The following is a 69,914-nucleotide window of genomic DNA, read 5'->3' as shown; positions in this document are numbered from 1 at the left end:
AAAGCTTACAGAATTCTCTGGCAATGAGGGTTTTGGCAGCTGTTCTGTGGGCAAGTGGAGCTGTAGTAGCCCAAGGCACCTTTCTTGCCTCTCTCAAATGACTGTTTGCCAGCACTGCTTCTAAACCACGATGGGTTCACTTCAAATGCTTGCTGCTGAACTTGCAATTTCCTGGCCATTTCTTCTCTGACCCTGCAATGGAGCTGGCCCAGGTCCTCCATTTGTCATGCGTGCAGCTCTTTTGAGATCTGCTTCCCCTTAGATGGAGTTGTTTCCACACCCTGACATCCCTCACCCATCTTGAGTTTAGTTGGAGATTCAGCATCCATGCCATAGAATCACCAAGGTTGGGAAAGACCTCTGAGATCACCAAGTCCAACCTGTCACCCAACACCTCATGACTGCTAATCCATGGCACCCAGTGCCACCTCCAGTGTCCTCTTGAACACCTCCAGGGATGGTGACTCCAGCACCTCCCTGGGCAGCACATTCCAATGGCTAACAACTCTCACTGTGAAGAGCCTGCTCCTCACCTCCAGCCTTCTCCTCACCTTGAGCTTTCTTCTCCAAGCCTGACAACAAAGAGTTGCATCATCTGAGGGATGCAATCTGCAAGTGGTTCAACAAGACCAAGTGCCAGGTCCTGCACTAGGGTCACAATAACCCCCATAACCTGTCACCCAACACCTCAGGACCACCAAACCATGGCACCAAGTGCCACGTCCAATCCCCTCCCAAACACCTCCAGGGATGGTGAAGGTCTGCCCTGAGCTTCCTCTTCTCCAGGTTAAGCAACCCCAGCTCCCTCAGCCTCTCACATCACACAGCCTGAGCATCCCTGACATGCTGCAGTGTCCAACTGCCCTGGATACACTGACACAAACATTTTCACTGATGCTGCAGGCCTCTTTCCACCAGAGCCCTGCCAGACAAAGCAGCTGTTAAAGCAAGGGAAGAGAATAGAGTCTGCTGTGACCTCTCTTTGCCCCAAGGCTGGTGCACCCTGAGGCTTGTGGAGGTGTGATGTGGGTGATGCTGCCTTTAAATTGCACACTGCTGCATCCCAGTTGCTGTGAGCTCCCCAGAGCTGTAAATAACAGTGGTAGCAATAATAGTTACAGCAGTAACAACAGTAATCACATCAACCATCCTTACATACCCACCAGCAAATCCATCCCTTTGTCACAGCTTGCTTGCTTTCCACCTGGAGGTGTTGCTATAGGCAACGTGGCAATGTGATCTGCTGTCTGTCAGAGCAGAATTGGGGAGGGAGCTGCAAATGCCTCCTGATATGTAACATTTCCACAGCAAAAATCCACCCCAGGCTCACTGAGCACTTCCCCAAGACAGAGGAACCTACTTCTGTGGCACCCTACAGAGGCAGCTGATCGTCATCCCTGGGAGAAAGATGCTGAGAGCCAGGCCCTTTAATCTGTGGTGTCCTCTGGAAGGTGCAAAATTGGTCCTGGCTCCTGCTAGCACACCTACACACCTCAGGGCAGGCAGCAAGGCTGGAAGCAAGCCCACCACTCAAGTGGATTTGCTTGCTGTCCTTGAGACCAGCCCAATAGAACCTCCCCAGCTCAGCCGGGAGCCAAATGGGGATCAGCTCTTCAGTTTGTCTGAGGCTGCAGATAAATCACAAGCCTTTTATTTTCCATCCACAGAGCTACAAAAGCAGCCCTTGAAGAGGGGCTGGAGAGCCCCTGAGAGGTCCTGAGTGCTAGATCCTCCTTTTCACCCTCAGCAATGTCACCCCTTGGTGTGTCTCCTGCACCTCGTGTCAGGTGCAGCCTGGGGGGACCTTGTCCCATGGAGACCTCCACACCAGATGTAGGAAGTAGAAGGAGCACCAAAGGAGCAGGCAGGTAGGTACCTAACTGCCAGCTGGGTGTAAGCACTGGAACAGCCCCACCTGGGCTGTTACACCCCAAAAATTGCAGGCAGAGGGGGGTGAGCTCAAACCTTGGACCCCTCCTTGCCCACAGTGCAATATTGTTTGCCCGCTGGCCCTCTCCACTGTGGCAAGCTTCAACCTTGGCAAGCTGTGCCCAGGCTGAAACCACAACCCAGCTCTGGGCACACTGTGGAGGCCACATATAAAAGGCACAGGGCCAGATCAGCAGAGCCTGGGGTTATCTGCCTTGCTAGCACAGCAGACTTCATGCTCTCAAACACCCACCTGTGCTTGTGACCCCCTGCCCAGACATCCAGCGCTGCTCAGCCTTGGGCACAGATCAGCAGGTTAAGGCACTGGGAGGTACTTGAATAAAAGAATAAAAACTAGTTAAAAAACCAAACAAACAACCAAGTACTGTGAGTCCTGTGTCCAGTTCTGGGCCCCTCAGTTTAGGAAGGCTATTGAGACACTTGAAGGTGTCCAGAGAAGGGAAACAAGGCTGAAGAGGAGAAGAGGAGGCTCAGGGGAGACCTTCTTGCTCTCTACAACTCCCTGAAGGGAGGTTGTAGCCAGGTGGGTTTTGGTCTCCTCTCCCAGGCAACCAGCACCAGAACAAGAGGACATAGTCTCAAGCTGTGCCAGGGGAGGTTTAGGCTGGAGGTGAGGAGAAAGTTCTTCACAGAGAGAGTAATTGGCCATTGGAATGTCCAACCTATCACCCAGTACCCTCAGGATTAACTAAACCATGGCACCAAATGCCACGTCCAATCCCCTCTTGAACACTTCCAGGGATGGTGACTCCACCACCTCCCTGGGCAGCACATCCCAATGGCCAACTACTCTTTCTGTGCCAGAAAAAAAGTCAGCAGAGTCAAGGTGCTCAAGGTTGGACCCAGGCAGAGAGTATGGCCACTGCTGCATGGGAGGAAGATTTTGCCTCCCTGCTGGTGATACTGAGCCAGAACATCACAGCATGGGGGGAACAGAGGCTTCAGAGCTGGCACGGAGACATAGCCTAGGGGCAGGGAAGCACTTTGGCACGGGATGGGGTCTGAGCAGGAAGAGACCTGCCTCCAGCAGAACCTCAGTGATTCCTGGGTGAGATGCCAGGGCTGCCAAGAGGCCCTTCAGCTCCCAAATGAACTCATTGTTTCTGAAAGCCAGCAAAGCAAATCTGCCCTACAGGCTGGCTGGCCCAGGGCAGGCTGCTGGGCTCCAGAGCACGGCTGAAGGGCAGCTGGGAAGAGAGAGAGGATTTCTTTGGCATGAGGGAATAACGGGAAGGTTCAGCACTGGGTGGGCTAGCGCAGCTGGGGCAAGGGTTGTCCTGCTGGCTGCCCCTCCAGCCCTCAGCCACCCCAGAGCTGAGAGAGAGTGCCAGAAGGGCTCAGCCTTACATAAACAAGCTTTTCTTCTGGTTTTCCAAAGAAAGAGAGTTCTACTCTTGGAAGACGACCCTGGGTTCATGTAAGTGCCCTTCACATTAAGCACAACTCCTGGGGAAAGAGAGATGATTGTAAATATTATCAAACCATTAGCCTGCATTTCCAGGACCCAACATTTTTCCTCAGAGCCAGCCCAGGGGTTCAATACAGGCTGAGAGGTTCCTTCCCTGTTGCCTCCTGGAGATAGTTTTGCTTTGGCCTTTCTGAATCAGGGAGCTGAAGTGTCTTACTTGACTCAGCATTTTATTTCCCCCCCCTCAAACTTTTCAAAGGGTTGGAGGCACAAGGAAAGGGAGCAGGGGGCTGCAGCCTTGCCTCATCTGAGCCTCTCATTTGCTCAAGCATTTTAAAGGGCAAACACAAGCAGAAGACAGTGTTTAGATAAGGCACAGAAAGATCTGATGCCGCCCCTGATTGCTGACCAGATCTGTCCCCTGCCAGATAAACACTGCTGACCAGACAGGAGGCAAGAAATGCAGCTTGTAAACAGAGTGGGGACAAGGAAACGTGGTTTATGTGAAAGGAGTTTGCTTTCCTTTCTTGCTCTTAGGATCTCTGGCCTTGCCCTGACCCATCATGCTGTGGCTTACAGCCTCTAAGGTGGAAGAGCCCCTCAGTTTAGGAAAGATGTTGAGTTGCTGGAAGGTGTCCAGAGAAGGGCAACAAAGCTGGGGAGGGGTTTGGAGCACAGCCCTGTGAGGAGAGGCTGAGGGAGCTGGGGTTGCTTAGGCCTGGAGAAGAGGAGGCTCAGGGGAGACCTTATTGCTGTCTCCAACTCCCTGAAGGGAGGTTGCAGCCAGGTGGTGCTTGGTCTCTTCTCCCAGGCAACCAGCACCAGAACAAGAGGACACAGTCTCAAGCTGTGCCAGGGGAAGTTTAGGCTGGAGGTGAGGAGAAAGTTCTCCACAGAAAGAGAGATTGGCCATTGGAATGTGCTGCCCAGGGAGGTGGTGGAGTCACCATCCCTGGAGATGTTTAGTGAGAGACTGGATGGGGTGCTTGGTGCCATGGTTTAGTTGATGAGATGGTGCTGGGTGATAGGTTGGACTGGATGATCTCAGAGGTCTTTTCCAACCTGGTTAATTCTATTCCATTCTACTCCAAGTGTCAGATCACTTCCTTATTCCTGCTGGCCCCCCTATTCCTGACACAGGCTGGGCTGCTGCTGCCCTTCTTTGCCATTTGAGTACACTCCTGGCTCATGGTCAGATGGCTGTTGACCAGCACCCCCTGAACCTTTGCTGCTGGGCAGCTTTCCAGCCACCCTGCCCCAAGTTTCATGAAGTGCTGAGCAATGTCTGAAACTGCAGCCAGTGAAGGAGCATCTGAAAGGGAGCTGGAAGCTTTGGAAGCTCTGATTTCTGTCCCAGGGTCTTTCAAAACCAGTGCTCTGAGCCATTAAGCCTGTGACTGGCATGGCTCTGCTTTGAGCCCAGCACTACCCTGCTGGCTGCTGTGGAGTCCTTCTTGGTCTTTGCTGCATTCTGCAGTTAGCACAACAGGATATGGTTAAACAGCTGCTGCTCCACCACCACCAGTCCTGCACCCAGCCCAGAGCCAGAGCCCTCACCAGCCAAGAGACCACCCAGAGGAGCTCAGCCCCAGTGAGGAAGCCCAGCCAGCACCCATGGGTGATACCGGAGGAGTCATCAATCATTGCCCTAACAACCGGGGGGCCACCAGGCCCCCCGGCCTTTGTTGTCACCACCACCACCACCCAGTGTGCACCAGGGGCACTCACCAGTGATGAGAGGAGGATCCTCAGCCCAGATGGGCTCAGCTTGGGGCTGCTGCCCTTCCTGGAGGGGATTAAATAGGGGAGTGGGTGGGGAGGGCCAAGTGGCCACACCTGGGGTGGGAGGAGACTCCAGCAGAGCCCAGGTGCTCTGGGATTTGAGGGGAAAAGGGGGGGAAGTGGGGCAGGTGAGGGACATTAGGATGTCAGGGAATGACAGGACTAGAAAAAAATAGAAGTGGGTAGATTCAGGTTGGATGTCAGGAAGAAATTCTTCCCCATGAGGGTGGTGAGACACTGGAAGGGTTTGCCCAGGGAGGTGGTAGAAGCATCATCCCCAGGAGTTTTTAAGGCCAGGCTGGATGTGGCTCTGGGCAACCTGATGTAGTGTGAGGTGTCCCTGCCTGTGGCAGTGGGTTGGACCTGGATGATCCTTGAGATCCTTTCCATCCCCAACAATTCCATGATTCTAAAGCAATTTTGCAGTTTAGACTGGATGTTAGGAAGAAATTTTTCACAGAGATTGGGCATTGGAATGTGCTGCCCAGGGAGGTGGTGGAGTCACCATCACTGGAGGTGTTTAGGAAGAGGCTGGATGGGGTGCTTGGTGCCATGGTTTAGTTGATTAGATGGTGTTGGGTGATAGGTTGGACTGGATGATCTCTGAGGTCTTTTCCAGCCTGGCTGATTCTGTGGTTCTGTGCTTCATGATGTGTTTCTAAATACTTGGAGTTCCTTTTTTGGTGAACTCTGTTTCTCCCAGGCAGCCAGCACCAGAACAAGAGGACACAGTCTCAAGCTGCACCAGGGGAGGTTCAGGCTGGATGTTAGGAAGAAGTTCTATACAGAAAGAGAGATTGGCCATTGGAATGTGCTGCCCAGGGAGGTGGTGGAGTCACCATCCCTGGAGGTGTTTAGGAAGGGACTGGATGGGGTGCTTGGTGCCATGGTTTAGTTGATTGGATGGGTTGGGTGATAGGTTGGACTTGATGATCTCTCAGGTCTTCTCCAACCTGGTTAATTCTATCCTATCCTATTCTAAATGGAAATCACAGAACATAGAATTAACCAGGTTGGTAGGAAGAGAGCTGATGGCCACTCCAGTATCACCCATGGGTGCTGGCTGGGCTTCCTCACTGGGGCTGAGCTACTCTGGGTGGTCTCTTGGCTGGTGAGGGCTCTGGCTCTGGGCTGGGTGCAGGACTGGTGGTGGTGGAGCAGCAGCTGTTTAACCATATCCTGTTGTGCTAACTGCAGAATGCAGCAAAGACCAAGAAGGACTCCACAGCAGCCAGCAGGGTAGTGCTGGGCTCAAAGCAGAGCCATGCCAGTCACAGGCTTAATGGCTCAGAGCACTGGTTTTGAAAGACCCTGGGACAGAAATCAGAGCTTCCAAAGCTTCCAGCTCCCTTTCAGATGCTCCTTCACTGGCTGCAGTTTCAGACATTGCTCAGCACTTTCTCCCAGAGGCTGAGTGCTCTGGAAAACCTGTTGACAGGTCCCTGAACTGGCTGTCAAAAGAGCAATGATCTGTGTTGAGAGTCTGAACCTCCTCCTTGGTGGCAGCTGAAACAAGTTCTGCTGAGCTGTGAGAGCAGACAAATGAGTCCATCTGGTCTTAGTTAGTGAGTTCTCACCTCTTCAGCTAAGGCACAGGAGTGGGAAGAGCTCCTCTCTGCCTAGGTTCCTCTGCTCCTCTCTCCTGCTCATCCATCACACTCCTTCCTGTCTCTTGCTTTCTTCCCTTCACTGCACTTCACAATTTTGTTGGGTTTTTCCCCTCCTCTTTCATCATCTGCTAATTCTGCACTGTATCTCTCTCCACTTGAGTATGGTCCAAATGCCCTGCAGGTCTCCTGTCAAGCCCCTCCTTGCATTCCCTTGTACCAAGATGCCTCCTGGCATCTGCCCATTTCCTTGCAATGCACTCACCCAGTTCTCAGATTTGATATTCTTGGCAAGGAGCTTTTTTTTGGGGGGGAAATGGATTGAATTAAATAACAAACCCACTCCAAAGCAATAACTGCTGAAGAGGAGCCAGGCAGGCAGGCTGCAGTAGCACAGAATGGAAAGGTTTTATCCCTAAAGCCTCTCATCTCCATCTCTCCTCACTAGCTGATGGGCTAGTGCTACCCCAGGTATGCCCTAGTGGGTAACTGTGTCCCCCTAACACAACCACTGCCCACCACAGAAGTGTGGTGCAGCCACTCTCAATGCCAAGCACCTTCCTGCACCAGGGACTGTGTTTGCTCCACTTCAGTGCTCCACTCAGACCAGCAGAAGCCATCCCTACCCAGGTCTTGGTTCAGGACCAGGGGTGGTCTCTACCCTGAGGTACCCACAGGTACATAAGCCATGAATTTACCAAAGGGAGCAGTGGTGAACACTTCTCCCTTTATCAGGCCCAGCCAGCCTGGATTTAGGAAGGGCAGGTCCTGCCTGACCAACCTGATCTCCTTCTATGCCCAGGTGACTGCCTGCTTGGAGCACAGCCCTGTGAGGAGAGGCTGAGGGAGCTGGGGTTGCTTAGCCTGGAGAAGAGGAGGCTCAGGGGAGACCTCATTGCTCTCTACAACTGTGGATGTAGTCTACCTGGACCTCAGCAAGGCTTTGACACTGTCCCCCATAGCAAACTCCTGGCCAAGCTGTCAGCCCCTGGCTTGGACAGCAGCACTCTGAGCTGGGTTAGGAACTGGCTGGAGGCTGAGCCCAGAGAGTGGTGGTGAATGGTGCCACAGCCAGCTGGCAGCCAGGCACCAGTGGTGTGCCCCAGGGATCAGTGCTGGGCCCCATCCTGTTCAATAACTTTATTGATGATCTGGATGAGGGCATTGAGTCCACCATCAGTAAATTTGCAGATGACACCAAGCTGGGGGCAGGAGTTGATCTGCTGGAGGGTAGAGAGGCTCTGCAGAGGGACCTGGACAGGCTGGACAGATGGGCAGAGGCCAAGGGCAGGAGATTGAACACATCCAAGTGCCAGGTTCTGAACATTGGCCACAGCAACCCCATGCAGTGCTACAGGCTGGGGTCAGAGTGGCTGAGAGCAGCCAGGCAGAGAGGGACCTGGGGGTGCTGGTCGATGGTAGGCTGAACATGAGCCTGCAGTGTGCCCAGGCAGCCAAGAGGGCCAATGGCATCCTGGCCTGCATCAGGAACAGTGTGGCCAGCAGGAGCAGGGAGGTCATTCTGCCCCTGTACACTGCACTGGTTAGGCCACACCTTGAGTCCTGTGTCCAGTTCTGGGCCCTTCAGTTTAGGAAGGAGGTTGACTTGCTGGAGTATGTCCAGAGAAGGGCAACGAAGTTGGTGAGGGGCTTGGAACACAGCCCTGTGAGGAGAGGCTGAGGGAGCTGGGGTTGCTTAGCCTGGCTCAGGGGTGACCTTATTGCTCTCTACAACTACCTGAAGGGAGGTTGTAGCCAGGTGGGCGTTGGTCTCTTCTCCCAGGCACCCAGCACCAGAACAAGAGGACACAGTCTCAAGCTGTGCCAGGGGAGGTTTAGGCTTGAGGTGAGGAGAAAGTTCTTCCCAGAAGGAGTAATTGGCCATTGGAATGTGCTGCCCAGGGAGGTGGTGGAGTCCCCATCCCTGGAGGTGTTCAAGAGGGGATTGGATGTGGCACTTGGTGTCATGGTCTAGTCATGAGGTGTTAGGTAATAGGTTGGACTTGATGATCTTTGAGCTCTTTTCCAACCTTATTGATTCTATGATTCCATGATAATTGAAGGAGGATGACCATGATACTGTGTCTGGCAGGGAAATAAGACTGAAAATAAAAGAGTGCCTTTGTCTAGTTTTTAAGTTGCTTTAGTTCAGAGAGTTGGAATATACCTAAGGGGTGAGATGAAAGTGTCTGTGCAGTGTGGGATTTTCCCCTTCTTTGTAGCATCTGAGCAGCAGTTCAGGAGCAGAAGCTTAATGCCACTGATCTTAGCAAAATGTGTTACTCCAAGTGGGGAACTGATGCTTAGTGTTCAAAAAAACAACCCCAAAACCAAACCAAAAAACCCCAAAACCAAACCAAAGGAACAAACCCCAGCCACCCAAAGGCCCCAGAATCACCTACCAGACACACCTGGAATTCTAGTGTGCCTAGAGGAGCTCTGATGAGAAGGAAGGATCAGCTAGCTCTAAACACATTCTCTCTCCTAACCCACATCCCAGTTTGCCACCAAGCACTGTGTAGGAGGTGGAAAAATCTAACAGCAGATTTGTCAGTCTGATTGCTGCAGTTTCCAACAGAGAGCATCTGGACAGAAGGAGAGGAGTTCTAAACTGTGCTATCATCAAACACCACAGACTGTGATGGGGATCTGTTAGATGGGATTGGTGGAAAGAGGGGCTGGAAAGCAGGCTGTGTTCTGAGGAGCCTGAAGGTTGGGTGAAGGGCCAGGTGGAGACAGTGTTCAGACCCACAAGGATAGGATAGGATAGGATAGGATAGGATAGGATAGGATAGGATAGGATAGGATAGGATAGGATAGGATAGGATAGGTTAGGATAGGATAGGATAGGATAGGATAGGATAGGATAGGATAGGATAGGATAGGATAGGATAGGATAGGATAGGATAAACCAGGCTGGAAAAGACCTCTGAGATCATCGAGTCCAACCTATCACCCAACACCATCTCATCAACTAACCCATGGCACCAAGCACCCCATCCAGTCTCTTCCTAAACACCTCCAGGGATGGTGACTCCACCACCTCCCTGGGCAGCACATTCCAATGGCCAAGCTCTCTTTCTGCATAGAACTTCTTCCTAACATCCAGCCTAAACTTCCCCTGGCACAGCTTGAGACTGTGTCCTCTTGTTCTGGTGCTGATTGCCTGGGAGAAGAGACAAACCCCCACCTGGCTACAACCTCCCTTCAGGTAGCTGTGGTCAACAATAAGGTCTCCCCTGAGCCTCCTCTTCTCCAGGCTAAGCAACCCCAGCTCCCTCAGCCTCTCCTCACAGGGCTGTGCTCCAAACCCCTCCCCAGCTTTGTTGTCCTTCTCTGGACACCTTCCAGCAACTCAACATCTTTCCTAAACTGAGGAGCCCAGAACTGGACACAGGACTCAAGGTGTGGCCTAAGCAGTGCTGAGTACAGGGGCACAATGACTTCCCTACTCCTGCTGGCCACACTGTTCCTGATACAGCTCAGGATGCCATTGGCCCTCTTGGCTGCCTGGGCACACTGCTGGCTCATGTTCAGCCTACTGTCAACCAGTCCCCCCAGGTCCCTTTCTGCCTGGCTGCTCTCCAGCCACTCTGCCCCCATCCTGTAGCACTGCATGGGGCTGTAGAACAGAGCAAGTGCCACATCACCTCTGCTCTGGGTTTTGTTTCAAACACAGTCCAAGCTGAAAGGAACTGGGACTCACTAAAATGGCTTCTTTCACTAATAAAAACCAACCCAACCCCAAAAGTCTCCTTCCAGGCAGTGAAAGGATGCCTACATGGTACCTATGACCACATGAACTCATGAAGAATGCTGACAGGAATTTTGTGGGTTTCAGTGAGAAGCCTTTACCAGTCAGCCATCTACTCAAGGCAGACAAATAGCTGCTCAGCATTTTATAGCCTTGTCTACACACAGCACAATTGTTTCCAGCTGTGGGACTATCATTAAGTTTTATCCCTTGTACTCTTCACCCCTTTAGAATTAGAAAGCATGTTCCTCTCAAAAATGTCAAAGACAAGGCTGTGACAAAAATCCCTTCCAGGCTTAACTGTTAGTCCCCATGGAAAGGGGATCCTGGGTTTCAGTTGCAGGGCTACAGCAAAGACAACCATGAATGGGGGAACTGCTAATAAAGGAAGTGGCTTTGTTCCAAGGTACAGAACTAACCAGGTTGGAAAAGGTCTTTGACATCATTGAGTCCAACCTATCACCCAGCACCATCTGATCAACTAAACCATGGCACCAAGCTCCCCATCCAGTCTCTTCCTGAACACCTCCAGTGATGGTGACTCCACCACCTCCCTGGGCAGCACATTCCAATGGCCAATCACTCTTCCTGGGAGGAGTTTCCTCCTAACATCCAGCTTAAACTTCCCCTGGTGCAGCTTGAGACTGTGTCCTCTTGTTCTGGTGCTGGTTGCCTGGCAGAAGAGACCAACCCCCACCTGGCTACAGCCTCCCTTCAGGTAGTTGTAGAGAGCAATAAGGTCTGCCCTGAGCCTCCTCTTCTCCAGGCTAAACAACCCCAGCTCCCTCTCCTCAGTGGGTTCAGGTGTTGCTTTACAACAGCACAGGGCTAAAGGATCCTGAGTGCCAGGAAGTGTCAAATACTGCATCCCCTGCAGTGCTGGATGCTAGCTTTCTTCCACTTCACCTCCTGCAGCAGCTGCCTTGCCAGCTCCACTGCCTTTGTGGGACATTGTTTGTCATGGTGAACAAAGGTTCTTGGGGGAAATGTAAAGAGCTATGCTGGGAGCAGAGGAGTAGAACATCACAGTCTGACTTGAAGGACTAACAGTCACACTGCAGTTCCACAAAAGCAAATGACCTGCTTGTCTGTTCCTAGATGAGTACAAGCAGCACTGTAGAGCAGTAAAGATCAATCCATCAGTGCTAGAAGCACAGGGCCCTTCCCCACCAAAAAGTCTGCTTTGGTTTGCAGTACTGGTGAGGAAAAGCCATCAGTTCGTGATGTCAAACCCACCAAGAGATATGGCTTGGGATTCCTTCTCACACTGCCTTTGTGCATTGCTGAGTCCTCAGGCTGTGGGCCAGCTTACACTGCAGCCAGGTAAAACACAAAAGCTTTGAGGAGAGGGGAGGGGGGGAGGTTAGAGGTAGGATCTGCAAAGTCTGTGGCAGAGCTCAACAATGCCAACAAAGCTGCAGCCCAGAGCTACACAGCCCCTGCAGCTCTTCCTCCAGAGGCAGGGAGGGAGAAAGCTACTGGAAAAAAAAACCAATTGAGTATGTGCTGTGCAGAAAGATTAAGGCAGGGATGCCCCTGCAGGTGTGCAGAACAACTGCCTGCAGAGCTGAAGAGGAGTGGAATGGACTAGAATAGAATAGAATAAGGAATAGGATTGGAATAGAATTGAAATGGAATGGAATTAATAGGAATAAGATCAAGAATAAAATAGAATAGGAATGGGGAGAGGGAGGGGAGAGGGAGGAGAGGGGAGGAGAGGGGAGGGGAGGAGAGGAGAGGTTCGGAGAGGAGAGGTTCGGTTCGGAGAGGTTCGGTTCGGAGAGGTTCGGTTCGGAGAGGTTCGGTTCGGAGAGGTTCGGAGAGGAGAGGTTCGGAGAGGAGAGGAGAGGAGAGGAGAGGAGAGGAGAGGAGAGGAGAGGAGAGGAGAGGAGAGGAGAGGAATAGAGCAGAGCAGGTTGGAAAAGCCCTTTGAGATCACTGATTCCAACCTACCACCCAACACCATCTAATCAACTAAACCATGGCACCAAGCACCCCATCCAGTCTCCTCCTAAACACCTCCAGCAATGGTGACTCCACCACCTCCCTGGGCTCATCCAACCCATCTGACCCAGGCCATCTGACTTCCTAGCAGTAGTATTTTCTGCCAGAAGAGAGCTACATCACCTCAGGCACCCAACTCATGGCATCATGCACTTCTGATCTCCATGAAGGCACTGCCCTGGCGTTTCAGCCATGCCTCCCCCACTCCAATAAAGCTGGAGGCTCACTTGCTGCTTTGGATCTCGTAACACTGAGAGACCAGTGTGGTTTTTCCCCTGTTGCCATGACAACTATGCTGTTAGGTCAGACCTAAAGCAGCTGCTGGCTCCTCCACTGCCAGATTCTGACAAGTAGAGCTCTTAACAATATTTTTTCCTGCCTACATACATTGCCTGTACACAGCAAGGTTTTAGCAGCTTTAACCCAAAGAGAATTACAAACAGCACCCCTTTGTCTGCTCCCCAGGAATCATTGCTGTCAGGAGGCACAAGCAGCACAAACACATATTCCTCCAGTAGCTGTAGTCCACATGACCTGAAGCACGCAGAGAATCTTGCTTCCAAGAAAATCTAGGCATTAGCTGCTGGCATCAGAGCACCATGCAGAGCTTAGCAAGAGGGTGGAAAATACAGCTAAAGCTGCTGAAAGCTTCTGCAGGACACCAGAGTCATGCCCAACACAAACATGAAACCTTGTGCTCTCCAGTTACTCTCTCAAATTCAGATCCAGTTTCAAAGTACAAATCAGATCTGTTTCCTTGAGTCCTGTGTCCAGCTCTGGGCCCTCAGATCAGGAAAGATGTTGAGACGCTGGAAGTGTGTCCAGAGAAGGGCAACAAAGATGGGGAGGGGTCTGGAGCACAGCCCTGTGAGGAGAGGCTGAGGGAGCTGGGGTTGCTTAGCCTGGAGAAGAGGAGGCTCAGGGGAGACCTTCTTGCTCTCTCCAACTACCTGAAGGGAGGTTGTAGCCAGGTGGGGGTTGGTCTCTTCTCCCAGGCAACCAGCACCAGAACAAGAGGACACAGTCTCAAGCTGCACCAGGGGAGGTTTAGGCTGGATCTCAGGAAGAAGTTCTTCCCAGAAAGAGAGATTGGCCATTGGAATGTGCTGCCCAGGGAGGTGGTGGAGTCACCATCCCTAGAGGTGTCCAAGAGGGGACTGGAGGTGACACTTGAAGCCATGGTTTAGTTAGTCCTGAGGTGCTGGGTGACAGGTTGGATTGATGATCTCTGAGGTCTTTTCTAACCTTATTGATTCTGTGACTAAGAAAGAAACCTCCCATGGTTCCACAGAGCATTTCCCTCTCATGTTCTCCCAGTAACACCCCACAAGTGCTGAGCCAAGAGAGCCCAGAAAGGAGCACTGCTAAGAACCTCACCCAACCCTACTGTGGTTAACAGCAAGCACAAACTGAAAGGGAAGAATATTAAGTTTCTAGCTAGCTATTAAGAGGAAAGAAGTCTGGTTTGCTATGGCAAGTGGAGTGATTGGCCATTGGAATGTGCTGCCCAGGGAGGTGGTGGAGTCACTGTCACTGGAGGTGTTCAGGAGGAGACTGGATTAGGTGCTTGGTGCCATGGTTTAGTTGATTAGATGGTGTTGGGTGATAGGTTGGACTCAATGATGTCAAAGATCTTTTACAGCCTGGTTAATTCTGTAACTTGGAACAAAGCCACTTCCTTTATTAGCAGTTTCCCCCATTCATGGTTATCTTTGTTGTAGCCCTGCAACTGAAAGGTCTTTTCCAGCCTGGTCTATTCTATTCCATTCCATTCCATTCTATTCCATTCCTGTTTTCAGTTCACACTCTTACCACACTCAGCTATCCCCCACCTTTGCTAACACTGACACTGATGTAGCTGCATAAGCTGCAAACCACCATCATTACAAACAGAGTCTGTCTGGAAAGCAAGCAATTGTAAGTCTTTATTGCAAACCAGCTCCTCTCTTCTACAAGGTGTGCCAGTGAAAGTAAACACCTGTGAGCAGAAGTCATGAACCACAAACTGATTTAATTCAAACTCCAAGGGAAAACATACTGCAGGAATAAAAACTCCAGCTACACAGCAATTACGAATCAGGAACCCACTTATGAGCTTGGAAAAGCATCTGGGACCTCATGAGCAAGTGTTGAGGCTTGAGTTGTGGGGGGCAGGGAGGGAATAAGCCAAGTCCTTCAGCAGCACTGCAGGCAGAGCTCTCCTACTTGATGTACTTCTCCATGAACTTCTTGTGGAACTCTGACCGCAGAGTGTCGTTCACAAACCTTTTGTCCTTCTTGGTTTCATCCAGCCCCTTGGCACAATTCTTGAAGACAACATCATCATCCCACCTGAAAACACAAGGGTTGCATTTCAGTAAGCTCACAGCAAAGTCAGGTGTGATGGGCACCAACACATAAAGAAAGCCTGGCCTCCCCTTTAACTGTACTGAGAACAAGTGTGGTGTTAAGTATGAAGGATTAAGTATGGTATTAAGTTTAAACAGACCTGTTGTCCTAATCCAAGTCATCTCCTACATGCTTGTGAGTCAGAAGCAAGATCATAGAATCAATAAGGTTGGAAAAGACCTCAGAGATCATCAAGTCCAACATATCACCAAACACCATCTAATCAACTAAACCATGGCTTCAAGTGCCACCTCCAGTCTCCTCCTGAACACCTCCAGGGATGGTGACTCCACCACCTCCCTGGGCAGCACATTCCAATGGGCAATCTCTCTTTCTATGAAGAACATCTTCCTAACATCCAGCCTAAGCCTCCCCTGGCACAGCTTGAGACTGTGTCCTCTTGTTCTGGTGCTCCTTGCCTGGGAGAAGAGAACAACCCCCACCTGGCTACAACCTTCTTTCAGGTAGTTGTAGACATCAAGAAGGTCTCTCCTGAGCCTCCTCCAGGCTAAGCAACCCCAGCTCCCTCAGCCTCTCCTCACAGGGCTGTGCTCCAAACCCCTCCCCAGCTTTGTTGCCCTTCTCTGGACACGTTCCAGCAACTCAACATCTTTCCTAAACTGAGGGGCCCAGAACTGGACACAGGACTCAAGGTGTGGCCTAACCAGTGCTGAGTCCAGGGGCAGAATAACTTCCCTGCTGCTGCTGGCCACACTGTTCCTGATGCAGGCCAGGATGCCAAGATGAGTATCAAACAGATTACAGGTTATCTTTACAGACAATAATGACCATTTGAGCAGAGAAGAACAATCCCCTGGAATCTAATGGCCCTAAGTGTGCTAATCACAGCAGCAGCTGGAACAAGGACTGTATTCAGTACAAGGCTGTTATTTGTCAATTCTAGTCACACTGAGAAGCCCAAACAGACTGCCCAAACCAGCTAGAGTTTAAAGGGAAGCATGACATCCAATTTGTTGAGAAACTTTGGTCCTGTTATGTTTTATGACCAGTTTCAGGCACACACAGCTGTCAATCCCTTTGTCTCTGTCTTTAAACACAAAGCAGCAGGACAACTTGTTGGGTGGCAGGTTGGACTTGATGATATCTGAGGTCTTTTCCAACCTTATTGATTCTGTGATTTATTCACAGAAATGCACAAGACAATCACAACAGGATGAGCAGAGGGCTGGAGCACCTCTCCTGTGAGGACAGACTGAAGGAGTTGGGGCTGTTCAGTCTGCAGAAGAGAAGGCTCCAAGGTGATCTAATTGTGGCCTTCCAGTATCTGAAGGGGGCTACAAGAAGGCTGGGGAGGGACTGCTCAGGATCTCAGGTAGTGATAGGACTAGGGGGAATGGAATGAAGCTGGAGGTGGGGAGATTCAGGCTGGAGGTGAGGAGGAGGTTCTTCCCCATGAGAGTGGTGAAGCCCTGGAATGGGTTCTCCAGGGAAGTGGTTGGGGTGCCGTCCCTGGAGGTGTTTAAGGCCAGGCTGGCTGAGGCTGTGGCCAGGCTGATCTAGTGTGGGGTGTCCCTGCCCGTGGCAGGGGGGTTGGAACTAGATGATCCTTGTGGTCCCTTCCAACCCTGACTGATACTAACAGGCATCAGTGCCTGTGACAAGATCTGGGGAAGGAAATGAAAGCCAGTGGCAGTGAGGACATTTTCAGCCTCTGAGGAACAGGGGGCAGTAAGAGGATGGGTATCACAGCATGGATTTCACAGCACCTCCTTTTCACTTTGAAGTTTGCTTGAGGCTGTGCTGGGCCAGTCAGGTTGAGCAGTGGATTACCACTCAGGATGTTCTCCATCCGAATTCTTTCCTCTTCAGCCTTTTGCTCTTGTTCCTGAGAAGCAGAAATGGATGTGTTACTTTTCTGGGTGGTTTTTCCCCTCCAGCTGGCAGAGATAAACATTAATTAGCTGTGAACACACACACACACACAAACAAAGCTTTAATGCCCAGCTCAGACTTCTCAGAGTGTTTGACACTTGTGAGTAAAGACAGCAGCAGAGACATTCTAAAGAGCTTAACACTGCTAATGAACTGTCAGCCTAGCAACACTCATGCCTGCTCTACCTACCTCTGAGCTTGCATTAAATATTCAGTTAAATTCTAGTTTTACCATTTACATATTTATTATATTAAAGCTCAGTACAGATGAGAAGATTTTCTTCATCCTCATGAGAAAAAGAACACATTATACAGAGCAGCACTCTGAGCTGGGTCAATAACTGGCTGCAGGGTTGAGCCCAGAGAGTGGTGGTGAATGGTGCCACAGCCAGCTGGCAGCCAGGCACCAGTGGTGTGCCCCAAGGATCAGTGCTGGGCCCCATCCTGTTCAATAACTTTATTGATAATCTGGATGAGGGCATTGAATCCATCATCAGTAAGTTTGCTGACAACACCAAGCTGGGGGCAGGAGTTGATCTGCTGGAGGGTAGAGAGGCTCTGCAGAGAGACCTCGACAGGCTGGACAGATGGGCAGAGGCCAAGGGCAGGAGATTGAACACATCCAAGTGCCAGGTTCTGCACATTGGCCACAACAACCCCATGCAGTGCTACAGGCTGGGGTCAGAGTGGCTGAGAGCAGCCAGGCAGAGAGGGACCTGGGGGTGCTGGTTGATAGTAGACTGAACATGAGCCTGCAGTGTGCCCAGGTGGCAATGACATCCTGGCCTGCATCAGGAACAGTGTGGCCAGCAGGAGCAGGGAGGTCATTCTGCCCCTGTACACTGCACTGGTTAGGCTACACCTCGAGTACTGTGTCCAGTTCTGGGGCCCTCAGTTTAGGAAAGATGTTGAGATGCTGGAAGGTGTCCAGAGAAGGGCAACAAAGCTGGGGAGGGGTTTGGAGCACAGCCCTGTGAGGAGAGGCTGAGGGAGCTGGGGTTGTTTAGCCTGGAGAAGAGGAGGCTCAGGGGAGACCTTCTTGCTCTCTCCAACTACCTGAAGGGAGGTTGTAGCCAGGTGGAGGTTGGTCTCTTCTCCCAGGCAACCAGCACCAGAACAAGAGGACACAGTCTCAAGCTGTGCCAGGGGAGGTTTAGGCTGGATGTTAGGAAGAAGTTCTTCCCAGAAAGAGAGATTGGCCATTGGAATGTGCTGCCCAGGGAGGTGGTGGAGTCACCATCATTGGATGTGACTAGGAAGAGACTGGATGGGGTGCTTGGTGCCATGGTTTAGTTGGTTAGATGGTGTTGGGTGATAGGTTGGACTTGCATGTGTCCAATCTCATGCCCTTGGACTCTGCCCATCTGTCCAGCCTCTCCAGGTCCCTCTGCAGAGCTCTCCTACCCTCTAACAGCTCAACTCCTGCCCCCAGCTTGGTGTCATCTGCAAATTTACTAATGATAGACTCAGTCCCCTTGGAAAAAAATCTGCCACTGCTTCTCACCAATAGAACTTAGAGCCAGCTGCAGTTATATCCCAGTGGGATGGGAGAAGCTCTCTAAAGCATGGCACAGCTTCAGGAGAAGCCCTGTAATGCCTGATGAAAACATGTGTGCCAGCAAAACTCACCCCTACTGCTGTATCCATGGAGCCTTAAACACAAACAGCAGCAGTTAGAAGCTATTAACACAAACTGAAGTTTTGCCTTTGCAAACCTAGCTTCAGTCCAACATCTGCATTCCAGCTTCACTGGTTATCACCACCCCAGGAAGTAAGGAAGCACAGGGAGCAAAAGTATTTGCTATGGAACAGTAATTTTGCCCTGTATTAGAAATACAAATTCCTATCAGACAGCTTTCCTCTGGGGATTGCAGACAGGAAACACAGGCAGCCCCTTCTGCACAGCAAGCCAGCGAGGCCCTGCTCTGCAACATGGCCAGAGAAGGGCCACAAGGATGAGCAGGGGGCTGGAGCTCCTCTCCTATGAAGGCAGATTGAGAGAGTTCGGGATGTACAGTCTGGAGAAGAGAAGGCTCTGAAGAGACCTAATTGTGGCCTTCCAGAATCTGAAGGGGGCTACAAGAAAGCTGGGGAGGGACTTTTGAGGGTGTCAGGGAGTGACAGGACTGGGGGGAATGGAACAAAACCAGAAGTGGGGAGATTCAGTAGCATAAGACTAAGCAGGATTCAGCTCCAGATTGAGACACCTACATCTAAGCATAAGGAAATAACTTTTGATAGTGACAGAGCAGGGGAGCAGGCTGCCCAGAGAGGCTGTGAAGTCTCCTCTGGAGACTTTCAAAACCTTGCTTGACATATCCTGTGCAAGCTGATCTAGCTGAACCTGCTTAGAAGCGGGAGGTTGGACGAGGTGATTTCCAGAGATCCCTTCTGGATCCTGTGACTCTGCGATCTGCTTTTTCCCCGCCTTCCCCTTACCTCCTTGTACAAAAGGGACAGGAGAAAGGAGCAGAGAAGTTAGACTTAGCCAAGGCCAGCCAGAGCACGTTATCTCTCCTGAGAGAAGCAAACCAGCCAGAGAGCAGAAGAGGGAAGGGAAGGATTGTCCTGGTACAGCTCCTCTTATTCCAGATATTTACCCAATAATTTGTTTAGAACAATCTTTTGTTTTCCTTTTCACCCCCAACAGTGACTTATTTCTATTTTGCTGCTTTTCTGCTCAAAATCTGTGGCTGAGCCTGAAACCACCACAGGATGGCATTTCAACACATCTTAGGAGGCAGGCTAATGCTGAAGACTTGGCTTGAAGATCTGAAAAGATTATTTAGCTTCACTAAAACCTCCCCAAGAAAACACTCCAGATTGAAAAAGAAGGTAATAGTTACTGAGTTCTGTACCTCAGAAACAAGCCATGGAGGAAATACTCAGTGTAACTCACAGGGGTTTAAAGCTGACATTGACACTGCAGCTGAGTTAGCCATCTTGGCTGGAGCTGCAGAGGCCCCCATTTTCCAACCAAAAGGAGTTTTCATTAGGTTTCAGAAGTTTCCACATAAAGCCTGCACTGCCCACCCCTCCAGGGAAAGCCAACAGGCTCCAGGGGCTGGAGCATGGGTTACAGTATCACAGGATCACCAAGGTTGGAAGATACCTCAAAGATCATCAAGTCCAACCTGTCACCACAGACCTCATGACTAGAGCATGGCATCAAGTGTATCATTCAAACATAGCAGACACAACCATCACAGCTGTCTGAGCTTCACACCTCTGAGGCAGGATCAGCCACAGCTGTTGACAACCTAAGTGACTCTGGCTGTTCCAAAGCCTACATTGCTCTTTTGTGTGAGGGAACAAAGGTAGAACAGAAAAGGAACAGAATAGGAACAGAATAGAATTAACCAGGTTGGAAAAGACCTTTGTGACCATCAAGTCCAACCTATCACCCAACACCATCTAATCAACTAAACCATGGCACCAAGCACCCCATCCAGTCTCTTCCTAAACACCTCCAGTGATGGTGACTCCACCACCTCCCTGGGCAGCACATTCCAATGGCAAATTACTCTTTCTGGGAAGAGCTTTGTCCTAACATCCAGCCTAAACCTCCCCTGGCACAGCTTGAGACTGTGTCCTCTTGTTCTAGTGCTGGTTGCCTGGGAAAACAGCTCAACCATTGGCCATTGGAATGTGCTGCCCAGGGAGGTGGTGGAGTCACTGTCCCTGGAGGGGTTCAAGAGGGGACTGGGTGTGGCACTTGAAGCCATGGTTTAGTTAGTCCTGAGGTGTTGGGTGCTAGGTTGGACCTGATGATCTCTGAGGTCTTTTCCAACCTTATTGATTCCATGACTTTACACAAAAAGTGGTCCTGCAGTCAGCTGGATGACTAAAATAGTGGGCAGTAGTGTCCTCCCTACTCTAGTCAGGAGGTCTGTGGTGACAGGCTGGACTGGATGATCTTTGAGGTCTCTTCCAACCTTGGTGATACTGAATACTGAATACGGTCACTTCCAAAAATCACTTTAAATTGCAGTTTGCAACAGACAGCAGCATGAACTCCCATGTACTTCATCTGAAGGAAAAAGGGATTTACAGAAAGGGCTAATAAAATGCTTTGCCAGCAATGCCTTCTTTCAAAGCCATGGAAAACCAGGCACAGTCTAACCTGAACACAGCCCTAAGCCGACATATGGAAGTGATTTGCCCTGGCCAGTTCCTTTTTGCCCAAGCTGCTCCACATCCTGGAATGGGTTGTCTAGGGAGGTGGTTGAGGCCCCAGCCCTGGAGGTGTTTAAGCCCAGGCTGGCTGAGGCTCTGGCCAGGCTGATGTAGTGTGGGGTGTCCCTGCCCATGGCAGGGGGGTTGGAACTAGATGATCCTTGTGGTCCCTTCCAACCCTGAATGATACTGTGATACTATGATCTTGGTCTTTGCCATAAATGTAGGCTTAGGTTCCTTACTTTCACCAAAAAAATCCCCAGGAAAGAGAATCCCAAGCACCTGTAGAGCCCCCACTGCTGACTGTAGATGTCAGCCTCTACTAGAGCCCATCTGCCACCAACCAGCCCCAGAATACAAAGAGCAGGTGAGGAGCATGCAATAGTGTGCAGGGCTGCAGAGAACTAACTCATTTCTAGGAAGAAACAAATGTATGGGAGAACAGCCATGAGGGTAACTGGGGGGGATGGAAACAGAACCAGAAATGGGTAGACTCAGAGTGGATGTTAGGAAGAAGTTCTTCCCCATGAGGGTGGTGAGACCCTGGCACAGGTTGCCCAGGGTGGTGGTGGAAGCTTCATGCCTGGAGGTTTTTGCAGCCAGGCTGGATGTGGCTCTGGCCAGCCTGATGTAGTGTGAGGTGTCCCTGCCCTTGGCAGGGGGGTTGGAAGTAGATGATCCTTGAGGACCCTTCCAATTCTATGATCCTCTGATCAAAAGGAGCCTGCCTAAGAGGCAGTAGGTAACACAGGTGCTGCACTGACTACTCGACAGCCTTCAGCACCCTCTAGTGACAAAACAACTGCAGAGCGATTCACAGCCTGGGCTGGGTTGGGAGGGAGCCTCAAAGGTCATCTTGTCCAACCCCCTTGCAGTCAGCAGAGACACCTCCAACCACATCAGGCTGTCCAGGGGCACATCAAGTCTGATCTTGAATGTCTCCAGAGATGGGGCCTCAACCACGCAGCTGGACAACCTATTCCAGTAGTTTACCATTCTCACTGTAAGGAACTTCCTGCTTATGTCCAGTCTAAATCTACCCCTACTCAAGTTTAAACCACTGCCCCTCATCCTGCCACTACAAGCCCTTCTAAACAGTCCTTCCCCAGCCTTCCTGCAGGTTCCCTTCAGATACTGAAATGTAGCTATAAGGTCTCCCTGGAGGCAAGGAGATGAGTGACACTTTCAGACATCAGAGAATCAAAAAGGTTGGAAAAGACCTCAGAGATCATCAAGTCCAACCTGTCACCCAACACCTCAGGACTAACTAAACCATGGCTCCAAGTGCCACCTCCAATCCTTTTTGGAATACCTCCAGGGACAGTGACTCCACCACCTCCCTGGGCAGCACATCCAATGGCCAATTACTCTTTCTGGGAAGAACTTTCTCCTCACCTCAAGTCTAAACTTCCCCTGGCACAGCTTGAGACTGTGTCCTCTTGTTCTGGTGCTGCTTGCCTGGCAGAAGAGACCAAGCCCCTCCTGGCTACAAGCCTGTGGAAAGCAGTAAGGTCTCCTCTGAGCCTCCTCCTGTCCAGGCTAAGCAACAAACTCTCTCTAAGCTTCTCCTCACAGGGCTGTGCTCCAAACCCCTCCCCAGCCTCATTGCCCTTCTCTGGACACCTTCAAGTGTCTCAATGTCCTTTTTAAACTGAGGGGCCCAGAACTGGACACAGGACTCAAGGTGTGGCCTAACCAGTGCTGAGTACAGGGGCAGAATGACTTCCCTGCTCCTGCTGGCCACACTATTTCTGATGCAGGCCAGGATGCCATTTGCCTTCCTGGTCACCTGGGCACACTGCTGGCTCATGTTCAGCCTATCTAGAGCAAAAGATTACAGGGAGGTATGAAGGCCCCATGGGAGCTGACTTTCCAAGTGCTGAGAAGACTGACACATTATTGCTCATTTTTGTGACAACATTCTTCCCAACAAACTCCTTTGTGTATAACCACATGAAAAACAGTTCTGGTCTTATGCTTGCAGCTGGTGCCCCCTGCCAAGGCAACAGCACCAACACTGTGGTAGAGTAGTTACTGTGTGAAACCTGAAGAAGAAGCAGCAAAACCTACCCACTTTTGTTTCATAAGACTCAAATTTGCTCCTTCATAAAAGGCATTGAACAAATGAAACTGCATTGGGATAGTCTGTAGCTCACTCATAACACTATATGGTTTGGTATGACAGCTGTTTTCAGCAGTACTTGCATATGAAAAGCAAGGGTTAGCTTGACTCACTGCCTCTGTGAAGTGCTGGGGGAGTGAATACATGTTGCAGTGAGTAGAATGCTCTGCATGGCTGCTGAAGAAAAACATTCTTGACAATAATTATTAGACAGAACCCATCAACCCTGAGAAGCATTTGGAAGGGCATTTTGTCTGCCAGTTCTCACTCATCCTAGGTACTTGAGGCACACCAACATCAGTCTGCAAAGGAGCTGATGCCCTTTCATGGGAGGAATTTCACCTTACCTTCCGGGCTTGCTCCTCGGCTCGCTCTTTCTTGATCTTCTCTAGTTCAGCCAGAAGAGCTGCAGTGTCATCATCATCACTGTCCTCCAAGTCCTCATCTTCATCATCTTCCTAATGGCCACAGGTGAAAACAAGCAGCAGACAGTTAGCTACATTAACAAAACCGGTCCTGGTCTGCCCAGGTAAGGCTGGAATAGAATACAATAGGAATAGAACAGAACAGGAATAGGAATAGGACAGAACAGGATAAAATAAACCAGGTTGGAAGAGACCTCTGAGATCACTCCATCCAACCTATCATCCAACACCACCTAATCAACTAACCCATGGCACCAAGCACCCCAGCAAGTCTCCTCCTGAACACCTCCAGGGATGGTGACTCCACCACCTCCCTGGGCAGCCCATTCCAATGGGCAATCACTCTCACTGTGTAGAACTTCCTCCTGACCTCCAGCCTGAACCTCCCCTGGTGCAGCTTGAGACTGTGTCCTCTTGTTCTGGTGCTGGTTGCCTGGGAGAAGAGACCAACCTCTGCCTGTCTACAACCTCCCTTCAGGTAGTTGTAGAGAGCAATAAGGTCTCCCCTGAGCCTCCTCTTCTCCAGGCTAAGCAACCCCAGCTCCCTCAGCCTCTCCTCACAGGGCTGTGCTCCAAACCCCTCACCAACTTTGTTGCTACACCTCCTGTGTCCAGAGTGTCCAGCCCAGTAGGTGGACATAGGAAGCTGTATATTTCATACCCATAATATCCTGTGCCCTATAAATCTACCTGCAAAGTCATTCTCTTCCTCTTTCTTCCCTCTCTGCTCCCATGGGAGATGCTCCCTATTGGGTAACGCTGGGGGAGCTATCTCAAGGCCTCTTGGGTTTGACCAGGCCTAATGCCAGGAGGAGAAGGGGAAGGGGGCAGGCTCTGACCTGGCCAGCCTGAGACCAGCCTAGCAGTGGGGAGGGGAAGAAAGAGCCCTGGGGGTTTTGGGTATACCCTCAGGTGGGGAGGAGAGAAGTGTTTGGGAGGCTTTTGGGTGTGCTGTAGGGGACTCTTTTGTCACTGTGCTTGTAGCTCCTGTAAAACACTTGCTGCTTTGCCATTTGAACTTTCCATCACTTCTGCAATCCATTGGTGTGAGTGTCATTCTTTTGCCCCTCTCAGGGGGCAGGCCAGGACCTGCCTTAGGTTGGACACGATGATCTTGAAGGTCTCTTCCAACCTGGTCTGGTCTGGTCTATTCTATTCTATTCTATGCTATTCTATACCAGGACAACAGCAGATCCTGAAGGCAGGATAGTGAATGGAACAGAAGACAGGGCCAAAGGTACATACATCAGTAAGAGGATCATCTGCATCAAGGTTTGCTGCAGGAATCTGGTCTAGGCGAGGCTTCTTCGACACAGAAGATGATGTTGTGTGTTCTGTGGCACAGGATTGGAAGAAAAAGGCAACTCAGTTGCTTCATTCCTTTAACAGCATCTGATGTCAGAAACCAGAAATGTTCCCAGACAACACCTGGCTTTAGAGAGACAAGTTCATGCTTCCCTCTTCCTCACTCTCTAATCTGAATGCCCATGCTGAGCTCTCCCCTGTGGGTCTCCTCAAGGGAAACAACAACATCCCCAAACATACAATTTGGCCTCCAGTAGTTTGTCTTTTCTCTTTTTCCCCCCCCCAAAAAGAAAAAGCTGTGGAGAAATATCCTTATTGTGTGTATATACATATATATACACACACACACACAACTGTAAGGTTCCTGCTGAGGAGCACCCCAAAGCACTGCTGTGGTCTGCACCACATCTGCTTTCATTTTCAAAGGTGAGAGTCCCACAACACCTTCACAACTAAACCTGAGCTACCTAAATCCTCTCAAGCTTAGCATTAAACCCCAGCATTTCACAAAAAAAAAGGCTGTTGATTGCCATTTCAATTATTACTTTGCTATACCTCTTACATACTTCAGTGGCAGTGTAGGCTGGGTGTTCCTGGGCTGCCCCATAAGTTACACCTCTGGTGTTTGGTGTCCACCCAGCAGGTGGACACAGGAAACAGCACATTTCCACCCATAAATCCTGCACCCTATAAATCCATCTGCAAAGTCACTCTCTTTCTCTTTCTTCCCTCTCTGCTCCCATGGGAAATGCTTCCTATCAGGTAAATGGTAGGGGAGTAGCTCAGGCCTCTTAGGCCTGTTTAGGCCTAATGCCAGGATAAGAGGCAGGGGGCAGTCTCAGACCTGGCCAGCCTGAGACTAGCCTAGCACCAGGGGGGCAAAGGAGGAGCCCTGGAGGTTTGGGTGCACCCTCAGGTGGGGAGAAGGGAAGTGTTGGGAGGCCTTTGGGTGGGGTGTAAGGGACTCTGTACACATTGGGATACCTTTGCCACTGTGCTTTGCAGCTTCTGTAAAACACCAATTGCTTTTCCACTTAAACTTTCCATCACTACCCAATCCACTTGGGTGAGCTTCATTCTTTTGCCCTTCTTGGGGCAACAGAGGATCTGCCCTGCTCTAAACCAGGAGAGCCTCAGAAATGGATGCTGTTGTTGTTGCACTGGTGCTGTAACACCAGAAGATGAGTATTGACCCTGCTCCTTCCTCTCTTGATTGGCCAAGTACAGAGGAAAAAAATCCCTTTCATTAACTGCACATATGTACTGCCAGCTCATTACAATCTTTCTGCATCAGCTGGCCTGCATGACAGCCTACACTCTTCTGATGGCTGGCCCAGACTTCAGCCAGCAGGAAGCTGACGTGAAAGGCAGTGGGACATCCCCTTGCAGGTCAACAGCTCCGACCTATTGGACTGATACCCTGAATTCTACTCTCTTGGTACCCTGTCTGCACCCTACAAACTTCTCACCACACCAAGTTGTGTGCAAGAGCAATGTCACACACAGCTCTCTCTGCTTTCACCTCTGGTTGGTCTGTCTCTGTTCTTCTCTCTGGCAGCGACTCGCTCCCTCTCCTCCAGCTCCCTCCTGAAGTCACGGTTCCGCACCTCCTCAGGAGCATCCTGAGTGGCCTGTCTGAAACAACACCAGGGGGCAGAAAGAACAAGCTCAACTTCACAGTATCACAGTATAACTTAGGTTGGAAAGGACCTCAAGGATCATCGAGTCCAGCCTGTCACCACAGACCTCATGACTAGACCATGGCACCAAGTGCCACGTCCAATCCCCTCTTGAACGCCTCCAGGGATGGGGACTCCACCACCTCCCTGGGCAGCACATTCCAATGATGAACGACTCGCTCGGTGAAGAACTTCCTCCTCACCTCGAGTCTAAACTTCCCCTGGCACAGCTTCAGACTGTGTCCTCTTGTTCTGGTGCTGGTTGCCTGGGAGAAGAGGCCAACCCCTTCCCGGCTACAACCACCTTTCAGGTAGTTGTAGAGGGCAATGAGGTCACCCCTGAGCCTCCTCTTCTCCAGGCTAAGCAACCCCAGCTCCCTCAGCCTCTCCTCACAGGGCTGTGCTCCAAACCCCTCCCCAGCTTTGTTGCCCTTCTCTGGACACCTTCCAGCAACTCAACATCTTTCTTAAACTGAGGGGCCCAGAACTGGACACAGGACTCAAGGTGCAGCCTAACCAAAGCAGAGTACAGGGGCACAATGACTTCCCTGCTCCTGCTGGCCACACTATTCCTAATGCAGGCCAGGATGCTATTGGCCCTCTTGGCCACCTGGGCACACTGCTGGCTCATATTCAGGTAGCTGTCGATCAGCACCCCCAGGCCCCTCTCTGTTTGGCAGCTCTCAGCCACTCTGTCCCCAGCCTGTCACTCTGCATGGGGTTGCTGTGGCCAAAGTGCAGCACCTGGCACTTGGACTTGTTCAATGCCATCCCATTGGACTCTGCCCATCTGTCCAGTCTGTCCAGGTCCCTCTGCAGAGCCTTTCTGCCCTCTAACTGACCAACATCTGCCCCTAACTTGGTGTCATCTGCAAACTTGCTGATGACTGACTCGACCCCCTCATGCAGATCATCAGTGAAGATGTCAAAGAGGACAGGGCCCAGCACTGATCCCTGGGGATCCCTGGCTGCAGGAGACAAATAAATCCTACAGTGAACAGGCAGCAACTGAGAATAAGAAATGGGCACCACATAGGGTGTTCTCAGTTCATCAGTGCCCCCCTTCATGTATGCATCACACACAGCCACACAATGCCACACACACATCCTCCTTCCAGTGGCTCTCAAATTCATTAAGACCCTACCTAAATTCCTACAAAACCAGGATGAATAATTTTATCTTTCATTGCTATTTCTAAATAGGATCATAGAATTGTTAGGGACCTCAAGGATCAGCCAGTTCCAACCCCCCTGCCACGGGCAGGGACACCTCACACTGGATCAGGCTGGCCAGAGCATCATCCAGCCTGCCCTTAAAACCTCCAGGGATGAGGCTTCTACCACCTCCCTGGGCAAAACCCTTCCAGTGTCTCACCACCCTCATGGTGAAGAACTTCTTCCTAACATCCAACCTGAATCTACCCATTTCTGTTTTATCCCATTCCCCCTAGCCCTATCATTATCTCACTACCCATCTTCTATCCTCCAGCAGTCCAAGTCCACTGTCACTGTAGACATCCAAGAGCATTCTGGCTAACATTCTGGCTAGCTTTCCTCACCATTCTATCATCCCAAGATGCTGCTGCAAACCCAGCAGATCATACTGCCCATAACCCTTCTCCTCTGCCAGAGGGGATAACCCAGATCATAGTAGTATCAGTCATGGTTGGAAGGGACCACAAGGATCATCTAGTTCCAACCCCCCTGCCATGGGCAGGGACACCCCACACTAGATCAGCCTGGACAGAGCCTCAGCCAGCCTGGGCTTAAACACCTCCAGGGATGGGGCCTCAGCCACCTCCCTGGACAACCCATTCCAGGGCTTCACCACTCTCATGGATAATCTCCAATGACCATTCACAAAAAAGAAAAAGAAAGAAAAAGCTGGGAGAAGAGGCAAGAGGCCAGCCTCAGTGAAACACACTGCAAACAGATGTTTCCCCCTCCTCTATCTAACACATGCTGGCCAAAAGCAACAGACTAGTTATATTTATTTACATTATTGCTGTCTACAACTACCTGAAGGGAGGTTGGAGCCAGGTGGGGGTTGGTCTCTTCTCCCAGGCACATCTAAGTGCCAGGTCATACACTGGCCACAACCCCATGCAGTGCTACAGGTTGGGGTCAGAGTGGCTGAGAGCAGCCAGGCAGAAAGCGACCTGGGGGTATGGATGAATATTAGGCTGAAAATGAGCCTGCAGTGTGCCCAGGTGGCCAAGAAGGCCAATGGCATCCTGGCCGGCAGCAGAAATAGTATGGCCAGCAGGAGCAGGGAGGGCATTGTGCCCCGGTACTCAGCACTGGTTAGGCCACACCTTGAGTCCTGTGTCCAGTTCTGGGCCCCTCAGGTTAGGAAGGAGGTTGACTTGCTGGAACGAGTCCAGAGTAGGGCAAAGAAGTTGGTGAAGGGCTTGGAACACAGCCCTGTGAGGAGAGGCTGAGGGAGCTGGGGTTGCTTAGCCTGGAGAAGAGAAGGCTCAGGGAAGACCTTCTTGCTCTCTACAGCTACCTGAAGGGAGGTTGTAGCCAGGTGGGGGTTGGTCTCTTCTCCCAGGCAACCAGCACCAGAACAAGAGGACACAGTCTGAAGCTGTGCCAGGAGAGGTTTAGGCTGGATGTTGGGAAGAAATTCTTCCCAGAAAGAGAGATTGGCCATTGGAATGTGCTGCCCAGGGAGGTGGTGGAGTCACCATCCCTGGAGGTGTTTAAGAAGAGACTGGATGGGGTGCTTGGTGCCATGGTTTGGTTGATTAGATGGTGTTGGGTGATAGGTTGGACTTGATGATCTCTGAGGTCTCTTCCAACCTATTCTATTCTATCCTATCCTATCCTAGTCACACTAAGTTCCATGCAAAAAGCTCTGAATTTTCTGTGGGAAATCTTGAAAAGAACTAATGAATCAAAACAAGCAGCAACTCCTTTCACCTTTCTGTGAACCCAGAGCTGGAAATAAGAGTGGCTGGAAGAAGCCCAGACTTGAGCCATTCCAAACACAGTGTGTGCACAGCCTGTCCTTATGATGGAGTATTTAATTAGCTTTTGTAACTGAAAACCTGAGCTTGGAATCCCTGACACAGCTTCAAAATCCACCCCCCCCACTCCCTGTGTCATTCAAGCAAACATCAGTGGGTTTGGAACACTGAATGTTTCAGGCAGTGATGCAGTCTTGGCAATTTAACAAAGACAACTTTGTATCAGGTATCTGGGAGAAAGCACAGGAGACACTTAATGCTCTCTCCATCTCTCACCCTCACACACACAGAGGGATTTGTTAAAACACACACTGTACACTCCTGTACATAGCTCTCCCCACACAATTCTTCCAAAGCCAGAGGCTAGGCTTCCAAATCCCACTTCTGTTCAAAGAAACGAAGCATCAGCATTTTCCCCCAGAACAACAACAAGCATCTGACTGCACTTTTCCTGCTGTTGATCTTAGAATCAGAGAATCAATAAGGTTGGAAAAGACCTCAGAGATCATCAAGTCCAACCTGTCACCCAGCACCTCAGGACTAACTAAACCATGGCTTGAAGTGCCACCTTCAATCCCTTTTGAACACCTCCAGGGATGGTGACTCCACCACCTCCCTGGGCAGCACATTCCAATGGCCAATCACTCTTTCTGGGAAGAACTTTCTCCTCACCTCCTATGAGGACAGACTGAAGGAGTTGGGGCTGTTCAGTCTGGAGAAGAGAAGGCTCCCAGGTGACCTAATTGTGGCCTTCCAGTATCTGAAGGGGGCCTACAGGAAGGCTGGGGAGGGACTGCTCAGGATCTCAGGTAGTGATAGGACTAGGGGGAATGGAATGAAGCTGGAGGTGGGGAGGTTCAGGCTGGAAGTGAGGAGGAAGTTCTTCCCCATGAGAGTGGTGAAGCCCTGGAATGGGTTGTCCAGGGAGGTGGTTGGGGCCCTGTCCCTGGAGGTGTTTAAGCCCAGGCTGGCTGAGGCTCTGGCCAGGCTGATCTAGTGTGGGGTGTCCCTGCCCATGGCAGGGGGGTTGGAACTAGATGATCCTTGTGGTCCCTTCCAACCCTGACTGATACTATGATAGTCTCCACCCTCTGACAGTTCACTTCCAGAAGCAGGAACAAGCATCACTGGAATGAAACCTCTCTGATAACATGCTCCATCTCCTAGGTGTGCTTTTGTGACACACACTTTCAGCCCCCTCATTTAGCATCACCACTGAGTCCCTGGTGTCTTCTCAGTGTCAAGCACCTCAACACCTAGGGTGAATATTCCAGGGCTGCTCATAACAAAGAACAATTCCTAGGCTGTTCAGCTCTAGGACAAAGCCACCAATACTAACCTGTATTTGATTTTAGTATGAGAGGGAAGGTCTCTGCTGGAGTACTGCTTGGAGAGCTGACTTAAGTCTCCTTCGCCTTTTCCCCTTCCTCCTCTGGCGGGTTCAAAGGTTGGCCTCGCTGCTGTGGTCATTGTCACTGCAACAGGGAAGAGCAGCTGTTACTACAACTTACAGTGAAAGGCAGTCCCCAAGAGCTACTTTGCTACCCAGAACTGCAGAAGCAATGACAAGTCCCACTGCAGAATACCAGCCCCCACTCAACTCACGATCCCTGCAATTTAAGGAGCTTTTCAGTGTCAGAATCGCTTCAGATCTTCAAAACAAAGGCTTTCCCAGCATGCTGAAAGGGCAATACTCAGGCTCCCACAAGAGTCTTTACACAGCTGTGAAGTAAACAAAACCAGCCAGGAGATGCTCTCCTATCCTTAAGGCAAGCCATACAGCCTGGTAACTAAACACTTTCCACTCCTGAAAAACCACAGCCAAAAATCATAGAATCAGTAAGGCTGGAAAAAGACCTCAGAGATTATCAAGTCCAACCTGTCACCCAGCACCTCAGGACTAACCAGGACAAACCATGGCACCAAGTGCAACCTCCAATCTTCTCGTGAACACCTCCAGTGATGGTGACTCCACCACCTCCCTGGGCAGCACATTCCAATGGCCAATTACTCTCTCTGGGAAGAACTTTCTTTTCACCTCAAGCCTAAACCTCCCCTGGCACAGCTTGAGACTGTGTCCTCTTGTTCTGGTGCTGGTTGCCTGGCAGAAGAGACCAACCCCCACCTGGCTACAACCTCCTTTCAGGTAGCTGTAGACGGCAAGAAGGTCTCCCCTGAGCCTCCTCTTCTCCAGGCTAAGCAACCCCAGCTCCCTCAGCCTCTCCTCACAGGGCTGTGCTCCAAACCCCTCCCCAACTTTGTTGCCCTTCTCTGGACACCTTCCAGCAACTCAACATCTTTCCTAATCTGAGGAGCCCAGAACTGGACACAGGACTCAAGGTGTGGCCTAACCACTGCTGAGTACAGGGCACAATGACCTCCCTGCTCCTGCTGGCCACACTGTTCCTTATGCAGGCCAGGATGCCATTTACCTTCTTGGCCACCTGGGCACACTGCTGGCTCATGTTCAGCCTACTGTCAACCAGCACCCCCAGGTCCCTCTCTGCCTGGCTGCTCTCCAGCCACTCTGACCCCAGCCTGTAGCACTGCATGGGGTTGTTGTGGTCAATGTGTAGTACCCAGCACTTGTTAAATGCCATCCTGTTGGGCTCCACCCATCAGTCCAGCCTGTCAAGTTCCCTCTGCAGAGCTCTCCTACCCTGAAAATGACAGCCCACAGAGAATCAGCCCTCTATTAGTCCTCAAATTGTATCAGGTATCATCACCAGAAATGCTGGCTAACACTGACCATGTCTAGGGTGGTGGTGATAATCTAACACTGACCATGTCTAGGGTGGTGGTGATACTTACATACTGAGGAAGATCACACAAATGGAATGCTCCAGCCCTCATCATCATGGGCCTGCTAAGTTCTCCAGCACAACACAACACTGCAATCAGCACTATGGCACTGTCCTTAGGGACTGACCTGTGGAGCTTCAGCTTGCCAGCAAAGCCTTCTGAAGGGCTAGAGTTAGTGTCTCCCTGGCAGCACAAGGCTGACAGCTTTACCCTTATGTAACCAAAGTGCAATTAGAAAGCTCACAGAAATGCAGCAGTTTTCATCAGCTCTCACTTAGAAACTGCAGGAGCCCATGCACCACCACCACCATGTCCTAAGGAGAGGACTAGCTGACACCCAAAATCACTACTATCACTTCTTTGTGACAAAGGAGCAAACCAGATGCCATCCAGCCTAGCCAAACAGACACCCTGTCAGCATGCACTGTGTTCAGCGCTGCTGGGCAGGAGCTAGAGGTCCTGAAATCCCTAACTACTGTGCCAAGAGTTTGAGACAGTTAAGCAGTGCCAAAACCCCTGCATGGTCAACCAGCACCATCTTAGATCTGCTATCTGCAACTGTGTTAACTTTTGCTTCATCCACACACACATCCATTAACCAGGGACTACAGATGTGCAAGACTGAGGAGAGAGACAGCTGCAGAGCTTCACAAAGGCACTGGTGCTACCCACCAGAAGGCTGGATATTAACAGATGACAAGAGAACATGTTACATGCTTTTGGGACACACAAATTAAAGTTATTTATGCTCTACTTGCATTATTTTGGGCTTCCCCCCCCCCCCCCCCCCCCCCCACTGTCAATGAAATCACAAAACACACAGCTTCACTGCTAAAATGACAAGATAACTTGTTGCTCAAAGTGGCATCCTATGAGACTGAACTCAGCTCCTGCCACTGAGCTACTACTCAGAGAGAGAAACACTAAAAAGAAGTGAGGCAGTCAGCTGGAACTCAGCAAGTCATTTTAGCTCTGTCTTGGCACAGCTCTGCCAAATAGAGTAGAATAGAACAGAATAGACCAGACCAGGTTGGAAGAGACCTTCGAGATCGAGTCCAACCTATCATCCAACACCACCTAATCAACTAACCCATGGCACCAAGCACCCCATCAAGTCTCCTCCTAAACACCTCCAATGATGGTGACTCCACCACCTCCCTGGGCAGCACATTCCAATGGCCAATCTCTCTTTCTGGGAAGAACTTCTTCCTAATATCCAGCCTAAACCTCCCCTGGCACAGCTTGAGACTGTGTCCTCTTGTTCTGGTGCTGGTTGCCTGGGAGAAGAGACCAACCCCCACCTGGCTACAACCTCCCTTCAGGTAGTTGTAGACAGCAAGAAGGTCTCCCCTGAGTCTCCTCTTCTCCAGGCTAAGCAACCCCAGCTCCCTCAGCCTCTCCTCACAGGGCTGTGCTCCAAACCCCAAGAAAGCCACTTGCCCTCAGAACTCCTCTGGGCTAATTACATGGAACAGGAGGAGCCAATGAATTCAGGTGAAGAAGTACATCTGATGTGGCTGCACAGCCTCATGAAGCATGAACACATTCCCTGGAAACTGTCTCTGCTTCTCCTAAGCCAGTCTGTGTTTGGTTTGACCTTACAGGACCCAGTGTGAAACCACTCAGAAAACGTCACACTGACCTGGGCGGCTTCAGGAACACAGCCCTGGGGAAGCTCCTTTAGTGCTACACGAAGGTAGAGCAAGCCACACAAGGGTCATCAGCCAAGAGAATGGTTCTGGGCTGAGTCTGGAGCCTTGGCTGCGCCAGTGCCGGCCGCTCCTGACCGCCTCATCCCCGAGGGACCCCCCAGCTGGAGGAGCGGCTCTGGCGACAAGGCGCCGCAGCATCACCCCACAGCACCCTCGGCTGGCGGCAGGCGTGCGGCTGGAGCGCCGGCACCCCCCTGCGCTCCCTCACTGTCCCCCGCCGGGCCTGGAGCTCCGCGGTGCGGCCCGCCGGCTGCCCCCTTAGCCCCCAGCCCAACCACCCTCCGCTCTTCCCTACACAAGCGCTCCCTCTCGCCCGCTCCAGCATCCCCCCAGGACCCTCTCGGTGTCCCGGCCTCCGGACACGCCACAGCCCGCCCCCTCCTGCGGACCTCCCCCCGGTACCATCCCCTGGGCTGCCTTTCTCCCCCTCACGGACCCCACCGCAGTGCCCCACCCCGGCGCTCCCTGCGTCTCCTCAGGCCAAGCCTGCCGGCTGGCTCAGACCCCGCCGGCCCGGGTACTTACCCCTCAAACTCTCCCCACCCTGCGCAACCGGACCCTACAGCGCCATCATTCCGCCCAGCGCCCACAAGGCACCGCGCGGCACGCGCAGGGACGAGCGCCGGAAGCCGCCGGCAGGGGCGGGGGGAGCGCAGGGAGGGCGGGGGAATGGCGCGCGAGGGAATGGCGCGCGAGGGGGGTGTCCGCCATGACGGTTACCGAGGCGGAAGTGGTGGCCGTGGCGGCGCGGCTGCCTGCCTAGCAATGGCGCCGTCCTCCCGCCCTTTTCCTCCCGCCCTGTTCCTCCTCAGACAAAGGTGCGGGGAGCTCCGCTCGGAGCGGGAAGTCTGGGGCTCTTGCAGCTCGGGGTGACTTAGAGCCCCTGAGCCTCCTCTTCTCCAGGCTAAGCAACCCCAGCTCCCTCAGCCTCTCCTCACAGGGCTGTGCTCCAAACCCCTCCCCAGCTTTGTTGCCCTTCTCTGGACACCTTCCAGAACTCAACATCTTTCCTAAACTGAGGGGCCCAGAACTGGACACAGGACTCAAGGTGTGGCCTAACCAGTGCTGAGTACAGGAGTCCAGGGGCAGAATGACCTCCCTGCTCCTGCTGGCCACACTGTTCCTGATCCAGGCCAGGATGCCCTTGGCCTTCCTGGCCACCTGGGCACACTGCTGGCTCCTGTTCAGTGAGTGACCCTTTTCAGCTAGCATGTGGTTTGTGTGCTGTTCAGAACAGTTGAAGCTCACAGCAGAGCGGCTGCTCTCAGCCCCGCTGCAGATAGCAATCTTTCAGCTGGAGTTTGTTTTGCTTCTGACACAAATTAAGGACCTTTTCACAAGCTAAGACTGACAAACAAATCTGTCACCTGGTAGATGGTTGTGTCTTACCCTTTAGGTGTGGTAGAACTTCCTTTCCCAGGCAGGTGGTGGAGTCACCATCCCTGGAGGTGTTCAAGAGGAGCTTGGACGTGGCACTTGGTGCCATGGTCTAGTCATGAGGTCTGTGTTGATAGGTTGGACTCAATGATCCTTGAGGTCTCTTCCAACCTTAGTGATACTGTGAGACTGTGACCATAGCAAATCCTGGATTTCAGTTGAATGCTCTCTCCAAGGTAACTGTAGTGGAATACCAGCAGCTCTTTAGAGTTACCAACCTTCTCTTATTGTTCATGTTTCCATGCGTCTGAAATGAATCTCCTTTGTAAGACAGCTGTTCTTTAGCATAGCTACACTGCAGGGGCTGGGCTCTTCTCCCAGGCAACCAGCACCAGAACAGGAGGACACAGTCTCAAGCTGCACCAGGGGAGGTTTAGGCTGGATGTTAGGAAGAAATTCTTCATAGAGAGAGTGATTGTCCATGGGAACGTGCTGCCTGGGGATGTGGTGAAGTCACCACCATTGGAGGTGTTTAGGAGGAGACTGGATGGGGTGCTTGGTGCCATGGGTTAGTTGATTAGATGGTGTTGGCTGATGGGTTGGACATGATGATCTTGAAGGTCTCTTCCAACCTGGTTTGGTGTAGTGTAGTGTATTCTGTTCTATTTTATTCTATTCTATTCTGTTCTGTTCTGTTCTAGTGAGAAGTGCCCTCCCTGAAGTTTGTATTCTCATAGCAATATTCCATTTGAGGAACGGCTGGCCGGGGTCTTCAGCAACCTGCTCTAGAAGGAAGTGTCCCTGCCCATGTCAGGAGCTTGAAACTAGACGATCGTTAAGGTCCCGTCTATGATTGTACCAGGCAAATGTTCCCGAGCGCCCTTCAACCGACGTGCAATTTAAAAGAGAGTCCACAAGAGGTCCCCAAAGATAGCTGCTAGCCAGAGAGCGACAGCACGATCGAAGCTACACCCCTGGGCTCGGCGAGCCGTCAGGGAAAGCACTCGGAAGAAATGGGCCCTCGGTGTACAGAGAAACCAGCCACTTAAGCATCTTGTCATAGATGGTAAGCTTCACTTAGAGCTCAGGTAAATAGCAGCAGTAATTACTGTGTCGTCTCTTAAGAGCTACACCTGTCAGTAACCAAGCATCCATGGCATGTTCTTATCAGTCCACACCCTGTGAAATGGGTTTATGATTGATTCTGCTACAAGCAGTTCAGACACAAGATCAGACCTCACAGAGGAGTCTGGCTTCCCAGCTGGGTGGTTGGGAATTCAGTAATGTTGGGCTGCAGCTCACAGCAGCCTGAAATCAGTGTGTCTCCCTGTGAGGGTGGGTGTTATTCACAGATTATAACTCAGTGGACTTTTGAAGGCAGGGGAAACTATTAACCTTAATTTGACTACTGTGGGGCAGCAGAATGTTGGTTTTTGCTCAGTGTCCTGTCCTGAAGGCGATGCCTGCTGTTCAGTTGTAACATCCATCTGGCAGAAGGTATCACCAGGTCTTGACTAAAGACCTCAAGAACTGAAGAGGCTTCTGCTGCTGTTGGGTTAGAGTAAGTGGCAAGCACTCCCTGTGTGTAGGATTATTTGAAGATGAGAGAGGAAAAATAGCACAGTCCCTGCTCTGAACAGATGCAATGAGTCTTCAAACAGTAAAGGAATGGCTTAGAGTCTTTGGCCAAAATGATTGCCCATAACCCCAAGGCACTTCTCACATCTTATGTGTGTACCAATGTGAAGTACAAATAGCTGCAGTTGTGTTTTACAGTCAGGGGTTTGGTTTCCTTAGGCAACCTGGGTGGTAAAGAAGGGTATTGGTGGAGTAGAGGTGCCTGAGTCCAGATGCCTGACAGTCCTCACTTGGTCTTGTTGCAGAGCCAGCAAATCTTCACAGGTTCACAACTCTGGGGTTTGAAGATCTCTAAACATAGAGACTTCTCTTCAGTCTTGAACTTGTTTGGACCTGTTTAGGTCTACAAAGTTTAGCATCATGCTTGCACTGGGGCAGAATAGAATAGAATAGAATAGAATAGAATAGAATAGAATAGAATAGAATAGAATAGAATTAATGAGGTTGGAAAAGACCTCTGAGATCGAGTCCAACCTATCACCCAACACCATCTAATCAACTAAACCATGGCACCAAGCACCCCATCCAGTCTCTTCCTAAACACCTCCAGGGATGGTGACTCCACCACCTCCCTGAGCAGCACATTCCAATGGCCAATCTCTCTTTCTGGAAGGAATTTCTTCCTAACATCCAGCCTAAACCTCCCCTGGCACAGCTTGAGACTGTGTCCTCTTGTTCTGGTGCTGGTTGCCTGGGAGAAGAGACCAACCCCCACCTGGCTACAACCTCCCTTCAGGTAGTTGGAGAGAGCAAGAAGGTCTCCCCTGAGCCTCCTCTTCTCCAGGCTAAGCAACCCCAGCTCCCTCAGCCTCTCCTCACAGGGCTGTGCTCCAAACCCCTCCCCAGCTTTGTTGCCCTTCTCTGGACACCCTCCAGCAACTCAACATCTTTCCTAAACTGAGGGGCCCAGAACTGGACACAGGACTCAAGTATAATGAGTGCTCAGGTCACTGTCATCCTCAGAGCATGTCCAGCACTCATAGATACCACAGTCAGCCTCTCAGCTTCTCCAGACCACATCCTATAGCCCTTTGCTGAGCAGGGCTGACTCTGCATGTGGAGAATCCTTGGCACATCAGTCAGGCAGCTCTGGGCTGCTTTTACACGTAGGGAGGCTCTTCCTGTGCTTTTGAAGCTGACTTAGCTGAGCCTAAGGGAAAGATTGAGGAAAGGAGCATGTATGTAGAAGGGAGCACCAGTCAGGTTCTATGGTACAGGAGGCAAGTGGGAATTCCTGGATTCCAGATGATGCATTAGGATGTCATCATCAGATAGTGTGAGCAACTAGACAATGACAAATTCCCAGATCTTCCTCATTCCCAAGGCTGCTCCCATCACAGGACAGCTCAAGGCCAGCAGGAGCAGGGAGGGCATTCTGCCCCTGTACACTGCACTAGTGAGGCCACACCTTGAGTCCTGTGTCCAGTTCTGGGCCCCTCAGTTTAGGAAGGAGGTTGAGCTGCTGGAAGGTGTCCAGAGAAGGGAAACAAAGCTGGGGAGGGGTTTGGAGCACAGCCCTGTGAGGAGAGGCTGAGGGAGCTGGGGTTGCTTAGCCTGGAGAGGAGGAGACTCAGGGGTAACCTTATTGCTCTCTACAACTACCTGAAGGGAGGTTGTAGACAGGCAGAGGTTGGTCTCTTCTCCCAGGCAGCCAGCAGCAGAACAAGAGGACACAGTCTCAAGCTGCGCCAAGGGAGGTTTAGGCTGGATGTTAGGAAGAAGTTCTATACAGAGAGAGTGATTGCCCTTTGGAATGTGCTGCCCAGGGAGGTGGTGGAGTCACCATCATTGGAGGTGTTCAGGAGGAGACTTGATGGGGTGCTTGGTGCCATGGGTTAGTTGTTTAGGTGGGTTGGATTTGATGATGGGTTGGACATGATGATCTTGAAGGTCTCTTCCAACCTGGTCTGGTCTATTCTATTGTATTCTGTGCCAGGGGAGGTTTAGGTTGGATGTTAGGAAAAAGTTCTTCCCAGAAAGAGAGATTGGCCATTGGAATGTGCTGCCCAGGGAGGTGGTGGAGTCACCATCACTGGAGGTGTTCAGGAGGAGACTGGATGGGGTGCTTGGTGCCATGGTTTAGTTGATTAGATGGTGTTGGGTGATGGGTTGGACTTGATGATGACAAAGGTCTTTTCCAACCTGGTGAATTCTGTATTCTGTTCTGGTCCTTCTCTGTGATTGTTGCAAGACTGCAAAAGACATTGTGTCCTGGAAGAGAACAGAAGCAGTTATAAAAAGCCCTGTGCCTACTTGGAACCTTGTTAATGTTTTTCTCATCTACTTCTTGGCCTGTGGTGTTATGAAGATTGCTAATGTTCCTACTGGACTTTAAAAAGCTTACTCTTAGCCTTGGCAATGCAGAAAATTCTACCTCCACCTCCCCCCTCCCTCCCCCCCCCCCCCCCGCCCATCTTTTCTGTCCTATTTGTTCTTTAAAGCTTCTCCTGTATGCTCTTTGCTATCTGGTTCCCCTCACTTCCATCTGTTAACTTTATATTTAAATGCAGCTTTTCACCCATTGTCTCTGACTCCAGGTGGAAAGTTAATGGAAGCAGTTTTCTTTCCTGACTTTTTGGGTCTCCCCCTGTAGGCTCTGGGGCTGCCCTCTGCTCACCCTTACAGTACAGCACCAGGGGGTGCAATCTCCTCTTTTAACACCGAGTGGTACACGAAAATCAGCATTTCCCCCCCAGCAGGGCAGAGACTGAGAGTCAGAATGGAAACCTCCCGTCTTGATTTTTAACTCTCGTCTCCTTTCCAGTAACACTCGTGTCTTTTGCTGTCCAGGGCACAGCCTGCATGGGCCAAGCAGCAGTAAATTCCATTTCTGCTTAGGAGAGGCTCTGGCATGTTTCCTCCCTCGGGACACCACGTGCTTGAAGGATCATGCCTCTCACTGGGCTGCAGCCGGGGGAATGGCACCGGGGATTGTCTAGAGGAGAGGTTTGGTGCAGGAATGCTCAGCATCTGAACAGCAGCCTTAAAAGAAGTTAGTGGGAAGTTGCTCTTTCCTTGATAGGGAAAAGAATAGAGGCTGGGCAAGGCTGTGACTCAGCCTGTGAGTCAGCAGGGACTGTTTTCCGATGAGATGAGGCCATCCTGCGCTCTTTAGCTCTCCGCCGCACCCTCCCTGCTGCCGTGGGGTAGCAAAACCCTGGCGCTGCTGCTTCTCGCTGTTCACATAGCTGTCCTCGCCCTTAACTTCTTCCCTGCCGCCTCCCAATGCACTGTCTTTCCAATTTTCTGCCTCTCTGCTCCGTCCTGTCTGCTGGGCTGCTGTCTCCCTTTATGCTCTCAGCTCTCCGGTTCCAAGTGGATTTAGCGGGTGTGAACTCTGGCTCTGCAGCAAGGGAAAAACCTTGTAACACGCTCGTAATGAACGGGGAACCCTGGGAGCCGGCAGGAATTCCCTGCAAGACAAGGCACAGGGTAAGGGACCTGATCTGGCTCCTGCCCGAGGCGGTGATGACCTTTGTCATGCACGGCAGACTGCAGATTCTCTGCCAGTCGTTTAATGAGCTGGACCCGTGCTGCAGGTCTGACACACTGGTTTTGAACCCATGTTCTGTTTGCTGTGTCCTTCTCTATTTCCCTGTGCTCGTGGCTCTCTGCTGAGACCCCAGCGCTCTTTCAACGTGAGATGTGATGTCAACTGAAAGGCACTCGGGGGCACAAGAGGGAGGGTGCTGGAGGAAAGAGTGACTCCTCAAGACACACGCAGCTCACACTTCCTGGCCTTAGAGGCTTGGATGCACACTCAGCTCCGTGGAGGATCTCTTGTTTCTACTGAATCGGTTTTGGTCGGGGTTTTTTATTTGTTTGTTTGTTTTAGCTTGGACAAAGCAAATCATTTCAGCCATGCAGTATTTACATCCAGGCAAAGAGCCAAGACATACCTCTGTCTGTGGCTGCATCCACTGTTAAGCAAAACTGTCCCTCTGTTTTATTTGTTAGCCAAACATTTCTACTAATAGCTAGGCTAAATTTATCCCTTTCTTAATGCTGGCTGCCGAGGACTGGGGCTGGCTGGGAGGAGTCTCATTAGCACAGTGCCCAGGCTCTGCAAAACTGGTGTCGCTCAGAAGGAAGGGCCAGCTGGTCACAAAACACAGTGGCTCTGGCTTTGGTCCTGCTCATTTCCCCACAGGCTTCTCCTTGTAGATGTGCAATAAAGAAACCAAAGACTTATTCCATAGTGAGCCAGTCAGGCAGGATGGAGTGAAGGATGTTCTTGACTCTGTAATAGCAAGCTGCAGCTCTAACTGAGCAACAGCATCAAGAGCTGGTACCCATGTCACTCTTAAGCTTTGTACCAGTTTTAATTCTTTATCATAGAATCATAGAATCAACAAGGTTAGAAAAGACCTCAAAGATCATCAAGTCCAACCTATCACCCAACACCTCAGGACTAACTAAACCACGGCACCAAGTGCCACATACAATCCCCTCTTGAACACCTCCAAGGACGGGGACTCCACCACCTCCCTGGGCAGCACATCCCAATGGCTAACAACTCTCTCTGAGAAGAACTTTCTCCTCACCTCCAGCCTAAACTTCCCCTGGCACAGCTTGAGACTGTGTCCTCTTGTTCGGGTGCTGGTTGCCTGGGAGAAGAGACCAACCCCCTCCTGGCCACGGCCATCCTTCAGGTAGTTGTAGAGAGCAATAAGGTCTCCCCTGAGCCTCCTCCAGGCTAAGCAACCCCAGCTCCCTCAGCCTCTCCTCACAGGGCTGTGCTCAAGGCCTCTCCCCAGCCTTGTTGCCCTTCTCTGGACACATTCAAGAGTCTCATTGTCCTTCTTAAATTGAGGGCCCCAGTATTTTCTGTCTGAGTCAGTCCTCAGTTTATGTGCTACCCTCCCTTACCTTGGAGGAGAACTCTCACAGAGCTCTAGGTAAGTTAGGTATGTAGTCTAGGCACATATTGCTGTCTACAATTAGCTGAAGGGAGGTTGTAGCCAGGTGGGGGTTGGTCTCTTCTCCCAGGCAACCAGCTCCAGAACAAGAGGACACAGTCTGAAGCTGTGCCAGGGGAGGTTTAGGCTGGATGTTAGGATGAAATTCTTCCCAGAAAGAGAGATTGGCCATTGGGATGTGCTGCCCAGGGAGGTGGTGGAGTCACCATCACCTGAGGTGTTTAAGAAGAGACTGGCTGGGGTGCTTGGTGCCATGGTTTGGTTGATTAGATGGTGTTGGGTGATAGGTTGGACTCGATGATCTGAAAGGACTTTTCCAACCTGGTTAATTCTATTCTAGTGCTATTTAAGGCTCCTTTTCTGTTCAGTGCACAGTGACAGGTTCCTCTGTAATGTGATTCACTCACTTGTCTTGGGCAATCTCAGAAAATCCTGCCTGAGTTACATTAGTAAGTTACAAAGGCAGGTAGAAGAGGTTGAGGTTGCAAGGTAAAAAACACGTAAGTAGTTTTGTTCCAAAGTTGAGGTTAGGCTAGCTGAGGTCCTTCTGGATTTAAAATGTCTCTTACTGAAAGTTTCAGGATGCCCCTTCATACTCTTTTATAAGTGGGGCTGTAAGGAATAGAGCAGCCACCATGAAACCACAGACTCTCCTGATTCACCTTGAGTCTCCAAATGAGGAGAGTAAGAAGAAGAGTGAAAAACAGCTAAGTGTCACCCTGACAAGTTAAAACCCTGAAACTCACTGAACAGGAGATCAGCCACTGGATCCAGTCCTCACCTCCTCCAAAGACATCATGTGCATGTATCATGGTTTCCTACCCATGAGGATGCTAGCTGGTAGCAGTCAGCAGTGAGTTCTCTTAACCACTGTGATAACCTTTACTTATCCTTAGTTATTCTTCGGGTACTTTATCCTCGGTGAGCTTTACTCATCCTCTAGTCACTGAACCAGCACACTGTGCAAAGGGCTCACCCAGCAGCGAGGCCATTCTGGCTTTGGAAGAGTTTTAAGCACTTGCATTGTTTCTTGCAGATGTGGGCAGATGAGAACATTCAGATGAAAACAAAGAACAATAGCTTGGAAAATGATGAACTCTTGACCCACAAGTAGGCTCAGCCAGGTGGAATTTCCCATAGATCCTCATCCAGTTCACAGTATTTTAGCTGCTGAAGCCTTGAGGGAGCCTTTTGCTTATCTGGGGCTGTGCCAGAGCAGAGGGCTGGTGCTCAGGAAACTGGTATATTCTTCCCAGCACTGCCACTCACCTGGGGATCATGAAAATGGGACCCTGCCTCCTCAAATCCTGTGAACCTCCTTCTTTATAAAACCATGGGTGATGGAGCAGAGGCTTTTGCTCTGTGATCTGTAGATAAAACATCCCATGTAAGAGCAGGCTGTGAAATTTGCTTTCCTGTATTATAGAGAGAGTGATTGGCCATTGGAAGGGGCTGCTTGGGGAGGTGGTGGAGTCACCATCATTGGAGGTGTTCAGGAGGAGACTTGATGGGGGGCTTGGTGCCATGGGTTAGTTGTTTAGGTGGGTTGGATTGGTTGATGGGTTGGACACGATGATCTTGAAGGTCTCTTCCAACCTGGTCTATTCTATTCTATTCTATTCTATTCTATTCTATTCTATTCTATTCTATTCTATTCTATTCTATTCTATTCCATTCCATTCCATTCCATTCCATTCCATTCCATTCCATTCCCCAGGGGGCTTTACTGTGTCATTGTACCATCACTTCTATTTGAGCTAGGCTTGTATGCTGAGACTTGCTGTGGGACATAGACTAGTGATGAGGCAGGCTTCTCCTACAGGATCAGTAACCGTGGCTGAAGCCCTTCCTGGATGAGACAAGCCTGGCAAAAAGTGTTCTTTTCCTGGGCTTTGATCTGTGTTTTGGGGTTTGGGTAGAGAGGCAGGAAGCGTTCAGCTGAGATTTCAGCAGTTGGTGCTGTTTGGGGTGTCAAACCCCAATTAGAAGGGTTTGTTGGTCAGTTGCTTCAACTGAATGTGCTGCTCCATGGTAGGTGCAAACAAAGCCCTACCCACAGGAGCAGGAGGTGTCTTGAATAGGGCACTGCATGCTCTCCTGCAGGCTTGGAGCCCAGAAAGAAAGTGTGCTGCAAACAGGCCTGCAGACATGCCTTGGCTTGGCAAGACTCTGCCTGTTTCTTTATCATTGCTGCTGAGGATTACCAACTGAAACCAAACTTTGCATTCCCCTCCCTCCTTGCGTTCTTCCCTCTCCTGCTCTCCTCGACCTGTCACCTGCCCTGAGAATGGTGCAAGCAGCCACATAGTATCATAGTATTATAGTATCAGTCAGGGTTGGAAGGGACCACAAGGATCATCTAGTTCCAACGCCCCTGCCATGGGCAGGGACACCCCACACTAGATCAGCCTGGCCAGAGCCTCAGCCAGCCTGGGCTTAAACACCTCCAGGGACGGGGCCTCAACCACCTCCCTGGACAACCCATTCCAGGGCTTCACCACTCTCATGGGGAAGAACTTCCTCCTCACCTCCAGCCTGAATCTCCCCACCTCCAGCTTCATTCCATTCCCCCTAGTCCTATCACTACCTGACGTCCTGACAAGTCCCTCCCCAGCCTTCCTGTAGGCCCCCTTCAGATACTGGAAGGCCACAATGAGGTCACCTCGGAGTCTTCTCTTCTGCAGACTGAACAGCCCCAACTCCTTCAGTCTGTCCTCATAGCAGAGCAGCTCCAGCCCTCTGCTCATCCTCCTGGCCCTTCTCTGGACACCTTCTAGCACCTCCATATCCCTCTTGTAATAGGGGCTCCAGAACTGGAGGCAGTACTCCAGGTGGGGTCTCACCAGAGCTGAGTAGAGGGGGGAGAATCACCTCCCTTGCCCTGCTGGCCACACTTCTCCTGATGCAGCCCAGGATCTGATTGGCTTTGCGGGCTGCAAGTGCACACTGAGAGCTCCTGTTGAGCTTCTCCTCCAGCAGCACCCCCAAGTCTCTCTCCTCAGGGCTGCTTTCCAGCCAGTCCCTGCCCAGTCTGGATTTGTGCCTGGGATTGCCTCGACCCAGATGCAGGACCCTGCACTTGGTCTTGTTGAACCTCCTGAGGTTGGCTTGTTCCCACCTCTCCAGCCTGTCCAGGTCCCTCTGGATGGCCTCCCTTCCCTCCAGCGTGTCTGCTGCACCACACAGCTTGGTGTCATCAGCAAACCTGCTGAGGGTGCACTCAATGCCACTGCCCATGGCACCCACAAAGATGTTGAACAAGCCTGGTCCCAGGACTGATCCCTGAGGGACTCTGCTTGTCACATCATTGGACTGTCCCTACAAAAACACACACATGAAGCAGCTTGACCTGGTTGCTCCAACCCCAGCACTACCTTGCTGTGCCATTAGTACCTTTGTTTTGCCATTCTTGCAGGTAGCATTTTAAGAAGGAAAAGAGGAAGGAGTCCTGGTCCTGTGCAAGGTGCTGCATCCCACTGGTAGGGAGTCCCACCAAAGCCCAGGTTTCAATGGGCAGTTGTGGAGGGAAGCACTGATGGAGGCAGTGCCTGTGGGGGCAGGGCTTACAGAGGAATGTTTGGCGTGCTGTGAATGTGTTTGCTGCACTGTCCACATCTCTCCTCAAGTTTTCATTGTGTCAGGGCCTGCCTACTCCAACAACTTCAACTCCTGCAGTCTTTACTAGCTCTGAGCTCTACAATTGGTGCTAGGTAGGTTTCAAAGCACTCCTCATCTGGTGTAAGGATATTCAGTTAGAAACATAGAACCATAGAATTGTTAGGGTTGGGAGGGACCTCAAAGATCATCTGGTTCCAACTCCCCTGCCATGGGCAGGGACACCCCACACTAGATCAGGTTGCTCACAGCCACATCCAGCCTGCCCTTAAAAACCTCCAAGGATGAGGCTTCCACTACCTACCTGGGCAACCTGTTCTAGTGTCTCACCAACACGTAGAGGTGTCATGCACTGCCTGACACCTGAGGAAGGGCAGAGGACTGTGGTGCTCTCCAGGCAGTTCTGGTTTGGGTGCAGTGTCCTGGCAGGAGCATAGGGACTGCTGCTCAGGGGGACTGTAAGCAGGGTGGTCCAGGCTGGACCACGAGGGTCTTGCTCTTGTGCTTTCACTAGAGAACTAAGGGGCAGAAAGTGTTTCACCTTCTGACTTCAGGAACAGATGACTGCTTGTGCAGAGTTCAGCAACAAAGGGCCCAGGGCAGTAAGACAGTGACTGGAGCACTCCTGTGGAAGTGAGACAGTTGACCCCAAACATCTAGGACTAACATCTCAATCTAGATGCTGATACTGAGCTTAAAGAGGTGAGAACAAAGTTACCTTTCCTTGAGTGCCTGCAGCTGGAAGAGGATTCCTGGCCACAGACCTTTGGCAAAGCAGTGCCAAAGCCTTACACTTTGTCATTAGTGACTGTCTGGCTCACAAAGGTCCCTGGGTAATGTGCTGGCTTCTGTGGTTTCTCTTCTTCTGCATGCTCTGGGGGGTGTGATGCTGACTCTGAGATCTTGAGTTTTACTGCACAGAAGGATCTAGAGAGGAGACACTAGAGAACTGAAGCTGCCTGAAACCTGAATAGCACCTCAGGAACCATGGCTGCCCCTCAGCCCACTGTATGACTGGAGTTAGAAGGGTTACACAGCCACAGTTAATATGAGGAGAGGCTGAGGGAGCTGGGGTTGCTTAGACTGGAGAAGAGGAGGCTCAGGGGAGACCTTCAGCTACCTGAAGGGAGGTTGTAGCCAGGTGGGGTTGGTCTCTTCTCCTGGGCAACCAGCACCAGAACAAGAGGACAGTCTCAACCTGCACCAGGGGAGGTTTAGGCTGGATGTTAGGAAGCAATTCTTCCCAGAATGGTTTGTGTGAGCAGCTGTGGATATCCAGGGCTCACTTTCCAGCCAGCAGAGGAACAGAGGCACACCTGGAGGATGCCATCTCATCGCCACCTGGCCATGTCGGATGATGCAAGTCGCCCGCTTGGGGTGCCTGCTGCTCTGCTTTGGCTGCTGGGGTGACTGGGCTCCATGAGGCCATCTTCCCTGCTGATCTGAGCAGCATGGAGGATGCTGGAGCCAAGGAACAGCTGAAACCTCACCTCCATCTATCAGGTCTAGCCAAACTTTTAATGCAGAGCATCTCACTCCTCCCACTGCCTGGTTCCTAAACGCAGTGGTGTTACCAGAGACAGGCAGTCCTGGGTGTGGCTGCTATCTTACCTCTTGATTAAAGCTTCTGGATCCTGCTGGCAGGTTTAGCTTTCTCAGTGATTATGGCTTTCTCATTCTTCTCGGAGATGATGCAAGCCTAACAAGCTTGCACCTCTAATTTTGTTCCCACAGCCTTCTGTCAGTGCAGACTGGCAGGAGCTGTCTCACACCTCGTCCTCAGGCAGCACCTAGCACAGCAAGCTCTCAGCTTTGACTGAACCTCACTGCCCCTCTGGGAAAATGAAACACAACAGAGAAGTCAGTAGGAAAAGCTTGAAATTAGGCAACTTTCCTGTCCAAACCAGATGTAAGGTGTGAGAGAACTACTGGGGCTCTGACCATTTGAAGCATTGATTCTTTTATTGCAACTGTTAATTGCATTACAGAGCATCTCTTGGTTGAAGGAATGAATATGTTGGAGCTTGAAGTGCAGCTCTAAATAACTTGTTTTCTTAGCTAATCATTTGCTCTATTAAAAACTATTGAACTGTGTCCAGTTCTGGGCCCCTCAGTTTAGGAAAGATGTTGATTTGCTGGAATGTGTCCAGAGAAGGGCAACGAAGTTGGTGAGGGGTTTGGAACACAGCCCTGTGAGGAGAGGCTGAGGGAGCTGGGGTTGCTTAGCCTGGAGACTCAGGGGTGACCTTATTGCTCTCTACAACTACTTTAAGGGAGGCTGTAGCCAGGTGGAGGTTGGTCTCTTCTCCCAGGCAACCAGCACCAGAACAAGAGGACACAGTCTCAAGCTGTGCCAGGGAAAGTTTAGGCTGGAGGTTAGGAAGAAGTTCTATACAGAGAGACTGATTGCCCATTGGAGTGGGCTGCCTGGGGAGGTGGTGGAGTCATGATCGCTGGAGGTGTTCAGGAGGAGACTTGGTGGGGTGCTTGGTGCCATGGGTTAGTTGATTAGGTGGTGCTGGATGATAGGTTGGACATGATGATCTTGAAGGTCTCTTCCAACCTGGTCTATTCTATTCTATTCTATTCTATTCTATTCTATTCTATTCTATTCTATTCTATTCTATTCTATTCTATTCTATTCTATTCTATTCTATTCTAAGCTAAATCTATCCTACAGTGTTGTTGATGAGAGCAGCATGCTCAGGTGCTTCACTGTTCTGTCATCACCCTGTTCCTCTGACTGTGCACCGCAGACAACCTCCTACATTCTTTCATGTTTTAATCCTTCCCATCTTTTTCTCTTCTGATTTCAGCTGTGACACCCCTTAGAAGCATCCACTGACTGCTGTAGTTGAAGGCTATGGGTGTGACCAGTAGGAAAGGCAAGTCAGGAAGCAGAAGGGCTAGGTTAACATCCCTGACACGTTAGTAGCCCCTTGCTGGCCCACCCTTGTTTGTGAGGATGACAGCAGTAGGTGAGCAACAAAGCAGCACTGTCAGTGATGGGCCATTCCTCACCAGCACAAGGGGATGATGTGAGCACCTAACAAGCAAGCAGCAGAGACAAGCACCAAGACCTGGTTTAAGGTGGGAATGAACATCCCAGCAGCATGGTGCTAAGCTTTTCCCTGAAGAGTTTATTGCCCTTCTGGAGAAGAGGAGGCTCAGGGGAGACCTTCTTGCTCTCTACAACTATCTGAAGGGAGGTTGTAGCCAGGTGGGGGTTGGTCTCTTCTCCCAGGCAACCAGCACCAGAACAAGAGGACACAGTCTCAAGCTGTGCCAGGGGAGGTTTAGGCTGGAGGTGAGGAGAAAGTTCTTCCCAGAAAGAGAGATTTGCCATTGGAATGCCATTGGAATGTGCTGCCCAGGTGGTGGAGTCACTGTCCCTGGAGGTCTTCAAAAAGGATTGGATGTGGCACTTGAAGCCATGGTTTAGTTAGTGATCAGGTGTTGGGTGATAGGTTGGACTTGATGATCTCTGAGGTCTTTTCCAACCTTGTTGATTCTATGATTCTATGATGCTATGATTCTATGATTCTGCCCCTCTGGCCCTCGAATCTCTTAGCTTTAACAGGAAAATGGTTTCATTCTTGCTTTTCTCCCTAGCTCAGCACTGGGCTTCTTTCCCAGACAAAGACTTTAAGTTAATTTCTAGAAGAGGCTGTTTCCCCATGAGACAGTGAGGAGGCTGGTGTGCTCTCTGACGTGCCATGGCAAGTCTGCTGCCACTGCCATACTCCAAGCCCAATCTTCAGCATCTCCACTGAACCAAGTGGTGTCTCTCCAATGGCACTTCCTGCCCTTAGAAGACTTCTTCCTTCCTTTCTCAGAAGAATGAGGCAGTCACATACAGCCCTGGGGTCCCACCCTTCTGGGGTCCTGGCAGGGGACAGAAATTCTGCCTTGGAAAAATATTTGGAGTCAAGAATGTTTGGAAAGACTGAACTAGAGGGGTCAGGCATGTGAGGAGGAAGATGTGCTATTTGTAGCAGAGAGAGCATCAGCTGTGTGAAAAGAGGGACAGGGCTGGAGGCAGAGTGTGGGAAAGCAGGCAAACAAGCCCAGCAGCTTTTTGTGTCTAAAGGCTTTGGATGCTGGCATGCTTTTCAGCTGTACTTTGCAGGAGGTATTATTCTCTTTGAGAGCTTCATCTTGGCTCTTGAGACCCTTGGGGAAGAGAACTACTCATCCATGTCAGGTCAATGAATATGGATGAAAACCTCCTTTCATTCTCCTTACCCCTTCTTCCCTCTGATATTTTCTCCTCATTTTCTTATCACAGAAGGAGAGAGTTTTCCTCAGCTTCCTCTCATCTCCTCACTTGACCCGTCACAATCTCCCCCCTGAGTTTCCTCACACCTCTATCTCCATTTGTTTTCCTTCTTAACCTTTCCTTAGTACCCCAACTTTTAAGGAGTGCAGATCCTCCTCTACTCTGACTTTCACTCAGTCTCCTCCTTTTCCTCTGGGTCAACACAATTTTCTGGAACCTTACCTCTTCTGCCCTTTCCTTTCTCCATTTTCTCTGTCTTTAGTTTCTTTCCCCCATCACTCTTTATCTCTGTTATGCCTTGCAAGCTCTGTGCCCATACAGTCTATTGCCTGCAGCCTCTCCTCCCACACACCTCTGCCTGCTACAGAGAGGCCACTTTGCTCACAGGTCTGTTTTACCACATCACTTGCCTCTTTTCCCTGAGTTCCCTCTGCTCCATCATGTCAAGCATCAGGTGCTTGTCTGCACTGCATGGGGTGGCCACAACAACCCCATGCAGAGCTACAGGCTGGGGTCAGAGTGGCTGGAGAGCAGCCAGGCAGAGGGGGACCTGGGGGTGCTGGTGGATGGTAGGCTGAACATGAGCCTGTAGTGTGCCCAGGCGGCCAGGAGGGCCAATGGCATCCTGGCCTGCATCAGGAACAGTGTGGCCAGCAGGAGCAGGGAGGTCATTCTGCCCCTGTACACTGCACTGGTTAGGCCACACCTCGAGTCCTGTGTCCAGTTCTGGGCCCCTCAGTTTAGGGAGGAAGTTGACTTCCTGGAGTGTGTCCAGAGAAGGGCAACGAAGTTGGTGAGGGGCTTGGAACCCAAGCCCTATGAAGAGAGGCTGAGGGAGCTGGGGTTGCTTAGCCTGGAGAAGAGGAGACTCAGGGGTGACCTTATTGCTCTCTACAACTACCTGAAGGGAGGTTGTAGACAGGCAGAGGTTGTTCTCTTCTCCCAGGCAGCCAGCACCAGAACAAGAGGACAGTCTGAAGCTGCACCAGGGGAGGTTCAGGCTGGAGGTCAGGAGGAAGTTTTACACAGAGAGAGTGATTGCTCACTGGAATGGGCTGCCTGGGGAGGTGGTGGAGTCACCGTCACTGGAGGTGTTCAGGAGGAGACTTGATGGGGTGCTTGGTGCCATGGGTTAGTTGATTAGGTGGTGTTGGATGATAGGTTGGACACCATGATCTTGAAGGTCTCTTCCAACCTGGTCTATTCTATTCTATTCTATTCTATTCTATTCTATTCTATTCTATTCTATTCTATTCTATTCTATTCTATTCTATTCTATTCTATTCTATTCTATTCTATTGTTATTCACTGCTGGCACCCCTGGGCTTGTTGCACTATGACCCCTCAGTGGGTGTGGAGGAGGCAGCCCCAGCTCCCACAAGGCCATGATGCCACCACCAGCTCATGCTGCCCACTTCCAACCCAACAGGCATTTTTACCAGAGCCCTTCTGTTCACAGAAACAGCCTTGGGGCTGTTTGGGATCTGATCTCAACACTCCCTTTGGCACCAGTCTCTATAAGGCATGTCTTCCTCTGGTGCCTGTACAAGTCTGTGATCGTAGATAAGCTACTGGAGCACCTCTGACAAACTCCATCTCACTGGGTTTGACTCCTCTGTCTGTCTGTGGTCCCCTGGATGACAGTGTGATATTCCTGGGGCAGGGCAGTCCCTCAGCCTTTACCTTTGCAGCATAATGAGTGCCACACCATGATGACTGCAGGAGTCTCTTCAGTAATACTTATGTTAGCAAGAACAGAAAAAACCCACACTGAAGGGCTGCAACTGCTGTCTGAAATTAGATTGAAACTAGAGAGGGGCTTCCCCTGGAGGTGAGACTGGGAATAAAGGAGTAGAACTCCATGCTGGCTTTCACATGCTCTTCATGGGAGATGAGACCCCAAGGCTCTTGCTTTTCAGGCAGAATCAAGGGTTATCCATTTGCTGGTAAATGCAGAGCTAAACAGGCAGGCAGATCCCAGCCCCACAGCCTGAAAGGAAAGAGCTGCTCCCCCAAAAAAAAGTAAGAAAGAAGCCAGTGAGGCTCAGAAGAGAGCCTGGGGATGTGCACCTGAGGCAGGAGGTTGATGCACAGGTCCAGGAAAGAGGCAAAATATTTCCTAGTGGAACTCATCAGCCTGCTCAGAGTGCTGGTCACTGTTACACCCACCAGGTCGAGGGAGGTGATCCTCCCCCTCTACTCAGCTCTGGGGAGACCCCACCTGGAATACTGCCTCCAGTTCTGGAGCCCCTATTACAACAGGGATATGGAGGTGCTGGAAGGTGTCCAGAGAAGCGCCACGAGGATGATCAGAGGGCTGGAGCACCTCTGCTGTGAGGACAGACTGAAGGAGTTGGGGCTGTTCAGTCTGGAGAAGAGAAGGCTCCAAGGTGACCTCATTGTGGCCTTCCAGTATCTGAAGGGGGCCTACAGGAAGGCTGGGGAGGGACTGCTCAGGATCTCAGGTAGTGCTAGGACTAGGGGGAATGGAATGAAGCTGGAGGTGGGGAGATTCAGGCTGGATGTGAGGAGGAAGTTCTTCCCCATGAGAGTGGTGCAGCCCTGGAATGGGTTGTCCAGGGAGGTGGTTGGGGCCCCGTCCCTGGAGGTGTTTAAGCCCAGGCTGGCTGAGGCTCTGGCCAGGCTGATCTAGTGTGGGGTGTCCCTGCCCATGGCAGGGGGGTTGGAACTAGATGATCCTTGTGGTCCCTTCCAACCCTGACTGACACTATGATACTATGATACTATCTTGAGACACCTCATGCTGCCTTTTCACAGGACTGGGGCCATGATTATCCTGGGGTAATGCATGGCAGCCTTGGGTGGAGCTGCTTAAAGACATTACCTGGCCTCAGTTTGCCTGGGGAGCAGGGCTTACCATGCTTGTGAAAATATTTTGGTCTGCTGCCCAGGTAATTGCAATCCTGGGACCAGAAAGACAGCTAATAACTAAGGTTTAACTTCAGTTCTTGATGTCTCATGAGGCTTTGTACATCCAGGGAAATGAAATGCCAAGTCTGCCTTTTGGGGATGCTGCCTTTGGGTCAGGCTGTGTCAGTGCTTCCATTTCCACCATTTTTCCTGAACATGACTAACTCTTTCTGTCATGGCTGGCTGACCAGGCATTTGCCTGGACCAAACCCAATCCCACTTACTGTATTTCCTGTTGTTCCTCAGCTTGTCCTCTCTACCTCTTTCTGCCCCAGCTGGTAACACCACACCAAGAGGTGGTGATGGATTTCCTTGCCTTGATTCTTCTAGAAGTCATCCATGAGCAGAGGAATCAGAGTCTGAGAGTCCAGTCTATTTTTGGCACTTTTACAGGACTTTCTCTGACCTTGAGCAGGCATTTTAACCCTGGCATGTGCAATGCACTCCTGCTGCAAAGCACTTGTGCATAGGTGGGAGGTTTTTTTACTTGGAAAACACATTATAGAAGGACCTGTACCTTATTGGCACCCAGGGTTTGCTAGGCTCTTGGCAACACAGCTCACCATCTCTGACTTCTGAGGAAGTGCTCTGTATTCTCCTTTCCATCCCCACTATTCACTAGTGCTGTGCCCCAAGGATCAGTGCTGGGCCCCAGGCTCTTTAACATCTTTATTGATGATCTGGATGAGGGCATTGAGTCCATCATCAGTACATTTGCAGATGACACCAAGCTGGGGGCAGGAGTTGATCTGCTGGAGGGTAGAGAGGCTCTGCAGAGGGACCTCGACAGGCTGGACAGATGGGCAGAGGCCAAGGGCAGGAGATTGAACACATCCAAGTGCCAGGTTCTGCACACTGGCCACAGCAACCCCATGCAGTGCTACAGGCTGGGGTCAGAGTGGCTGAGAGCAGCCAGGCAGAGAGGGACCTGGGGGTGCTGGTCGATGGTAGGCTGAACATGAGCCTGCAGTGTGCCCAGGCAGCCAGGAGGGCCAATGGCATCCTGGCCTGCATCAGGAACTGTGTGGCCAGCAGGAGCAGGGAGGTCATTCTGCCCCTGTACACTGCACTGGTTAGGCCACACCTCGAGTCCTGTGTCCAGTTCTGGGCTCCTCAGTTTAGGAAGGAGGTTGACTTGCTGGAACGAGTCCAGAGAAGGGCAACGAAGTTGGTGAGGGGCTTGGAACACAGCCCTGTGAGGAGAGGCTGAGGGAGCTCAGGTTGTTTAGCCTGGAGAAGAGGAGGCTCAGGGGAGACCTTATTGCTCTCTGCAACTACCTGAAGGGAGGCTGTACACAGGCAGAGGTTGGTTTCTTCTCCCAGGCAGCCAGTACCAGAACAAGAGGACACAGTCTCAACCTGCACCAGGGGAGGTTTAGGCTGGATGTTGGGAAGAAGTTCTATGCAGAGAGAGTGATTGCCCATTGGAATGGGCTGCCTGGGGAGGTGGTGGAGTCACCATCATTGGAGGTGTTCAGGAGGAGACTTGATGGGGTGCTTGATGGAATGGAATGGAATGGAACGGAATGGAATGGAATAGAATAGAATAGAATAGAATAGAATAGAATAGAATAGAATAGAATAGAATAGAATAGAATAGAATAGAATAGAATAGAATAGAATAGAATAGAATAGAATAGAATAGACCAGGTTGGAAAAGACCTGCCAGATCATCAAGTCCAACTTATCAACCAACACCATCTAATCAACTAAACCATGGCACCAAGTACCCCATCCAGTCTCTTCCTAAACCCCCCCAGTGATGGTGACTCCACCACCTCCCTGGGCAGCCTATTCCAGTGGCCAGGCTCCCAGCAGAAGAGGGCAGCTAACACCTTCAGGGTGGTGAATCTGACTTTGCAGCATTCCCCCTGGCAGCCCCGGGAAGATTTCTGTCTGTGTCAGCCAAAATTCCTGCCGGGGACTCTGCTGCAATGCAGCACACCACACCCCCGCCAGCGCCGAGCCCCAGCCAGGGCAGCCGGTGCCGCTGGGCTCCAGCCCCGCGCTGCCGTGGGCTTCCCTCCGCCTCTTCCCCAGGAGCGCTGCTGATCTCAGGTGGCAGCCGGCACCCGCAGCGAGTGTCGGCGCGGCGCACGCTGCCTTTCCCGAGGCGCTGCCTGCGGAAGGCGCTGGCTCCCCGCGGGGCTCGGCTGCGGTTTCGGGTTTCATTTCCCTCGCACGCTACACCCGAATTCCAGACGCCTCCTGGCCCCGCCGCCGCCGCACGGGCTCAGAGCGCGGCTGCTGCGCCCTCCCCAGCGGACTCACACGGGGCTGCCCTCAGCGCGGTCCCAGCCGGCGGACCATGAAGACGTCGATCGTGTTTTTGCTCTGCGTCTCGCTTTTCCCAGGCTTTTCCCGGGGCAGAGTCGTCGGAGAGGATGAAGCTGGCTTTGCGGAGTGTAACGTGTTCTTCCCTGGACAAGTCCCACCCGAAGGGTTCACGGAGCCCTTCCACGTGAAGATCTGTCAGCGCTACAACAAAGAGCCGCGCTTTGCCACTCTCTACAGCACCAAGGACAAAATCCCTCTTTACTCGGCTTTCAAGTACACGAAGCCGGCCCAAAATGAGGAGGAGAGCTGGCTGGTGGAACCGCAGGTAAGTCAGCTTTTCCTCCACTGCCAAGCCAATGTTCCTGGCAGAACTTTTCCTCTGAGGGGACGCTCGGGATAGGATTTTGCAGAGGAAGCAGGAGCTCTGCTCGTCGAACTTCTGATAGGAATTTAACACAGCGAGTGAGGTTTGGTTTGTTGTTGTTGTTGTTGTCGTTGTTGTGCTTTGGGCTGGTTGGTTTGGTTTTGTTTTGGTGTGCTTGGAGCTGAGCAACAAATAGTTCCTTGTCCTAGGAGGCTCTTGATGAAAGCTGGGAGGGGAGAGGAAAGCAACCTACGGCCGAGACGGCTGCGCTGCCTGGGGCTGGCAGGGAGCACTGCCGGTGCGCAGCAGGGCTAAATCTCCCAGTGTCAAGCTGAAGTTTGTTCTGCTGCCAGCATGATCTCAGTGTTGATAAGAGCTCTTTAGCTCGGCTGCACAGGGATAAAGCATTCAGTTGTGGTTCACCAAGTTGGTGCTGCAGCTTTCTGGTTTGTCCCCGCGCTGCAGACACCGGCAGGGAGAGGAGTTACTGTGTCCCAGAGCATGCAGGCATTCAGCTGGGTCAGAAACGTATTCCCCTGGAGCCTCAGTGGGTTTTGCTTCCCCTGACAGTTGGCATGTTTGATGAAGACCCTTCAGGCTGTTCAGCTTAGAGGAAAGCCTTTAAAAACCATGGGTGCACTTTGCAGCTCTGCTTTTTGCCCTGCTTCAGAGTTTGCAGCAGCCATTGTGAGGAATTTTGCAGCAGACATCAAGCTACCCCAACCTCCTGAGCTCAGCAAAGGTTGGCAGCATGCAGTGCCAGAGCAGCCTGCTGGGAGTGGGGCCCTTGGGTGCTGGACATAGCCAGCTGTCCCAGAGAATGGTTGCTCTTCTCATTTTCCTCGTGTGGGATGATGAGATACTAAGGCCATGAGGTCACAGGCAGGGAAGGCAGGAGGTCCCAGAGGCCTGTCTTCACCTTTGATTGTAACCCTGCTCTCTGGGCTGGGTTTTGAGTTGCAGGAGTTCCCAAGGGCCTTTTGATCTGCTCTCCTGCCACTTCACAACTGACTGTGGGAGGTGTCTGGCTGCTCTTTTAAAGCTGAGAGCAGCTTTTTGCAGACACAGAGTTGGGGAAGGGTGATGAACTGTTAAAGGACCTAGGTGAGCAAAAGTCTTTGGCCAGTGCCATTGAGGCAGTGAGGCAAAGCTGCTGATAGGAGATCCTTTCCTGTTTGCCTTGGCCACTGACAGCCTTCATCACCTTTAGCCAACATAGCTATCTCCTCCTGCTCTGTGGTCTGACTCACAGGCCTGCCCACACAGGCTTGAAAGCCATTTCTCCCATGGAGCAGTGGCCAGTTCATTGTCCTTGCCAGCACTCTAGAGCACAAAACTGTGTGTCACCTGCCTCCAAACTGCACCACAGCCCCAGAAATAACTGGTCAGGCACAAGCTTTGGTTGCTCTAGCTTCTCCCATCTCCACAGGCTGCTGCTTAGTTTGCTCTAAGGGGTGCCCTTCACTCATTGCTGAAATGCAGGTGTCTTGGAGGTGGGAGGTAGCAGCTCTGTGGTTTTCTGGAGGAAACTCAAGCTGAGGCACAGAAACTACAAGGATAAGAGAATCACAGAATTTCAGGGGCTGGAAGGGACCTTGAAAGATCATCTAGTCCAGCCCCCCTGGCCAGGGCAGAAATTGTCAGAAGAGTCTGTAAGAGGAAGAAATCTGCATTGGAACTTCTTATAACTGAAGAAAGAAGCACACACAAGCCTCTCAGACACTGCCAGCTCTAGGAAGAGAAAGTGAGGAACAGAGCTCATCCCCATTTTGTGTGCTCTTATCACAGTAAGGTCAGGTGGCTGCTGGAGTGAACCTTCAGTAGCACCTGGTCTGCTGTGAGGGGGTGAGGATGGGGATCATTGCCTCATATTGCTTTGATATTGCCTATTTTCTGGGTGGTTTCCTCACCAAGGGAGGGACAGCCAGGTATGAGCAGGCTCAGCTGCACGGTGGTGTGTGCTTATGCCCATGTGTGTGCATGTGGAGATGCAGAGACACAGGAAGCAGCAAGAAATCACTGCTAAAAAGGCTCTCTAGACTCTGGTGAGGGCCTCAGGGTGATCACATGCCCTTGGGGTGGGTGATGATGCAAGTGGTGATGGCACCATGTCCCTCCCTTCATGCCTACCTCCTCAGCAATGCCTGCCTAAGGAACAGAGGCAGTAGTTGGGGGAGAAGTGCAAGGAATGTCAGTGCCACCCACTGCCAATTAGCAGCTGGAAACAGCACATTTATTCAGCAATTAGTGGAAAATTAGAGAGCAGGAAAGGTAGGCTGAGGAGCAAGGCACTGATTGGAGAAGACTGAGAGGGGACCTGATCAGTGGCCATAAATGTCTGAGGGGTGGGTGTCAAGTGGAGGGGGCCAGACTCTTTTTGGTGGTGTGCAGTGATAAGACAAGGACCAAGAGATACAAACCTGAACACAGAAGGTTTCACCTTGACACAAGGAGAAACTTCTTTACAGTGAGGATGATGGAGCACTGGAACAGGCTGCCCAGAGGGGATGTGGAGTCTCCTTCTCTGAAGAGTGGCAAAACCCACCTGGATGCATTTCTGTGTGGACTCCCCTGGGTGATCCTGCTTTGGGCAGGGGGGTTGGACTTGATGATCTCTGGAGGTCCCTTCCAACCTCTAACATTCTGTGGTTCTGTGGCTCCTCCAGGCTTGCATCTGAAAACCTGCTCTGCCACAGATTTCTCAGGGGTTGAGGCCTTTCACCTCTTGGTGCTGTTGTCTGTGGTTTGCACTCTGTAGCTTAAAGAGAGATGGAAAACTCTAGAGTTGCTTTTCTGTCCTAATATATGGAGGGCTGGGTGAACCCTCTTGTGTTTTCATTTGACTGATGACTACCAACAGCCAGATGACCAGGGTGGAATTTGCATAGCCAGGTTGGAGCTGCCTCTGAGCTGCTCTTGTCATCTTGGTGGACAGTCAAGAGAAACAGGTATTTCTTGAGCAACTCATCTGAACCTCCTACAACAGAAACTTTGGCTTAAGATACACTGTGCCTCCTCTCTGGGACCTGTACTAGGGGTAGATGAAATGTCCCCACTGCAATCCAAGGCATAAGTGGGCCTGAGGAAACAGCAAGGGGAGTAGGATGCTGAGTTTCACCTGGAGTGGTACTGGAGTCATAGTATCATAGTATCGTAGTATCAGTCAGGGTTGGAAGGGACCACAAGGATCATCTAGTTCCAACCCCCCTGCCAGGGGCAGGGACACCCCACACTGGATCAGCCTGGCCAGAGCCTCAGCCAGCCTGGCCTTAAACACCTTCAGGGACGGGGCCTCAACCACCTCCCTGGACAACCCATTCCAGGGCTTCACCACTCTCATGGGGAAGAACTTCCTCCTCACATCCAGCCTGAATCTCCCCACCTCCAGCTTCATTCCATTCCCCCTAGTCCTATCACTACCTGAGATCCTGAGCAGTCCCTCCCCAGCCTTCCTGTAGGCCCCCTTCAGATCCTGGAAGGCCACAATGAGGTCACCTGGGAGCCTTCTCTTCTCCAGACTGAACAGCCACTAATGACCAAACGTGATGGAAGCTTCCAGCCCTAGCAGCTGTGTGTTGCCATACTTCAAACTGTCTCTGCCCTCTCTGTGAAGCTGCAATCTGCACTTTGTGAAGCATATCAACATTGTTAGGTGCTCACATCCACACAGGTGTTCAGATGCACAGTTTATGTTTAAGTCCCCCTCCCATGAAGGAGGTGATTACCTCTCTGCTTGGGTGTTGCCCTTAACTATCCCAGGTTATTTGGACAGGTGGCTTCATGGATGACTCCATTCGTGCAGATACGCTTTGGCAATAGGATAGGATAGGATAGGATAGGATAGGATAGGATAGGATAGGATAGGATAGGATAGGATAGAATAGAATAGACCAGGCTGGAAAAGATCATCGAGTCCAACCTATCACCCAACACCATCTAATCAACTAAACCATGGCACCAAGCACCCCACACAGTCTCTTCCTAAACACCTCCAGTGATGGTGACTCCACCACCTCCCTGGGCAGCACATTCCAATGGCCAATCTCTCGTTCTGGAAAGAATTTCTTCCTAACATCCAGCCTAAACCTTCCCTGCACAGCTTGAGACTGTGTCCTCTTGTTCTGGTGCTGGTTGCCTGGGAGAAGAGACCAACCCCCACCTGGCTACAACCTCCCTTCAAGTAGTTGTAGAGAGCAATAAGGTCTCCCCTGAGCCTCCTCTTCTCCAGGCTAAACAACCCCAGCTCCCTCAACCTCTCCTCACAGGGCTGTGCTCCAAACCCCTCCCCAGCTTTGTTGCCCTTCTCTGGACACCTTCCAGCAACTCAACATCTTTCCTAAACTGAGGGGCCCAGAGCTGTACACAGGACTCAAGATGTGGCCTAACCAGTGCTGAGTCCAGGGCAGAATGACCTCCCTGCTCCTGCTGGCCACACTGTTCCTGATGCAGGCCAGGATGCCATTGGCCTTCTTGGCCCCCTGGGCACGCTGCACAATGGCACAACCCAAAAAGCTTTTTGAAGCAGTGAGGACAGGTAGCTTGCAATGCAGATTAGGTGAGCTGCTGAGATGGCATGCCTGTGGGGCTGAGCTGGAGGAGGTATGAAAACCTCAGTCCCAGATGAGTTATTACAAAGCATGAGCTGAGTTATTATAAGCATAACTTGGTGATGTCAGAGCCTGACGCAGGAACAAGCACACTGCCTGCATTTTTATCGTGTTCTTTCCTAATTGCTCCTAAACAATCCCAGTGGTATGTGCAGGAGCCTGCAGCTGAGCAGGTAAATGGAGACATATTCTCCTGGGAGGCACCCCCAGGCTTGCATGCACCAGCTCATGAGGAGAGAGAAACGAGTTCATGCAGTCTGCTTCCTGCGGGCTGGGGATCTCTGCCGGGAGGCAGAGCTGACTCATCTCAGGTCTGCATGCCCTGGTGCTGCAGCACCTCAGCCCTCCTCTGGCATTTCCCATCATCTCTGGAGAAGGCAGCAGGGTCCCAAAGCAGGGAAGGGTCTGCAGCACTGCCATGGCAGCCAGAAGGGATGACTGTTTCTGCAATGGGAGCAGGCTCAAAAGGGCTGTAGTGTGGTGAGCAGTTCCCAGCACAGTCTCAAGCTGTGCCAGGGGAGGTTTAGGCTGGATGTGAGGAAGAAATTCTTCCCAGAAAGAGAGATTGGCCATTGGAATGTGCTGCCCAGGGAGGTGGTGGAGTCACCATCCCTGGAGGTGTTTAGGAAGAGACTGGATGGGGTGCTTGGTGCCATGGTTTAGCTGATTAGATGGTGCTGGGTGATAGGTTGGACTGGTGATCTCAAAGGTCTCTTCCAACCTGGTCTATTCCATTCTATTCTATTCTATCCTTTCCTATTCCTATTCCTATTCCTATTCCTATTCCTATTCCTATTCCTATTCCTATTCTACCCTATTCCTATTCTACCTACTCCTATTCCTATTCCTATTCCTATGCTATCCTACCCTACCCTATCCTACCCTACCCTATCCTATCCTATCCTATCCTATCCTATCCTATCCTATCCTATCCTATCCTATCCTATCCTATCCTATCCTATCCTATCCTATCCTATCCTATCCTATCCTATTCTCCTCCCTTTACAGGGGGATTAAACACACCGGGTGCATACCTCGTCCTGTGGCACAACAGCACCACCCATGAGGACAGGGAGAAGGAGCTGGGTGGGTAGGGAGGGGCCGTGGTTTTGTGGACAATGTCTGCCCCCCTCAGCCACCCGCAGCCCATGAATTTGGGGTGTCTGAGCAGAATCAGCAGCGTAAGTGCAGGATAAGCCTTTGTCAAGTGGTATGTTTAGCAAAAGCTATGCCTTGTGCATCAGCACGTAGGACTCGCTGTGGTCCTTCTGCTCCTGAAGCAGTAAGCACCAGATGCTTCAAAAGGAGTGCAAGAAACCGCCTAGCCGGAGATGAGGGTAATGCAGCCCTGGGCAGTGGCTAGTGCTGGCGCTGTGACCAGCCTTGATGCAGGGGCAGCCCGGAGCCCAGACCGCAGGGACTTGGCTAATGCAGGAAGCCAGACAGGGCTCAGTCCTACGGTGAGGGTGATGGATAGCTGCTGACAGTCACTGGCACTGGCTTTCAGCACAGGCTGGCACAGAGCTGGTGTGACACCGAGAGGAGGCAGACTCTGGGGGAAGTGGCAAGGGTGTAGTTAGAGATCTGTTGGAGTACACTGCAGGATGGCCAAGGGGTGAGGAAGGCTGACTGGGGTGTGATTCAGGGTAGACTATCTGCATAGATGTCTCCAAAGTACATATTATATAGAGCAGTAAACATTTTATAGCCTGGGAACAGAGACAGCAGGTTTAACTGGGTCAGCACAGGGCTGGAAGCTGAGGGCCACAGCCTCCAAAACAGGAACTGCAGAAGGCAACAACTGCCAGAGACCATCTGCCACCCTTGAGCTCCTACCAAGGCCCTCGTCCTCTAATGTGGGGAGAAAATTACAGGCTGGCACACTCCCCTGGAGTGGCTGCAGGCAGTGTCAGTAAGAGTGGCTATGGCCCAGAGGGCTGCAGCACCCAGTAAAGCCCTGAGCACACCCTGGTGCTGAGTGCTGTGCTCACTGCCTCCCCCTGCCTGCCCCTGTGCATGACTCCGGGGAGAGCTGCTGCAGCAATTGCTACCTCTGGCTCTGTGGCATGAGAATGGCAGACAGGAGCAGGGAGGACAGACTCCAGCAAGGACTTGTGGTGATGATATCCTCACCCATGTTATGCTGGGAGGTGTGCAGTTATTAAGGATCAGGTTCAGACCACTGATGACAAGCCCTAAGAGAGCCCTGGGGGGTCACCACATTCAAGACAGGGAAGTTCAGCTCACCTGCATGGTTCATGCTGGCATCTTACACAATCTGTGCTGGGCAGCAAATGCCTTCTCCAGACATTTAAATAGATCAGAGGTACTGAGTTAAAGTGCCACGGTAGGTGATTGAATGAACTGGAGGTACCACCACCACAGGGGGTGAGAACATGACCCTCAATCAAGCCACCTATTGGCCTTAAAAATCTCTTCTGGAAAGAAAATCACAAGTCAGCAGCTTGGTGCTGGGGATGGATGGGATGGTGGCACTCTGGATCACACTGGAGAGCTGGGAGCATCCCTTGCAGCCTAAACCTATGTGTTTGACAGGGCAGCTAAGTAGATCATATGTCCTCTGAAGCGCTGCAAGGAAAACAGGGAGGCAGAAAGGGACCTGGAGGCACTGGTTGACAGCAGCTGAACAGGAGCCAGCAGTGCACCCAGGTGGCCAAGAAGGCCAATGGCATCCTGGCCTGCATCAGGAACAGTGTGGCCAGCAGGAGCAGGGAAGTCATTGTGCCCCTGTACTCAGCACTGGTTAGGCCACACCTTGAGTCCTGTGTCCAGTTCTGGGCTCCTCAGTTTAAGAAGGACATTGAGAGACTTGAAGGTGTCCAGAGAAGGGCAATGAGGCTGGGGAGAGGCCTTGAGCACAGCCCTGTGAGGAGAGGCTGAGGGAGCTGGGGTTGCTTAGCCTGGAGAAGAGGAGGCTCAGGGGAGACCTTCTTGCTGTCTACAACTACCTGAAGGGAGGTTGTAGCCAGGTGGGGGTTGGTCTCTTCTGCCAGGCAATCAGCACCAGAACAAGAGGACACAGTCTGAAGCTGTGCCAGGGGAGGTTTAGGCTGGAGGTGAGGAGAAAGTTCTTCACTGAAAGAGTAATTTGCCACTGGGATGTGCTGGCCAGGGAGGTGGTGGAGTCCCCATCCCTGGAGTCGTTCAAGAGGGGACTGGAGGTGGCACTTGGTGCCATGGTTTAGTTAGCCCTGAGGTGCTGGGTGCCAGCTTGGACTTGGTGATCTCTGAGGCCTTTTCCAACCTCATTGATTCTGTGATTCTATGAAGTGGTCTGAGGCACAGCAGCAGCCATGCTGGAAGATACACTTCAGGGCCCATTTTGTCTGCTGCTCCCTGGGAAGGCAGAGTGTGCTGAGGAACTCTTCTCTCTGCTGTTTCAGGTCGACGACCCAGAGACCGCCCTGCAGGAGATGGTGCGCGAGGCCGAGGTCGCCGGCGCCGTGGCCAACCTTGGTGCCAACCAAGCCCTGACCTCGGACTACGTGGGCTCTGGCTACGAGAGGGGGCTGCTCAATCCAAGCTTGCTCAATGAGGAGGATTTCCAGGTGGCCACTTACACGCTCACCAACGCTGTGCCTCTGAGCCCGCCCCTCAGGCAGAGCTGGCACAGGCACGTCGGGCTGGTAGTGGAGCAGGCTCTGGTGCCGCACTGCCCCGGGAAGGATCAGCTGTATCTTCTTGCAGGCGCAGTGCCTTCCAGTGTCCAAGTTAAAGGCAAGCTCTCAGTGCCAGAGAGCCTCTGGCTGGCAGCCTGCTGTGATGCCCCAGAGGGATGGTCTCTGGCACTAGTGAAAAAAGTGAGTGATGAAAACAGCTTGCAAGACCTCACAGTGGGAGAGCTGGAGAAGCAGCTTCTGGCAGGAGTTCACTTGTTCAAGGGCAGCTGTGGGGAAGACAACCAAAGCCGGGAGAAAACAGAAGTCATACGGCAAGCTGTCGGTCGGATTCAGTCTGGAGAGCAAGCAGGAAGAAGTGACAACCAGGAGGCCAAAGAGAGTGGCCTGGTGAGAAAAGTGGCTGGCATCATTGCCACCCCTTTCATCAAACTGCTGGAACTCCTCATCTATGTGTTTGTGGAGCTGGTGAAGTTCGTGTTTTACCTGCTGTGGCTCGTGGTCAGGCGGGTTGCTGGCACTGTTGTGGATGGAGCCCACAGCCTGTGGCGCGGGCTGGTGGCCTACCTCCAAGCCATCAGCACGGTGCTCATCAGCATCCCCTGCGACGTGGGAAGGGTCTTTGTCAACATCTTCCTGGGCTTCCTGGACCTCGTTCAGGATGTGGCATCCCTCACCTACAGGATCCTAAGCATTCCCATGGGCTTTGTCCTTCACCTGGCTGCTTTTCCTTACCGCTCCCTCTGCGCCATCCCCGCCGTGCTGAGGGACGTGGCGGCCGGGCTGTGGGGCACCCTCTCGCTGGTCGTCGACGCCACCGCTGCCCTCCTGCATGGCCTTTATTACGTGGCAGGGCACATAGCCAAGCGGTTCGTCCCCAAAGTCTCCTCTGAGGACTGAAAGGAGTGGAAACCAAGGCTGCAAAGACATGGAGCGAGGCAATGCTTTAAGATCCGTGGCCAAACACTGTCCGTTTCGTTCTGGTATTTATTGTAGTGACATTAATAACAGTGAACCAACTGGGGAGCAACAGGGAGGGAGGAGGCAACATCACTGTGGGGCCAGCACTATTGTGACTCAAGTTCTGTCTCTTGCAGAGGGTTCAGGTTGTATCAGTGCAGGCCACAAAGTTGCTGTGGTTTGCAGACGTCAAGACGTTTCCTCTGGGAGCTGCATGCTAAACGTGGTGCAAGGTTCTCTCTTTCCAGCTATGAAAACACTGAGACATAAAACCCTGGCAGTGAGTTCTGCAGAGGCCAGTCTTTGCCAGGGAGGAGGTGGTGATCAGGGGAGGATTTGAATTATGGGGAGTCTTCTGGGAGCTAGAGAAAGGAGGACACAAGGGTGGAAGGATTTGGGGCTGGCAAGGGTGGGGAGCGGGGGTGGGGTGGGGGGGGAAGGCCTGAAGTTGGTTGTGCTGCTCACTGCACCACGGTCCCACTGGTGAAGGGGATGTGGCCAAGTGTATCTCATAGTCCTCAGGCCTGCCCAGAGAACTGAAACTGCATGAGCCTTGCTGTGAGGAAAAGCCCTCTGCCTGTTCTTTCTCCTGGTGGGAAATCATTTTCCCTTAGGTGTACCAACATTGTCTCCTCCCAACCTCTCCTTTTCTTTTCTGGTGACCACTAAAGGTCTAAGCCTCAAAGCCCCAAGCTGTGGCATTCCCTGAAGGTCTAGGCCTCTGAATATCTCAGTCCTGAAGCTCTTGTGCCTTCTCCAATGCCCAGCAGCACCCATGAGTCACACCCTTGGCTCTGAATCAGCTGCCAGCCTGCCCGGCCTCCCTTGAGAGCTGACAGCTCCCCAGGCAGTGTTTATGTGCCTGGTGTTTCCATGAGACAATGCCCAGGCTGCTGATGGGTAGCACCGCAGCTGTCCTTGTGAGGTTTGCTTTGAAAGCACGCCTTCCTGGGGGAAAATCAGCCTCCTGGGTCTCCCTCTGGGGCAAAAGGCAAACAGCTGAGCCTTTCCCACCGGTCTGGGTCGGTGGCAGGGATGTCCTTATGGAAAGGTGACACAAGGGAGGAGATGAATGGTGAGCACGGGGTAGGGTTTTACTGCTTTCACATGAGGTGATTTGGTGTTTTCATAGCTCCTAACGTGGCACAGAGCCAAGAGCAGGGCAGGGCCCAGCCTGGGCAGGGCAGGTGGGTCCCCTCAGTGCTGTGCTTGGGAAGGAAGCTGACCTGAGGGACACCAAGGAAGACAGTTCTACAGCTGGGAGAGGAAAGGCAGAAGGAATGGGATACTTATGGCAACTTACTTGTGTTTGGAGCTCCTGGCAGCGCTCATGCAAGAGGTCCTCACCACCTGTGAGAGGAAGAGAGGTCAGCATGGCTGTTGTCACTGCAGGAGCCACTATGGCCAAGCTCAACCAGAGCCCTAAGAGCAGAGCTGAGTGCTGGGCAGTTCCCTCCTTAGCTGATTTTGGTAACCTTCAGGAGGCAAAAAGCACTTTTGTTGCCTCTGTCTCCTGTGGGCACTATGGGCTGTCAGGTGGGAGGAGAGGCAGGAGTGGCATCTGGGGTGCATTTTGCTGTGTAAATGCCCACTTGGTGAGCCCATGCACCAGCAGACATGTTTATGGTAGAGGGAGACCCAACCCCCCTTCTGCACTGCTTGTCCTCTCTGCTTGCCTTTAGCCTCTTCTTCCTGCCAGCGTGAGCCAGGACAGCCCACACCTGGGGCACCACAGGCAGGGCACAGGCAGGGGATTCACAGGGGCACATCCAATGTGTGCAGCTGGATGTGGGGCACAAGGACACTCTCCATGGCTGGAGGGGGGCACAGGGATGCTGCCCTTCCCTGGGGCTTGGCTTCACAAGGGGCTTTAGATCTCTTGGTGTCTGCAGGAGGGAGGCTCTTGGTTTCAGCAATATTTGCTCTCTCTCAACTCCAAGGAGTATTTGGAAGTTCTACATAAGCAGATCCTTCCCTTTACCCCCACCTCTAGCCCTTCCCCCAGTGCCAGGTTGGTTGTGGCCCTCTGATTTGCCATGGCACCCCAGTCCCAGGGGCGCACAGCCGGTGGTGCTGTCCCCACGGGGGATGCCCAAGCGCTGTGCTGCTGGTGAGCAGTCCTGCACTGAAGGAAGCCCAACCACTCAGCACAGCAGCTCTGCCCCTCTGTCTCCTGCTGCCTGGGGAAGGCTGTGCTGGGAAGGTGTGAGTTCAGTGGGTGCAGGAGATTTGGCTGCTTGAGGGCAGCCACAGGATTGCCTTGCAGGCAGCTGTGTCCCAGAGCAGGGCACCCTGGCCCCGCGGCTCCCCGTTCAGCCAGGGGGCTGATGGCACTGCTGAGCATGCCCAGGACAGAGAGGAAGAGGCAGGGTTAGGTGAGTGGGGAGAGAGGATGGCTTCTTGTCTCATCCTTCACGGGCCACAGCTGGTTTGTGGAGAAAGAGAAGCCAGCTGCAGGCAGTGCTGGCTCTGTCCCCAGGGAAAGGCAGCTTTGGTGTGCCAGTGTGGGCAGAGCTGGGTGCAGTCAGCAGCGTTTTGCAAGTCCCTTCTTGGCCTTGGAGCTGTTGGGTTGGGAATTCTGGGGATGAGGTCCAGGTTGCTGCTCTCAGCAGGCAGACTGCAGCCTACACATGGTCTGCAAATCAAACTTTTCATCTCTTCCATCCTGCTGCAGAGCTAGGTGTGGAGCTGTTTTCTCACTCCTTCACAAGACCCTGTCCCAAGCCCAGCACTCCTCTCAGGCTATGTGGCAGCTGTCAGGGCAGGAAAGCAGCCAGCTCAGGCCCCAGGAGATGGCAGGGTGGGGTGACAGGGGCAACAGGCTGAGGGACCCAGGAGCCTCTGAAGGCCAAGTGTGGTTGCAGCAGCTCTCAAGTGCAGCCCTGGCTTTGGGAAGGTGATAGCTGTCCTCCACATCTGCCTGTCTTGTGCCTTCTGTGGGGCCTAATCTCTGACCCATCCTAGCTGTGCAGTGCTGCAGAGCAGCTGGCAATGCATGTCTGCAGAGCCCTGCACCCAGAGCAGCTTCTCCACACCTTAGCCCCACAGCATCTGTGTCCCAGCTCCAGCAGCACCTCCAGTGCACCCCCCAGCCACAGTGACATGGGAGCTTGTGCACTGAGAGGGAGGAAAGCTGAGGCCCCTCGGGAGGTCTGCCTTGCCACACTTCCATCAGCACTGCAATCCAGCCAAGCCTGGGTCAGGCCAGCAGGTCTCTGTGCTGCCACTGTGTCTTCTGACTGCCAGTGGACAGCCCTTGAAATCCAAGGGCCTGCAGTGCTGCAGGATTTGGGCAGATGTGGAGCAGCATTACTAAAACTGGCCTCAAGTGCTTGGAGTGCAAATGCTGAGAGCCACAACCGGCACAGGGCTCCTTCCCCTGGGCTGCGTGTCTGAGCAGGCGGTGGGAAGCCTGAGCAATCCTCACAGGACAAGAAGCAGCCTGCCATAAACTAACTGTTGTTTGAGGTGACTCTTATCTGGGCATGATTTACGGCTTCTGAGCTTTACTGGCATCCTCGGGAACACACGGCTTCGACCAAATAAAAGTTACTTTTCCAAAGAGGGCTGGTGTCAGGTTTCTGTCAGCTGCGAAGGAGACCCTGCAAGCCCGGCCGGCCCGGGCTGACCGACCAAAGCACCGGCAGCAGAGGCGCTCTTTGTCAGGGCTTGGCGTCTGGCGCTAGTGGCCACTTTGTGCTCTTAACGCATCCTTCTTTTCTCAAAGCACTTGAAGACTCAGTTCAGCAAGGTGCAGAATAGGCGGGTAACAGCTGAGGGGCTGCAGGCTCCGAGGTGACCTCATTGTGGCCTTCCAGTATCTGAAGGGGCCTACAGGAAGGCTGGGGAGGGACTGCTCAGGATCTCAGGTAGTGATAGGACTAGGGGGAATGGAATGAAGCTGGAGGTGGGGAGATTCAGGCTGGAGGTGAGGAGGAAGTTCTTCCCCATGAGAGTGGTGAAGCCCTGGAATGGGTTGTCCAGGGAGGTGGTTGGGGCCCTGTCCCTGGAGGTGTTTAAGCCCAGGCTGGCTGAGACTGTGGCCAGGCTGATCTAGTGTGGGGTGTCCCTGCCCATGGCAGGGGGGTTGGAACTAGATGATCCTTGTGGTCCCTTCCAACCCTGACTGATGCTATGATACTATGATAAGAAGTTCTACTCAGAGAGAGTGATTGCCCACTGGAATGTGCTGCCCAGGGAGGTGGTGGAGTCGCCATCCCTGGAGGTGTTTAGGAGGAGACTTGACAGGGTGCTTGGTGCCATGGGTTAGTTGTTTAGGTGGTGTTGGATGATAGGTTGGACTCGATGATCTTGAAGGTCTCTTCCAACCTGGTTCATTCTACTATTCTATTCTATTCTATTCTATTCTATTCTATTCTATTCTATTCTATTCTATTCTATTCTATTCTATTCTATTCTATTCTATTCTATTCTATTCTACTCCATTCCATTCCATTCCATTCCATTCCATTCCATTCCATTCCATTCCATTCCATTCCATTCCATTCCATTCCATTCTTCTCCCACCAGTGGGGAGCTTCCCCTGGCCGCTAGCATCCTCCTGCCTGCCTGCTGCAGCTCCTAGTTGTGGGCCATAACCATCTTTTACAAGCAGACACTTGCAGGCTTGGCAAAATCTGCAGTATCACAGAGGTAAACACACAGTGATATCTCCTCCAAATGTCTGCTCTCCAACATGTGACAGCACCAGATCATTAATGAAGATGTGGCCTTCCAGGATCTGAAGGGGGCCTACAAGAAAGCTGGAGAGGGACTTTTCAGGGTGTCAGGTAATGATAGGGCTAGGGGGATGGAACAAAACTAGAAATGGGTAGATTCAGATTGGATGTCAGGAAGAAGTTCTTCCCCATGAGGGTGGTGAGACACTGGCACAGGTTGCCCAGGGAGGTGGTGGAAGCTCCATCCCTGGAGGTTTTTAAGGCCAGGCTGGATGTGTCTGTGAGCAACCTGATCTAGTGTGAGGTGTCCTTGCCCTGTAGCAGGGAGGTTGGAACTGGCTGATCCTTGAGGTCCCTTCCAATCCTAACAGTTCTATGATCTGTGATAGATACTGCACAGGAACTTGAAGCCACTGCAACTTTGGTGGTGGCTCAGTGGCAAATGCTTCTAGCTCCCAGGAAAATGGTTACACCTTCAGTGTCTTTGGAAAGGAAAGAGGGTTTTGGTTGGTTGTTTTGGTTGTTTCTTTTACCTTTACAAATAGGAGAAAATGAGGCAGAAGCTAAGATGGGCCAGGGCTGCAAGAGCACTCCTCTGAGATGGAGGTGGCCATGTTCACATGCCAGGCCTGCCTTCAGGCCAGGTATCAC

General features: G+C 51.8%; 2 protein-coding genes across 2 annotated transcripts; one reads left to right on the top strand and one right to left on the bottom strand.

Annotated features, from left to right (window-relative positions):
- Window positions 1-14,406: 14,406 nt before the first annotated feature.
- On the bottom strand, window positions 14,407-34,591 carry CWC15 (CWC15 spliceosome associated protein homolog). Its single transcript, XM_068145475.1, has 7 exons — window positions 34,505-34,591; window positions 30,805-30,940; window positions 26,337-26,449; window positions 24,755-24,843; window positions 23,432-23,542; window positions 16,621-16,739; window positions 14,407-14,836 (listed from the first exon to the last, which is right to left on the bottom strand). The coding sequence occupies exons 2-7, from the start codon at window positions 30,933-30,935 to the stop codon at window positions 14,707-14,709; spliced, it is 693 nt and encodes a 230-aa protein (XP_068001576.1). The 5' UTR covers window positions 30,936-30,940; window positions 34,505-34,591; the 3' UTR covers window positions 14,407-14,706.
- A 20,110-nt stretch (window positions 34,592-54,701) lies between these two features.
- Window positions 54,702-68,148, top strand: ENDOD1 (endonuclease domain containing 1). Its single transcript, XM_068145466.1, has 2 exons — window positions 54,702-55,340; window positions 63,391-68,148. The coding sequence occupies exons 1-2, from the start codon at window positions 55,047-55,049 to the stop codon at window positions 64,522-64,524; spliced, it is 1,428 nt and encodes a 475-aa protein (XP_068001567.1). The 5' UTR covers window positions 54,702-55,046; the 3' UTR covers window positions 64,525-68,148.
- Window positions 68,149-69,914: the final 1,766 nt, after the last annotated feature.

The sequence above is a fragment of the Melanerpes formicivorus genome, unplaced genomic scaffold (genome assembly GCF_026170545.1).
Source record: "Melanerpes formicivorus ecotype bairdi unplaced genomic scaffold, bMelFor1.0.p_v2 SCAF_1, whole genome shotgun sequence".
NCBI lineage: Eukaryota > Metazoa > Chordata > Aves > Piciformes > Picidae > Melanerpes > Melanerpes formicivorus.
This window is presented reverse-complemented; position numbering and strand designations above follow the sequence as displayed.

What these genes read in the sequence shown, in the direction of transcription:
- ENDOD1 (XM_068145466.1), top strand. Translation starts at nt 55,047, where the DNA reads ATGAAGACGTCGATCGTGTTTTTGCTCTGCGTCTCGCTTTTCCCAGGC. An exon ending in GCTGGCTGGTGGAACCGCAG is followed by an intron (nt 55,341 to 63,390) that starts GTAAGTCAGCTT and finishes CTGCTGTTTCAG; the next exon opens with GTCGACGACCCAGAGACCGC.
- CWC15 (XM_068145475.1), bottom strand. Translation starts at nt 30,935, where the DNA reads ATGACCACAGCAGCGAGGCCAACCTTTGAACCCGCCAGAGGAGGAAGG. An exon ending in CCGAGGAGCAAGCCCGGAAG is followed by an intron (nt 16,740 to 23,431) that starts GTAAGGTGAAAT and finishes TCTGCTTCTCAG; the next exon opens with GAACAAGAGCAAAAGGCTGA. An exon ending in AACTTCAAAGTGAAAAGGAG is followed by an intron (nt 14,837 to 16,620) that starts GTGCTGTGAAAT and finishes TTGTGTTTTCAG; the next exon opens with GTGGGATGATGATGTTGTCT.